At 44.0% G+C, this 72,089-nt stretch overlaps 1 pseudogene; it reads right to left on the bottom strand.

Annotated features, from left to right (window-relative positions):
• Window positions 1-19,527: 19,527 nt before the first annotated feature.
• Window positions 19,528-60,381, bottom strand: LOC120875687 (annotated as a pseudogene).
• Between the last annotated feature and the right edge of the window lie 11,708 nt (window positions 60,382-72,089).

Raw genomic sequence — 72,089 nt, 5'->3', positions numbered from 1 at the left:
CTGTCCATGGGATTCTCCAGGCAAGAATACTAGAGTGGGTTGCCATTTCCTTCTCCAGGGGATCTTCCTGACCCAGGGATCAAGACCCACGCCTCTTGTGTCTCCTGCATTAGGAGGCGGATTCTTTACCACTAGCGCCACCTAGGAAGCCCTGCCTGGCACATAAAAGTGCTCAAAATAAATAGAGGAATGTCCTCTTGAGGCGTGATGACTTTTCTAATAAGCTGGACGCCTCCAAGAACTTCCAGACTGAGGCAAGTGGTGCAAGACTCAGCTGGAGTGGAGCAGGCATCAAATAATGCTGGGCTTTGAAGGTCAGGGTGAGAAGGCGGGGCCCATGACTTAGTCATCTCTGTGCTCCTGTGTCTGTGGTCCTCTGAATTTCTTTGGACAGGATCTACCCAGGAAACAGCAGACTCTTGCTAAATATTTCCTTAAAGAACGAATGAACAATCTTGCTGCCCTTTGTGGTCAATTACTATGTAGCAGGTGAAAATCCATCTGTCTCTGGCTTCCCCATCTGCCCCATGGGAAGAATCATGGTGTTCTCCTTGGGTTTTTATCAGGATTAAGCAGGTTAGTCTGGATGGAACAGTGTCTGGCAATTCAAAGGCATTCCAAAATGTTAGCTAATGAAGGTCCTGTAAAAGGTTTGCAGTAAATGATGAATGGATAAATAACAGGCGTGCAGATACCCACTGAGGCCTTAATGAAGGGCTACCTGACTCTTCAGACAGGAGGTGGGAGGGATGGACAATGTACAGAAGTGTGAGGTGAACAGCTTCTAGGGGACCTATAGGCTGGACAACAGATCTCATTAAGATCTGGCACATTTACCTGAAAGCCTCCAGACTGCAGATCAGTTCCGTGAGTCTGAAACCAAGAGGTCTCACATCTGACTCTCACAGCTCCAAAAGTTCCAGGGAGCCCCAGAACATAGTCAGGATGCAAGTGCAGCAAAATTTTGGGGTCATACTTTCAGTTTGCCAAAAAGCTGTCTCTGGTGGAAGGTGACACCTCCCTAAATCCAATGCTCACTCCCCAACTCCTGGAGGGCAGAATATACTCCGTCTGTTGCCACTGTAGCCCTCAAAACATCCATATTGTTGTTGTTGTTCCATCGCTAAGTCATGTCTGACTCTTTGTGACCCCTGGACTGCAGCGCACCAGGCTCCTCTGTCCTTAACTGTCTCCTGGAGTTTGCTCAAATTCATATCCACTGAGTTGGTGATCCTATCCAACCATCTCATCCTCTGTCGCCCCATTCTTCTCCTGCCCTCAATCTTTCTCAGCATCAGGGTCTTTGCTGATGAGTCGGCTCTTTGCATCAAGTGGCCCAAGTATTGGAGCTTCAGCATCAGTCCTTCCAATGAATATTCACGGTTGATTTCCTTTAGAGTTGACTGGTTTGACTTCCTTGCTGTCCACGAGACTTTCGAGTCTTCTCCAGCACCACAATTCAAAAGCATCAATTTTTTGGCATTCAGCCTTCCTTATGGTCCAACTCTCACATCCATACATGACTGCTGGAAAAACCATGGCTTTTACTATATAGACTTCTGTTGGCAAAGGGATATCTCTTCTTTTTAATACACAGTCTAGGTTTGTCATAGCTTTTCTTCCAAGGAACAAGGCTTTTTTAAATTTCATGGCTGCAGTCACCCTCTGCAGTGATTTTGGGGCCCAAGATATATATTTGGAGCCCAGGATATTATATATATATATATATATATATATGGTTAATACATATATTGATTAGGCATATTTGTTGAATATCTGAATGAACAAATGATTATGGTTTCATGGTAGTCCCCAACCTAAAGAAACTTATAATATTGTCCAAGAGATTAAAAATCGTTGTGATAAAATGCCTTTGACGTGAGTGGCAGTGAGGGCAGAAGATGTACCTTGAGGGCCGTGGTGATGGACTCAGAGGCCAGCTGAGGCTATACAGGCAGGCAGCAGGGACTGCTGAGACCCTACCCGTTGGTTTCTCCCACTGGAGGGTCTCCCGCCTTCTCATTCCGAGCACTCTCTGCTCCCATCACAAATATATCACCTGCCTCCATTTGGGATTTGAAAAATTTGAAAATATCTTATTCACACCTATGCCTGTCACTTCTCAACTTGAAGCCTAACATGCTTCCTAATTTACATAGAATGCTTTTGACTCACGTAAACCACATTAACAAAAAGAGGAGCCATGCGATAAATTACTAGTGACAGAGGCCAGGCTGGATCTCAATTATTTTTATAAGCCCCTGGTAAGCAATGATGCTCTGTTTTTACAGCACGTAATGTCCCAGCGTTATCAGAGTGCCAGCAGCATCCAGGAAACACATCTGTGTTAAGCAGTCCTGCTGGTACCAACTTTGGGAGAAAGTATGGGCTTCCCTGGTGGCTCAGCTGGTAAAGAATCCACCTGCAATGTGGGAGACCTGGGTTTGATCCCTGGGTTGGGAAGATCCCCTGGAGGTGGGAAAGGCCACCCACTCCAGTATTCTGGCCTGGAGAATTCCATGGACTCTATAGTCCATGGGGTTGCAAAGAGTCAGACACGACTGAGGGCTTTTCACTTTCACTTTCATGGTGGCCACAGGGGCCCAATCCTCCCCATGGTTTCAAACCACCGGGATGATCTGTCTACTCCTGATGTTTTTGGACAGGAAAGTGTGAGTGAAGTCACTGAAGCCAGAAAGACTTTGTTCCTCTCTCCTTCCTGTCCTCTTAATAGTTATAAAAACCGACCTAACCTTCTATCTCTCTGACATCTCAGCTCTTTGCTCATGAAGTGGGCATGGTAAATATGGTCAACAGACAGGAGTGGCAAGAGGTTGTAGAGGTCCAAAGGAATAATGATACAAAGTAATATTTACTGAGCGCATACATGTACCAGGCACAAAAGGGTGTGTTTGAGATGCATTGTCTTGAGCCCTGAGGTACCCCTTGGAATCAGATGTTATGACTATGACTATTATTTTCGCTGTTTTACAATCAGGGAGACTAGTAGGCATAAGAGTTATACATGCCCAAGACTCTGAAGTTGAACCGGAAATTGAACCTGTGTCTGTCTAAAGTCCAAAATGAAATTGTGGCCATTAAGTTGTGTTGTCTCATCACAGGTCTTCAGAAAACCCCGACTTGTCTGAGGGGAGCTGAGCACTTCTCAATTGCCTTGGGAAAGACCTAGCCAGGGTCTGGGCCATGGGAAGCTCCCCATAGGGGTGGTCTGGCTTTTGAGTGTATTGGTTCCAGTCCATTTAAGCATGCAGTTTCTCTTTGCCCTTGCTAATCAGCTCCCCTGGCTCCAGAATATGGACAGGGTGTTTTGGTAGTGGTGTCTGCGAATCTGAATCAGGCAAATCCGAAATTGTGATATATCATGTGTTAATAGTCTTAGCTTATGCACAGATTTCGAAAGAATGCGAACCCTGCTTTACATTTCCTCCTCCAGAGAATTAATCTTGAATTGTGCTAGTTTTGAATTATGGGAGGCCTTCGGGAATAGGCCTACATCCCTTGCAAGAAAATTAATCACCCTATAAATGACTTAACCCGCCTCTCAGGGCTCTGTGGTGGAGACTGTTAGAAAGAATGCAAATTAAGGGACTCCAAACGGCGGCCTCATTCCGGAGACCTGACCCCATCCCCTGCCCTCCTGTCCTGCTCCTAGCCTTCCCCTAAACTGGTTTCCTCATCCCCTGATTCTCCCTTCCCGCTCCATGCTAAGGGTCTCCAAACTCTCTCGAAGACTCTTTGTGAAAGACCTCTTCCGGGATCCCCCAAAGTTTCATTCACTGCACAAGGCAGGGTGGAGTGACCCTGATTCTTTTTCTACTTCTGTTTAAGTGGGCATGAGACAAGCTGGGACCTGGGACCCTTTGCTGCAGTGCTTGCACCTGGACACACCTCTCCTCCTGAGCCAAAAAATAAAAGGAAACTACAAGGGGCTAAAAATAACTGTGCATGTGTGCAGTTGGGGCAAATTATGGACAATAATATACGAAAGACCAACCCCCACCACCCCGCCCCCGCCACTGCCAAACTACCACTTTTGAAGAGCTGGGAGCATAAGCTGGGTGCAACTGTCCCCTGCACACACCACCACCAAAGGGGTGGACAAACCAGTTAAGCCACCTCTCCAGCCTGACTCTTGGACTCAGCCCCTACCCTCACCTCCTGTGAGGTCCCTGCTAGTCCTTCTCAGAGAGCAAAGCTAGGGAACCTGTTACTAGCTTTTGCCCCCTGCCCTCGGGCGGGGGCGGGGGCCGACTCCTGCTGTAGCAAGGGCCTCAATGAAGCCTAGCCTGAATTTCTTGTCTGGTCTCTGATCAGTTTCTATTTCTAAGGTCAGGAACCTGTTCGGTGACAGGCTCAGAGGCAGGGGGTGCTAGGAAGGCGTTCTCCCCACTATACAGAGCTTCAGAATGGTGCCCTATTGAATGGGAGTCCATACGGCTGAGTCGTTGACTTATTTTTTAAGTTAGAATCGGGTAGGTTTAGGCAAATTTCCAGTTTGTGAAATAGTCTCTTGGCCATCCCCATGACAACGCTGGGATGCTAGTTTGTGATGGCTGGTTTAATCTTTAGTTTCCCCCTTTTCCCCACCCTAGAATCCTTGACCTACAGAAACCACACTTTTCTCACTAATCTGTTGTCTTGTTTCTTGTGAAATCCCATTGCTGGGGGAAGGGCAAGTTGCAGGACATCATTTGATCTGCCACAGAAAGTCACCCTGGGAAGACTTCATCCAACACCTTCTTTTTCAAGTCAAACTGAGAGATTCTCTACCTGTGGGGCCCTGCAGAAGTATCTACAGAATCTTTAAAAAATCTGTATTAACTTGCTAAGGCTGCTGTAACTAAGTACCATAAACTGGTGGGGCTGGGAATGGAGGGTGGTTTTAAACGACAGATATTTATTTCCTCCAAGTTCTGGAGGTTGGAAGTCCAAGATCTAGGCTGGCTTGATTATATTTTCATGCTGAGGCTTGATTTCAGTAACAATTTGACAGAGAAGGAGAGACACAGCAAGGTTACATTCCTTGGCTGGGGCCACACAAGCTTTTCTCTGAGGTTTCTGGGATTTGAACCCAGGTGACCTGACCCCGGTGTTTTTGCTCATGCCAGGGGAGGCTTCTGCTCATCAGCTTTGACCATCTTCAGTGCCAAGAGTTTGCCTGCATGGGTGTTTTATCCCCCACCTCCGGAAGGAGAGAGAAATCTTTGTCCCGGTCTTCTCTGGGTTGCCATAGGATTGGTGTCTGGTGCATGGCGCACCTAGCAAGTACTTGTCAATGATGGATGAATGGGAGGAGGCTGTGATCCCTCCTGGAAAAGTTGAATCAATGAAAACTCAAAATCGCTTTAGCCAGGCCCCAAATGACAGGATCCCAGTGGTCTCGGTGCTTCTGCGATGCTCCTGGACACCTACCTCTTTGCATTCCGGATAGACCTACTTTGTTTTGTCTCCCAGAAAGTGCTTCCAATCCAGCCAGTAATTAGCATCTGTAAGTGGAATCTGCTTAAGAAGAAACACAAAGCCTCAGAAAGTTGTATGATGACATTTACAAGTGTCCAGTGATCTGCAGTCACGCTGTGATTCATGCAGCTGAAATAAATGATTTGCCTTAAAAAAAAATAGCATTCATTCCACCAGTAGAACCTCTTAATTCTGGTTGTACATGTCAGCATATTATGACTGGAAGCTGTCAGGTTCTAATGAGTAAAATTTCATTTTTTTCAGGCTTTTCACGCTGTTTGAGAACTATAGGTTGGAAATAATTCTGCAGCTATGTTTCTTCCTCATCTGGTAAATTTAGTCACTGCTTTTCTTGCTATATATATTTTTAACATCCATATTTACGTTAATACCTTGTATAAACTAACCTCATGCTTCACTCAATAAACGGGGTGGGGGGGAAACTAAAGAAAACAAGCACCGTGTTTTTCTTTCTGAAGCTGCTGTCCATTTTATAGAATGTAATGTAATTCGACAGCTGACAGATTCAATGGGAAATTATTTTTACTTGGCAGAGTGGATCAAAACATGGATTATTTTAAATAAAGAACCTGACTGCGCTTTTTAAAAAGTGAAATATACTGTGCACCCTTCGTATAGATAAACAACCTTGACTTTGAATGTAACTTGTTTTATTATCCTTGAAATGGCAATTTGTTGACATGATATTCAATAAATAGAAATATTGCAGTCGTGTTTGCTTACCTCAGATACTATACCAAATAGGAATTATTGATCCTTTGGTTTTTACACTTGTTCCTGAATGCTACGTGCAGAGCAGGGAAACCAGGTTCCAATTTAAGTTGTTAATAGATTGGTTGCAAAATTTATGTTATCTGAGTCCAACAAATCATGAATAAAAGCTTATGAAAAGCTAGATGGTCCACACTGAAATTACTCATTCTTTCCCCCATAAAAAGCCTTTAGCTCCAGACTGACCAAAGAATTTTAAATCTCTCATGATCTATAAGTCATTGCTCAATGTGTCCCTAAATGGGATTAGACAATCGTCACTCAGATTTCCTGAAATGACTGCCCCTTCTACTCCCTATTGACTTAAATGAAGGCTAATGATGTTTTTAGGAGAAAGAAAAGTGGTAGATTTTCCTTGAATGACTTTCCAAGTCTCCAGCATCCTATCGGTTATGGGAAAGCTTCTCTGCCAAGATGATTTATTTCATCTCTTTGTCAGAGAATTTGGCTTGGGCACAGGCAGGTCCAAAGAGACTTAATGACCGTCTTGGCACCTCCATGCAGTGTGGCAACCCCGGTGCAGGAGGAGATTGGACTCAGAGCCCCCTCCCCTTCCAAGGTGCTGCTTTCCACACTTGGGAGACTGCAGGGCCAAGGCTAGGTGCCCAGGGGGCTTGCTTCCAACACCTCAGGGTGGAGTGGAGGTGGGCAGGGGAGGGGGGGTTACTAAAAACTTTCCAAACGCTCACTCTCAGGCTCCTCCTCCATCCCTCCCTTCCTTCTGCTTTTTGCTCTTTCTTTAATTCTTCAGCCTTTAGGGAGTACCTACTATGCTCCAAACTTAGTGCCAGGTGCTGTGATACCTGGTATGGACCAAGTTCATGGTGCCAAAGTGGGGCACCAGCTTATATACTGAGACTTGTGTCGCACTTCCTCCTGGGGGCCCAATTCAGTTCTGTTGCTCAGTCATATCCGACTCTTTGCAACCCCATGGATCACAGCACACCAGGCCTCCCTATCCACCACCAACTCTCGGAGTTCACCCAAACTCATGTCCATTGAGTCAGTGATGCCATCCAGCCATCTCATCCTCTGTCGTCCCCTTCTCCTCCTGCCCTCAATCCCTCCCAGCATCAGAGTCTTTTCCAATGAGTCAACTCTTCGCATCAGGTGGCCAAAGTATTGGAGTTTCAGCTTCAACATCAGTCCCTCCAATGAACACCCAGGACTGATCTCCTTTAGGATGGACTGGTTGGATCTCCTTGCAGTCCAAGGGACTCTCAAGAGTCTTCTCCAACACCACAGTTCAAAAGCATCCATTCTTTGGTGCTCAGCTTTCTTTATAGTCCAACTCTCACATCCATACGTGACTGCTGGAAAAACCATAGCCCTGACTAGACGGACCTTTGGGGGCCCAGACCAGCTTATATACTGAGACAACTGCAGGGTGTAACCATCTGGCTGGTGACCAGTGTGCCTGGAGGAAATGGCCAAGGCTAGGCGTGAGGCCAGACTGGTTGGGACTCCTGCCCTTTACCCTTGACCTGGAGCCTCATGAGGGTTCAGTGGCAAAGAACTGATTGTCACGTAGTAGGCCCTTAATAATTGAACACTGATATTATGAGAGGGTCCCAGAAGCACATACCAGGGGCCGTGGGATATAGGAAAGCCTGACTCTCTTACACAGGGAGCCAGGGACAGCTTTACAGAAGCAGGAGAAGGTTGACCAGGTGCAGAAGACAACTGGGCTATCCAAGGTAGGGTGTATTTCAAGAGAAGAAAATGAAATGGGATGAAAATAAAACCATTTTGAGTAGGCATGAGAAAGTTGTCACAAAGACCCAGGGTGTCCTGGCAGTTCCTGCCCATGTAGATCACAGACCGGCCACGAGGGGGAGGAGTGAGATTTCAAGGGCTAAAGGGTTCTTTTCCACTGTTGCCAGACCTGATTCGAAAAGTCACATGCAAACAAACAAACAAAAAATGATACATGCATAACTAATGAGAACTTACTGTGTAGCACAGGGAACTCAGTGCTCTGTGGTGACCTAAATAGGAAGGAAATACAAAAAAAAGGCACATATGTTTACATATAATTGATTCACTCTGCTGTACAGCAGAAATTAACACACCATTGTAAAGCAACTATACTCCAATAAAATTTTAAAAAGTAAATAAAAAAAGGATACATGCACCCTAATGGTCCTAGCAGCATCATTTATGATTGCCAAGAATAGAAGCAACCTAAGTGTCCATCAGCAGATGAATGGATAAAGAGGATGTGGTACCTATATAGATGGAAAACTGGAGTGAAAAGGATTATTTGCTCACTGTGTCCAACTCTCTGACCCCATGGACTGCAACACACCAAGCTTCCCCGTCCTTCGCTATCTCCAGGAGTTTGCTCAAACTCTTGTCCGTTGAGTCGGTGATGCCATCCAACCATCTCATCCTCTGTCACCTGCTTCTCCTCCTGCCCTCAATCTTTCCCAGCATCAGGGTCTTTTCTAAAGAGTCAACTCTTAGCATCAGGTGGCCAAAGTACTGGAGCTTCTGTGGCCAGGAAAACACCCATCTCCTGTCTGGACACATTGATTTGATTCTTTTGTTCAAAAACTAGTTGCCGGAGATGTTTTATAGCAGTCAACTCAGTAGACAGTACTGTGGTTAGTGCTAATCAAGGTATGATTTGAAGCCCAGCTCCAGAACCTAATGAGCTGGTCAGTTACAGAGTCTCAGTGCTAACAGCTTTATGTGTTTAAAGATTCAATGAAGTGAAGCTCTGGTACCAGGTCTGGTGCATGGAGCATGCCTCACAAAGCCTTTCCTTCACTGAAAAGGGTAGAAGAGAGTTAGATGGAGCTGAGATGTGGCCAGGTATGCAAAAGTCAGCAGCAGGCTGGACAAGGGAACACGTATGGATGGAGTTACCCCAGGTCTGATCTTGGAGGCTCTTCCTCAGCAAAGGTCAGAAATGTGGTGTGGCCACTCTGGAAAGGACAGCTTCAGGGGCTTGGTGGGGGTGGGAATGAGTGATATGATATGTAGTGACCATTCCAGGGGTCTCATTTCTTCACACCCATAAGCCTCAGACTCTGCTTTCAGACTCTAATGGACAGAAAGGCAGTTCTCTTAGGAGCACCTGTGGGCCAGCAGGGACAGTTTGGCAGTTGGCATCATGACCCAGGATGCCCAGGGGGGCCCTCTCTCTCTGGTGGGATCCACCTTGCGAAGCCGATAAATATTTGCGTGTTGAGGTCAAGTTCCGTATTTGTCTTGTTTGCAAAATTGATCATACTTATTCCAGAAAATCTGGACAAATGCAGAAAAAAAAAAAAAACCCCACCAGCAACAACCAACAAAACCCACAGAAGTCCTCTCTCTCCATCTCCTGAGCATGCTTGGATTAATCCTGTCAATCTTTTCATTTTGCATTTCTAGCTCATTTGTGCTTACTACTACTACTACTAAGTCACTTCAGTCGTGTCCGACTCTGTGCGACCCCATAGACGGCAGCCCACCAAGCTCCCCCGTCCCTGGGATTCTCCAGGCAAGAACGCTGGAGTGGGTTGCCATTTCCTTCTCCAATGTATGAAAGTGAAGAGCGAAAGTGAAGTCGCTCAGTTGTGTCCGACCCTCAGTGACCCCATGGACTGCAGCCTTTCAGGCTCCTCCATCCATGGGATTCTCCAGGCAAGAGTACTGGAGTGGGGTGCCATTGCCTTTTCCACATTTGTGCTTAGCTGGGCCATTTTGCGGCCTGGTTTGGTATGACATCTCTTTCAGAAGAGACACCGGTCTGATATCCAAAAATGAATGGTCAAGACTCTCGTCGGTAGGCACTTCGTCTCTGTCTCTGTAAGGCCACACGCTCTGTCCTCTACCCCTGTATGTGCTCCTTCTCAACCACCCCTGCCCTCTGTCCTTCCACCTCCCTAGACAGGACTGGAAACCTTGGTCCCTTGGATTCTCCTCATTTTCATCCCATTCTGCTCTGTCTTGAAGCTTTCTTCCTCCCCACTCTTTAAACAGTCATTCTCTGTTAGGGCTACCAGATAAAATACAGAATGCTCAGTTACATTTGAATCTCAGGTACACAATGAATAAATGTTTTTAGCAGAAGTATGCCTCTTTGACATACTTACCCATTGTGTGTCTGAAATGCAAATTTAACTGGGCATCCTGTATTTTTATTTGCGAAATCTAGCTAGCCTACTTGTAAATCAAATAAGCTGATCTTGACTTCTTTTAGCTCATCTCTCTACAGTGAGGTTGAGGAATAAAGAAATTGAGCTATGAAAATCAGAGTGCCTGTTGGAGGGCTTGGCTGGACTGAGCAAACTAATATTTTTTTTTTCATATATATATATGTGTGTGTGTGTGTGTGTGTGTGTGTATACACATAGTTAAATTTCACATATATTGAATATATTCACATTGTATATTCAGAATATACATTTTATAATACTTACTGTGTGTATATGTAGACATGTACATATAAATACATTTTGTTCTTTTTTTTCAGTAATAGCACATTAATAATTTTCTTATACCATTAAATACTTAGAGGCAATATAATTTTTAAAAGATTGTCATATAAATGTCAGCTTATTCTATTAGATATTTTCATTATCTCTGTTTGCTTAGATTACAGCTAATGCTGCTAAAAACATTCCTGTATATACATCTTTATCTGAATATATGATCATTCCTGGAGGTACTTTTGTAGGATTGAGATTACTGAGAAAAAAATGAGTAAATATTTTCAGCTTCTTGAACATGTTATTTCTGGAAGTTTAATTATTCTTCTTTCATTCAGCAGATATTGCTGTTGATGATACAACCTGCTGGGACTGTGGGCTGACGGTGGCCTTTCCCTCTGAGAGTCTCCAGTAGCCATTAAGGGAGGTGCCTGCCTGTCACACTTCTCCAAGGTAATCAAGGACAAATGCCAGCTCCTTGTTGCTTTAGCATTTTGTTTTAAATTGCTAGTAACCAGTGATGGCTTTTATTTATTTGGCCACTTATATGTACTTTCACTTTAAGTTGCTTATGTACTCCATCCATTTTTTCTTTTGAGATGTTTGTATGTATTTAATTAATATTGACTCAGATGCTAAATAATTGTCTGCAATGAAGGAGACCTCGGTTCTTTCCTTTGATTGGGAAGATCCCCAGAGGAGGGCATGGTAACCCACCAAGAATACCGGTAACCCCGGTATTCTTGCCTGGGGAATCCCCATGGACAGAAGAGGCTGGCAGGCTATAGTCCATGGGGTCGCAAAGACTTAGACATGACTGAACGACTAAGCACAGCACAGCAATTAATATTTAATATTGTTTCTGATATTAATATACAATATTTAATATTTTCCCAGATAATTAATATTGTTTATGATATGTTTATAGCAAATATCCTTTCTCTTGTATTGCATTTTCATTTTGTTTTTGATGATATTTGGTAACGTTTTAAAGTTTGTCATGGTAAGGTGCACTGAGAATTTTTATTACAAATTTTACTTTGACTTTTATGTTTAGGGAATCTTTTAATGCATTCAGAATTTCAGAATATGTCTCTGTTTTCCAGAAATCCTTTTTATTTATTTAGCTTTTAGCTTTAATTGAAATAGAATCTGCTCGAGAGGAGTTGATGTTGGGCTTCTCTTTTTAAATCCTGTCACTTTTCTAACTTCATCTATTGGCTCATCATTCTCTTTACAGTTGGATTTTGATTACTCTTTCCTATATATTAAGGTTATACACACACACTCACACACAGATCAGCTTCAGAATTAGCTATTCAAACCTACTACAGGCTGGATGCTAGCAGTGGATTGTCTCAATTGTTATCACTATGTTTTTTTAATATTATATTACTTTTTCAAAATTTACTCAGGAATTTTTACTTAAATCTTCCAAATGAAATAATAATAATAATGGAGATAATTAGGAAAATAATAATAATGGAGATTTTGATTTGAATTGTGTTTAATATAGATATTAATTTGGAAAAAAAGGATTGACTTATCTTTCCTATCTGAAAACAGTGGAGGTTAGGAAATTTTGAGTGAAGTTTGTGGTAATGTAGAGGAATTTCATCAAGAGCTTGGAGACAGCAGATATGTGAGGTAAATAAATGGAAAATTTGGGCCAGAGATGCCTAAAGAACATTTTAAAGTTTTCCTTTGTGGAACATAACGTAAAACTGTTTTGACGTTTTCAAAGGCACCGTTTTACTAGATATATATTTTTTCCCAGTTCTTTTTGGATGTTGCTTTTGCGTTTCCTCTGAGTGTGGCTTGTGCTAAGCTGGCTCATTCGGTAACCCAGCTTTGTCTAGGTGGCTGATCTTGTATTTGGTTAACTGAACTGGGTTAAAGCTATGAGTATTTTCTTTCAGTTAATTATGTAAGATATTCCAGATACATTAGCTAATGATTTATGAAATTGATGATTATCAATGATTAATGACCATATTTCTTCTTTCTGATTTGTATAACTTGTGTTCATTTTTCCCATTTCATAACATTGCCTAGAATATACAGGACAATGCCAAGTCTGAATGGTTGGATAGGGTGTCCTTGCATTAATCTTGACTTGAATGGGATTCTATCTGGGACACCTGGAGTACATATTATACTGACTGTTGTTCAGAAAACATAGTCTTTAGAGTATTCAGGAGATATTCTTCCAGACTTTGAATGCTTAAAGTATTTTTTTTAAGGAAATGGGTACTGAATTTATGAAATTTAATTTGGTTTCTGTAAAGATCATTTTATGCATATGATACTTCCAACTTTGGGATCTTAATGTGATATGATAAATTGAATTAATAGATTATTAATATTAAGTGTTCCTTATATCCCTAATAAAGGCTCTAGGATTCTTTTACAGTGTTTTTGAAATATTTCAGCTAGTATTTGATACAGAATACTACCTGTATTTTTATGAATGATTTCAGATATCTAGTTTTTTTGTGTGTGTGTGGCATTCATTTTCAGTTTTTGATCTGGATATGAAGTATCTTTATTGCATGAATGGAAGAGTTTTTCATTATTATGTATGCTCTGGATCAAATTATATGTAATAATAATTATCTGTTTCTTAAAGTTGCAAAAAGCTAGCAAAATTACTTGTCCTATGGGTGTTTTGGGGAGCTAATTTTGTTGGAAATTATTTTCTTATGTTTTCCCTGTTGCTGTAGGATTTCTGAAGTTTTCTAATTCTTCCTGGGTTAGTTTTTGTTATTTTCAGTTTTCCAGGAAGTCATCTATCTCATTATATTTTCAACTATCTTTGTAAAGTTACACATAGAAAGATACACATTCTATATTTTGATAATTTTAAATTCTCATCTGGGACTGTATCTGATTTTGTGTGTCCAGTTTTGCATATTTTTTTGTTTCTTAATCTGCATTTGATAGTGACCTATTTTATTTTGTTCCTAATTAGAAGCTCTTTTGATTTTAGTTAGTGCTATTATTTTAGTATATAATTAATTGATATCTGATATTATTGCATTTATTCCTTAGCTTCTTTTGTCCTCAGGTTTGTTTTGCTTTTCTTGAGGTGGCTTATTATTTTTAAATCACATACTTTATTTGGTATGGCATTTTAATTTTGAATTTTCAATTTTTCTTACTGAAATGTTTTGAAATTAACTCTGTGTTTAGTGTTTAAAACAGTGATCTACACTCAAAGCACTCTTTTTCCTGAATCATAGTTTCTCTATCATAGTGTCATCTATCAATAAGTAATTCCTTATTTTGATGTCACTTCCAGTGTACCTTCAGATCATAATTTCCAGGATGACGTAGAAAGTGCTGTACCTTCTTGTGTAGCTGAGTGTCATGTCTTTGCTTCATGCATGATCCCTTTGCTGGATATAAAAATTCTTGACTTATTTCATTTTTTTCTCAAAGTTCATTAGACTCCATTTCACTTACCTCTTAACAGGAACAATTTGGAGAGATTGGTGGCATTTTAATTTTTTTTTGCAGGTAACCTCTACCATCAACACCTCAGATTTGTAGGAAAAAATTTCCTGGAGTTTAAAAATCCTCTAAGATGGACTTTCTTCAGAGAATGGTTGTTTGGAATAATGTGAGCCCTTCTGACAGTGGGATGGGGAACTAAGCTATTTCTAGCTTTGAAGATTTCTGTGTATATTTGGTTAGCCTTGGAGTTCTGTTGACCCCGATTATGTTCTCTGAAATGCCAGATTTTAGCAAAGTGGGTCTTTGTTCTGTATCTTCCACAACTTCATCTTCCCTTACATAATTTATATTTCTTAGTCATCTTTCTCTAAATCAAGGGTCAGCAAATTTTTCTGTAAAAGACTAACTCAGGCTAAAGGGCTGAGTATTTTTAGTTTTCTGGGGTGTACACTTTGGAGCAACTACTCAGGCTTTACTTTCAAGTACTAAAATCCATCATAGAAAATGCATAAATGAGGGAAAATACGTGTGTTTCAATAAAACTTTATTTACAAAAAGAAGCAACAGGCGTCATTCTAACTACAGGTAGATCTAGGTTAGAATAAGTCATTTCACCTCTCAGAGATCCAGCCTTCTCAAATATAAAAGTTAGGATAACATTATCTACACTGGAAATACTGTAAAGATTTAATAAAATATTATGTGTGAAAGGACTCAAACAGAGATGCTCATTAAATATTCAGTATTGCCATGTCTCTTGTCATATGCTAGTATCTACAGAAAGGGGATATTTTGTTCATTTCTCTTTCTCTCTTTTAAATCTATAGAAGTTGTGGTATATATAAGGGTCACTTATTACATGAAGCACCATTTGTTCATTTGTTGGGATCATTTGTTTAGATGAAAATATTCACAAATCTGTGTTAGATTAAACTACATAAAGTTACTGATATTTGATATTTGGATCACTAACAATGACTATGTAAAACAACTCTAACAGCAAGAAATCATGTTTATTTGTTTATATAGATTGCTTTATTAAGTGACATGCTTCACTTAAAAATCCAGAATTCAGGGTTATGCTAGACTTAGACTGTCCTATATATAAGTAACATGCATAAAAATTTGCTTTTGGAGTTGAGAAAAGGGTTTATTTGTTACACAGCTACAGATAACTAATACAAAGTATCTAGGGAAACAAAAATGACCCCTATGTGCTGATGTTGAGGTTTGGAGAGCCTTGTAGGGAGGCAGCCAGGATATGGCATGGCTTTGAAACTTTCCTGTTGGCAGAGACTGCTGGCAGCTGAAAAGTGGGGATCTCACTGAGGAGATATTTCCAGGGCCTGGATTTCGAGATCTGACATCTAAAGTAAACAAGTGCTGATCAATACTGACCTACGCGGGGTCCTCCATGTTCACTCCCCTCTGGGATACACAGCTCCAGAGGAGAGCAGAAGATCATAGAATCTCCTGGTGGAGCATAATTGTCTCAAGTCAGGCTAATTCCCTGTCTTCTTGATAACTTTCCTGGTTTGTCCTGTGTTCCCTGAGTTGTCTGCCTCACCTGGCTATGAAAGTAAAAGTTGCTCAGTCGTGTCTGACTCTTTGCGACCCCATGGACTATGCAGTCCCTGGAATTCTCCAGGCCAGCATACCGGAGTGGGTAGCCATTCCCTTCTCCAGGGGATCTTCCTATTCCAGGGATTGAACCGTGGTCTCCTGCATTGCAGGCAGATTCTTTACCAGCTGCGCCACCGGGGAAGCCCAGGAGACGCACCTGATTCCATAGAAACGCTTTTTACCGTTTTTGTTGGCCATCCTATGCTAAACTTGTTTCTCAACTGGAAAGTGGCCTCAGGGGCACAGTGGAGAGGGGGGCCTGGGTGTGACCTGTCTGGTGTCTGACGCCAGCCCTTGTACTTACATGCTGAGCCGTCTTAGAGAATCAGCTTTATCATGTAAACCCCAGAATCCTTAGCTGGAAAAGGGGGGGTGACAGCACATACTTCCTAGGGTGATTTTGAAAATTAAATCAAACAAAGGGCTTTTATCGCCAGAGCCGGGGATGTGGCCATGGTGTGGTATCGGCAGCAAGGTAGCTGTTGCAAGGATGCTGTTATTTTTATGGCTGTTCTCCATGTAGGGTCCAGGCCAGGTGCAGGTAAGTTCACTCCATTCCATCTCCTCTTGCTGATAAACTGCACTCGGAGGCCCCCAGCTTGGAGCTTTCCAATCCAGGAACAGACTCGGGGGGTCGTCAGACAGGAGGACCCACTGGGAGGCCTCGCTGTGTGACAGAGCCAGAGGAGTGCCCGGGCTGATACCAGTGCCTGGGGATGGTTCCAGCCGGGAGCCAGGTGGGGCTGCCCTCCTCCCAGTGGGCGCTCAGTGCCGGAGGCTCAGCCCGGCTGCAGAGGAGGGGTTGCTGCCTGCTGTTGTTGTCACCACATACCCACCCGAGAGAAAAGCAGGGTGCTTCCTCCTCGGACTCTTCAGAAGGCAAGTTTCACCTTCAAGAAGGGTGTGAAGCAGAGGAAGGCGGAAAGACAGCGAAAAGAGAAAAGCATGGTGTTTACATATTTGAAAACTGCACATGCTTTTTGTTAAGAGATAAATGCCAGGGGTGAATTCTCTTGGCTTCTCCAGGAAGCTATGTGCCCACCCCCCTCCTCCAACCACTGACCCAGGGGCCTGCACTCCCCAACCTGGTGTTTGGTAAAGAAGAGATGGGCAGCAAGAATATTTACACCTGACCTGAAGGGTTTATAAGACACAGTGCTTGGGTGAAGGGCAGGTGGTCTCTCAACCATCATATTCCAGGGGAAATAAATCAGAGATCCTGAAACCATCTTTAAAGGAGAGTCGCATGCCTCCCCTCTCTGCAGGTGAATTTCTTAAAATCTGGGGAGTGTTGATGGGTGCCACCGTGGTGCCACTGCAAGACATCCCTGTTCCTCTCATGCAACGATTATTGCGGTACCAAACACCCAGTTGGGGAAGTCAGACTCTGGCCCTGGAGAATAGTTGGTGATTGCCTATAGCATCCTGTTCCACTACACTGGCATCCTAACCAGGCAGCTTTAGTTTTAGCATAAAATCCATATTCCAGACCATTATGGAGCAGAGAGGCAACTCCGGTGCTGCCGTGGCAAGCATCAGACAGCATTAGAATGAATTAAGGAGATTAAAGATTCTCAGAGCTGTTAGAGTCCTTCTCCATCCCTCTGTTTCCTCCAAGGAGTTGTTTTAAAGGCGTGGGGCAAATTGGAAAAAAAAAAAGAGAGAGAGAGAGTGGAAAACATGCACACCGATCATGCCAGCCTTGCTCTAGAACTACTGAAGTCTGATTCCTTACCACGCATGGATTTAATTGGGGGAGAGCTCTCTTAAAGACACCCAGGGGCAGGTGCGCAGACAAGGGTGGACTCTTCACATTGTGGTCGCTTGGAAGGTGGGAACACACCTCGAGAGCCGTCTCCATCTCTCGGTGGCTCGAAAATCCTCCTCCAGTCCAGCGTGGTGACAAGACCCTGAGGAGGGCGTCAGATGTGTGTGCTCTGGTGTTTGGAATTTAAGTAAAATCTGTAATTTTCCCCCTGCATTTCCTCAGAGAAATTAGCTATTCTATTCACTGCATAAATTTTCAGGTTTTGCTAGCACGACACTCAGGGTGTTGAATTTTTTATGACAAAAATGCTGTAATAATTGTTGAACAGATGTAAGTGTTGGAGACTCGGCGCGGGCAGACCTCACGAAACCTCGATTAGCAATTTAACCCTGTCGTCGCTTCTGTCCGCCCGCCCCAGGGCGGGAGGGTGGGGGAGACAGGAGTCGCAGTTTCGAATTGGTTCATTGGGATGTGCACAAAGGCAAAGACAGAATTGTCTGGAGAGAAGGGGAGGTACTTTAATGAGCTCTGTGCCCAGCCAGGGAGGGAAGAACCCGGGTGCATTCTAACCCCCCAAATTACCAAGTTTTCTAGCTGGGTGATTAAGAAGGTCATTGACATGGAGGGACCCTTGCAATTGACAAAGCGGCTTCGGAGTGGACGAAAGGCCCAACAAAGCGTCATTTCTCAGGGAGAAGGGAAGTGACAGTCCCCACCCTCTTCCTTCTGGGCTCTGCCTGGCACAGACCAGCCGGCCTCCCCCCATTTACACCTCAAAGCAGTCACCCAGGGATCTCCTGCTTTTGCAAACTGCCTGCACGGAAGGCAGCCATGGGGGACTTGCCGAGGAGGACTTTGTCCAGCAGGTGATGAAAGCATGCAAATGCTCCTGAATCAAAAGGTAAATCAAAAGAAAATGGCAGCCTGCAAGATGAGGTGGTGGTGACGGCCCGTCAGCCGCCTCGCCACCCGACAGGCCTGGTGGCAGTGAGGAGGCTGCCAGGAAAACCGCCTGAGGAGGCTGCCACCGAGACAGCTGTCACGGCGAGGAGAGCCTGCTTCCGTCGCTTGTGGCGGGGCCTGATGGAGCAGGAAGTGGTACCACACGTGCCACTTAAGAGAGTAATAATTCCAATAAAGCAGGAGGTTGTTCGGGGGAGAGGCAGGGAGAGAGGCGGCCAGAGAGAGAAAGAAGAATGTCTTTCACAATATTTGGTAGAGGGAGAATGAAATGAATGGGGTATCCTGAAATGAGTGTGTGTGTGTGCAAGCGTGGGAAGACACGGGCATCTTTACAGTGAGGGTTCAGCTCTCGTTAAGGGGCTTAGGACATCCGGGGGAACTTCCTGGAGGAGGAGACCCAGGGTTGTTGGTTCTGCCTTTCCAGAAGAGGAGGAGGGGCTGCCAGGCAGCAGTGGTCACGGGTCTTGAAATTGAGGTCTCCTTTCTGCCTTTCCTGGGAACTGGCTTTTGGTTTCTGGCCAAGATCGGGTTACTCAAGACACCCACTGCACCCTCTAAGGGAAGGTAGCTCAGCAGAGATGGAGGAGGTAGAGGCAGGTGGACGCGGGGTCAGGGGAAGCTCATGTTTACTTCCTTTGCTGTATCTGCCCCTGTGACATATGTGGAGAGGTGGAGAATGTCATATAGGGCCCAGGATTCTCCCAAACATTCAGATCCCAAGCACCAAAAATAATCTGGGGACCTTTTCATGGGTAACTTTAAACTAAAACTGATATTCAACCGGGACAGCAAGAATGTCCAACTGAATCACTCTGATGTGTTTTTTCCCTCCCACCAGGTTTATTAAACATAACAAAGTTCTATATGCAAGGCGACATGAATCTGCTGCTTCCAAGCATGGTGTTTCCTTAACTAGTATTTTGATAAGTCAATCCATAGAACAAGCAGCTTACTCTAAAATTAATAGAAAAGTGCCCAATGTGTATGAGAACGAATGGTCTAATTACTGGAGCTCTAATAGTTCTATAAGATAATTAACACAAGGTGCGGTTGAGTCCCTGTGACAGGCTGCTGGAGAGCTGATACGAGATGTCCAGAGGTCATTTTGTGCCCTGCTACCGTGATGTCATTGTATTTCTGGATCATAATGTTTCCATTATCTGATTCTAGGCATACCACAGGAATATCACTGGGGTCCCAGGTTGGTTTAGATGCTTGCTGGGCTAGAACAGATACCCCCATCTAACAGGCTTCCTCAGCGGCCCAGCTTGAGTCCCTGTGAATCTGTGCGCAGGACTCCAGCCATAGATGGATTCTCTTTGTGTCCTCCAAGTGCTGCTCTTCGTTCACTGCCTCCCTCCGGCTGTGTGTCGCCTCCTTCTTTGATTCTGGTCTTGGGTACCGCTAGGTCGGTCACGTGACTCGAGCAGCCTGATGTGTTTCTTTAAATATCAAATTGTTCCAAAAACTGCTTCTGACTTTGAAAAAGGCACCTCCTGTTTGCCCTTGTGCTCTAAGCCAATGTTTGGTCTACCCGTTGGAAATCCCATTCCAAAACGTGTGTTAAAGAGAAACTTTGTTTTTCAAGGCCTGAGATAATCAACTTTTGTCTAGAAAGTGACTGGGCTTCCCATCTGGTGCAGTGTTTAAAGAATCTGCCTGTCAGTGCAGGAGACACAGCAGACGTGGGTTTGATCCCTGGGTCGGGAAGATTCCCTGGAGTAGGATATGGCAACCGACTGCAGTATTCTTGCCTGAAAAATTCCATGGACAGAAGACCTTGGAGGGCTACAGTCCATGGGGTCACAGAGAGTCAGACACAGCTCAGCAGGCATGTGCACAGGAAGTGATTACACATAGACTCTTAGCCATAAATGTATGCAATTGGCTAAAAAAAACCCACCCACAACAAGAATATATGGGTTGGAGGTGAGAGAACTTTGCACTTGATCTGTGTTTCCTCCATCTCTACCGTGAACTCCACTTATAGGCAGAGCATCTACTGGTTTTGTAGCCTGGGGACAGTTCTGGTGGCTCCACTGTTATCTTATTTCTGCATGTCTCTCCATTCTGGATTTGTTGAAACTGCTCATAGTTGTAACCCTGTGATGAGTCCTTCCAGGCAGAGAAAAATGGAGCGTGGCCCAACCTGGTGGGCGTGGGCAGGATGCCCTTGGGGGAGCATCTGGCTGAGTCCAAGTAAGGCCTTCATCAGTGGGTGTGGGACCCTTAGCGTCTCCAAGACTTAATTTTACTGTCTATAAAATGTGATGTTCACCCTCTCCACAGCAGTTTAGCCAGGACTGAAAAAACAGGGCAAGCTCACACTGCAGGAGGCTTGGTGGTAAGTGCTTCATAAATACCTGTATTGAATGTCACAAAACAAGTAGGTGCTAGCAATCGAGCCCACGGTATGGGTTCCATTTAGAATTTATTGCACACTTAATTTAAGTGTAATTATATACCTCAAGTCCTAAATTATATACAATGGGACTCTGCCATTCACTTCTAATATCATCTCACTGAGAGTTGCTATCTACGGGAGTTATCTTTGTTTTGGTCTCATCGAAACGTTTTTCCCTTTTTCATCCGTGAGCAGCTGATCCTCTTCACTGTTGCACCTTTGTTTTACTTTTTATAGACTGTACATCAGGCTGTACTTCAATAGCTATTTTGTCTTGCATAAGTTCCTTATTACTAACAGCAGAATATCTTCAATCTATTGATGCAGTTATTCAATTCAGAGTTTAAATCCTTTGCTCCTCAAATATCTATAAAGAAGATTGTTTTCTTCCAATTCCCTCTGTCTTGATTCATGAACCTCATTTCTAAGTTGCCATTATTTTAATTCATTCCTATAGTCAACCACTGCATGTGCTTGGTTAGGTCCAGAATAATATTAATAAATCCAACACTTGAGTTGATGCCATAGGCCAGGCATCGGATCAGGCTTTATATGTAAGTTTGGTTCGTGACATCTCTGAGACAGATGCCATTTTCTCTTCATCATCCTGCCTCTTCTTTCTTCTTGGCCCCCAAAAGCATATTTTGCAAAGGCATCAAATTATGCAGCTTAAGACTCATTTTTCCAGATTACCTTGCTGCTGGAGTGGCCTTGTAACAAGATTCTACTCAAGGAGGTGCAAGAAGTCTACCAGGAGTTTCTGAGAAATTTTTGCTCTCTTGATAAGAGAGGATTGACCTGGATAGGGCAGCCCTGTCCCTTCTTTCTGCTTTGAACATGGTCATGATGCTGGAAGATCCATACCTATCTCACAGCCATTAAATGATGAATCAGTAGATCAAGGGTGGCCAGGTGGAAATAGAGAAAGCCTCTGGCATTGTGTGGTGTGGTTCAGCTGCTGCTTCAGCCTGGGGCTTCCTGCTCCAAGTCCTTTTATATGAGAAAAATAAAACCCTCTTTGCTTAAGTTTAAGTTAGCATTTCCACTAATTGCATCTGAAAGTATGCCAATCTGATTTCACGTTAAGATTTTTAAGGTGAGGGAAAGCAAAGCTTAGAGAGTAAACCAAAGCTTTGAATCAGCACCGAGGAGCTTAGATAAGTGTCAGTTTCCCTGTGCTTCTGCCTGGCTATAGGGCTGATGGACTTGGCTTCCCTGTAGCAGACAAAGGATGGGCACCACTCCCTGACATTTCTCCTATCAGGAGCCCCCTTTCCTTGCACCGATTGGGTTCTGGGACTACTTTGATGACAAGTATTTGGCAAAGTGATGCTCAGGACTTCACGTCTGGCAGTAGCCACTTCCTGCCTCTTAAAAGTCTGAGCCATGTAAGAAAGCTGACTTTTCTGTGATCACTCTGTTGGTGAGGCCACAAGTGAGCATTCCAGTCAATAGTCCCACTACTCCACCCAGGTAGTGAGTAAGATGTGTGAATGAAATCACTTTAGGTACTCTGGACAGGTCCTCTCCACCAGCTCAGTACTGTTAGGCGATCTCTGTCAACACCATTGGAGCAGAAAAATCACCTAGCTGAGCCCTACCCAACTTCTTGACCACAACATCATCAAGTATGATTGGTGTTTTAACCCGTGGAATTTGGAGATAGTTTGTTAAGCAGACATAGATATTGATCAGTTGTCATGAATAATTTGTTATAATTACAAAGTGCCAGGAGCTTTTTAGAGTTGTCTTCTCCACGCTTCAATTTGTCTGAGTTGCTTTTGAATATCTCTGCAAAAGATGGCTACTGCTCTTTACATTTTATTGATCTAAACCTAGACTCCTCATTCATAACCTTTGTTTTGGTGCCAACTGCCTCTGGAAAGAACTCAGTGTCTGGCTCTTTGGTTGCAAGAGGAGCATTCAGATGTCTGTTTTTAACAATGTGGCAGACTGAAACAAAGCACATTGCCTTCCTGGTCAAACACATAGAAATCTTGGGGAAATGTAGTGATATTTAAAAATATATACATGAATTCCAAAGGAAAAGAGTACCTGTGTATTTGAAATGAGAGTTCGGTTTAATGATAATGGTCCTGTAGTGTCCTCAGGAGTATTTATCACAGGTCTTTGGGTCTAGTGATTTTCTGGCCTGCACTGGGACAGGAGATGTAGCTTTGAGTCTGTATGTGGTGGGAGACCAGTTGACTACTACTATAAAACATATGCATTCAAAAGATCTGATAGACCAAGAGAAGCAGCAAGAGAGCTTGCCTTCTACTTGGGCCTGTGGGTAGCAAAAAAAAAAAAAAAAAAGAAATAGGTTTTTATGAGAAATTGAAGCTGCAACCTGTATGCAGCATAGGAGTAGGGTCCAAGTGAACATATGACTGCTGATGTAGGAATCCTGTGCCCAGAAACCTAGGTATGAATCTGGGGTCCCAATGAAAGCAAATGTAAAAAGTTCTCTAGGAACACACTCTGAAACTTGGGCTCATGGAATTCCTATAGATTTAAAAAGACAGCAAAACCAAACCAAATCTATGCTGAAGATAAACTCAATAAAAAAATTACAAAATTCCATCAGGAAAGAAGACACTGGAAAAGAAAGTAAGCAGATACATCAAACTGGAGGATGAACACCTCAAGAAGTAGGAATCCTAGCACATTCTGAAAAGGACAATAAAATAAGTATATTGATTTTTAAAGTAATTTAAATAAGGGGAGGAGATAAAGAATGGGACACAAAGAATTAAAACACAGAAGAAAAAATATTAACTTTAAGATTGATCCGAGCTAAAATCAATCCCTGTATAGAAAGGTCCATGGGTACTGTTAGTTTTTCAGAATTTGACTATTAAAACCCTCTTCTGATAGTTACAAACTAGAATTTTATTCTGTATCCTTGTGAAGCACAGACTTCTGGACAAAGGGAGAAAATTCTCCATTGTCAGGAGTGAACACCTCTTAGTGTTTTTCAACAGTCATAAGTTTGTCCAAGCTCATGACCCTAAGAAGGGGAACCTTCAGCTTGGACTCAGTACTGGCCATTGGAGAATCCTTAAGGCAGAGACCTCGTGCAAAACAGCCAGTCCTGCCATTGGGAATAGCTCTGTTTTAGACTTTTTGTTCACTGCTGATCTCTGATTTGACTTATGAGTCCAGGTGTCAATGTAACTCTTAAAAAAAACAGGCAAACAAACCAAAAGATTCCAAGTCATAGCACCTCATTCTTATTTGTCCACACCCTTCCTCCCAAAACACTCCATGTCCCGCCTTGGGAGGCATGGGACTCGGATTTGACCACCTTTGATTTCTTAGATATTGTGGGAGCAGGGGTTAACTTTTACCCTGAAGAAAATGGTGGCAATGTGAACAGACCTGAGGGATAAATGAAGTTATGACATAGCTTCACAGTGGATTTTGTATTGGGAGGTTCAATCCCATTTTCAGTAGGTACAGTCTTTGCTCCAGGGTGGAGCAAAGATTGACCTTCTCCACTGCTTGCTTCTTCACTAATCTCAGAGCAAGAATCCAGGTGAAACAGTTACCAATGAAAGACTTGAAGAAGGAAAGAGGCCTGCTTCTCAGGCCACTGCTTCTCAGCTTCAGCTACACATCAGCTTTAAACTAGCTGCATTCAGACCAAAGAAATGAAAATCCTTGAGGGTGTGTGTGTTTGGGGGGGGGTGCTGGTCACTCAGTCAGGTCCGACTCTCTGTGACCCCATGGACTGCAGCCCGGCAGGCTCCTCTGTCCATGGAATTCTCCAGGCAAGAATACTGGAGTGGGTTGCCATTTCCTTCTCCAATGCGAATTTTAGCAGTAGCAGTTTAGTTGCTAAGTCGTGTCCGGCTCTGGTGACCCCACAGGCTGTAGCCTGCCAGGTTATTCTGTCCATGGGATTCTCCAGGCAAGAGTCCTGGAGTGGGTTGCCATTTCCTTCTCCAATCCTTGAGGGCAGACTCAGATTAAGGGTGCTAGAGAGAATGCAATGCTTGCTCACACTTACTAAAATTTTGCTTATGAAAAAATTATATGCTGCTTATCTGCAAATCAAATGAAACCAGGCAGCCTGTTTTTTAATCTAACCGTGGTAACCCTAACCCAGACATTGTTATTGTTCAGTTGCTTAGTCGTGTCTTACTCTCTTTGACCCCATAGACTGCAGCACGCCAGGCTTCCCTGTCCTTCTCCCTCTCCTGGAGCTTGCTCAAACTCATGTCCATTGAGTCAGTGATGCCATCCAACCATCTCATCCTCTGTTGTCCCTTCTCCTGCCTTCAGTCTTTCCAGCATCAGGGTCATTAGTGCTTTTTGAAAATTCCCCAGGGTTATCAGTGTGTGGCCAAGTGATTCTCAAGCTTTCAAATATTTAAGAATTACCTGGAAAGATCATTAAAGATTATTAAAACAGCAATTCCTTGGCTACCTAGGCTGGTAATAAAAAATATACTTTGCTTTTTGTCCTTGCTCTTATTACTTTGCAAATTGTGCTACTGCCTTCAAATGTTGCTTATGACTGGGCTATTTGAGAAACACGGGGGAAAAAAACCATTGAAGAACACTGACAGGGTGATGTCCGAAGATATCTTGGGGTATGTGCGTGTGTGTGTATGTGAGTGGTGTGCATGCAAATTTAGATGTTCTTAATAATCTCCAAACAAAAATTTACTGTCAATTTCTGTGTTAAGCATTTACCTCCTGAAGATCTATAGAATTTTTCCTGGTGGAGGGTAAAGAAAGTGTTGGAAGGCCCTTAGGTGATCATGAACTGATCAATAGATGTCCTGTGTGGCCTGGAGAGAGCACGGAAGCACCAAATCATTGTGCCACGGAGTGGGCTAAATCAGGGGTCAGCAAACAATGCCCCCTCGCCTGGTTTTGTAAATAGGTGTGCTGGAAGACAGCCATGCTTTTAAGAATGGCTGTATTGTCTACAGTGACAGAGCTGAAGAGTTGCAACAGAGATCATGTGGGCTGCAGCGCCCTGGGTGTTTACTCTCTGGATCTTTTTAGAAGTTTTGCCAAACCCTGACTAGACTAGACAGACAGCAGGCCCCCAAGGGGAAAGAGAGGTCTCTGCTGCTCGCAGCCTGTTTATCCGCTTCCTGCTGTGCCCACCAGCCTCTGTTCCTTCCACGTGGCTTCTTTCCACCTCTGCTTAGTCATGGTTTCTGCTTCCTTGAAATCTGTGATGCAGAAAGTCTCCATGAGTGGTCTCTTCAAGCTCGCCCCATATCATGGACTTCCGGTTTCAGGTACCACCACCGTCATCTCTTTCGTCCTCCTTTCAGACTTTGGGGATGAGTAGAGTTCATCTCTTCTTGTTAAGTCACCACAGATGTCTTTGTTCAGCCTCTGGATTTCTTAGGTCAAGTGGTCAGTCTAACAGATTGATAGGTCTAGCATGGACTTAATGCCAACATCAGTGATCAGTATCAATTCTCGTTCTTGTCAAAATATCCTTTACCATGGCTTTAGCTCCATTAACTGGCATGGCCAAGATTTCTAAGCATCATCATTCCTATTGTACTGGGGAAGAAACTGAGATCATCTGAGGTTAAATATCTAACCCAGGGTGGAACACTTTGCTAGTAAGCAGTGAAGCCCAGTCCCTGGGTGCTGATCTTGAGTCTCCCTAAATACTGCTTCTGTGCTTTTTATACTTGTCCTCATTGACTTAACAGAGTCCCTGGGACTGAACCTGATCAGATGAGGAGGAACTGGCCACCCTAGAAGGACAGAGGGTAGGGGAACAGACCAGGTAAGGAAATCCACTTGACCTAAAGGCACAGGGGTGGGTGGGCAGGAGCTGGTGTAGAGTGGGTTTGGTCAAATTGGTGAGAGCCGGGAAGCATGGTGGGCCAGATTGACTGGCAACCCTGTGGATGGTTTCAGAATCCCAAGGCTGAGCATGGGCAGCATTTGCTGGAACCCTCAGTCCATAGTCACCATCCATTTGCAACTTTTAGATGGAGGTAGAAAGAAGAAAAGGAGGCTTTATGGTTGTGGAGGATACACCCTTGGTCATAGATGAGCTTAGCTTACATACTGTAGCTTACTTACATAGATGAGCTGGGCTTACAGGTACTGAATGAACTTGTACACAGCCGGCCTTTAAACTTGTTATTCCATCCAGGGAAACAGTTTGCAAAAGAAGGTTTTTGCACAGGGTCTGAAGCTCAGAAGAGATTTGCTGATGTAACAATTATTTGCACTATTTATATTCAAATGCTCTTTAAAAAAAAAATACAGCTTCCAAATTTACCGATGGTAACTGTGTGCAAATCAGGAAACTTATCTCCTTTTTATAGGCTAAAATCAAATTACACTTTACATTTTTCTCACTTGCAGAATATTAGATTGCAGTGTCTAAATGACTTGTGTTTATGAAAAAGGTGAATTTTAAGAACAGATTTTAAAACTGCATAAGCAGTTTAACGGGTGTTTTTAGACACGGAAATGATCTGCTGTTAGGTGTTTATATTAAACTGGTACTCACATCATTGCATCTGGTAGAGCTGAGCCCTGAAAATCGCCACGACTGGGGCTTTTCTTTATTACCCTGTGGACAACAGGGCTGTTGAATAAAGTTCCGAAAAAAAGAAAGTTGGTGGATGTTCCTGTGTTGTCACCATCAGAGTGGATCAACGTGTTTTCTGACCTGTTATCTGGGATCTGATTGAGTTCTCAATATCATGCATTTCACAGACTCTGTCCCCATTTAAGCACACCCGTTTCTAGTTGTCACATGGCTTTCAGTGATCTTAATGAGCTGTTAACAAGCTGTCAATTACATATGCAAATGAGGGAGGCCGCCATTGGGAGGTGGCTGTATCTGGAGTTAAAGAGTGCTACCTTGGAATGTTATGAAATCAATCATTCTTGCTTTAATAGCTGTCTTTACCCATGTGTCTCTTGTCATGTCTGGGTCTTTTTTCATTATAATACCTACCACATGAGAAAAGCCCTCTGGGAATTATGAAGGTGCTTAGAAAGGAGCTTCCCTCGATCTTTTCTAACTTTCAGCTTGGCTTACACATTGCCTTCGAAGCAGGCTTACTTCTCCATTTCTGCCTTTCCAGGCACATGACACCCTGCTATGGAGCGGGCGTCATTGCCATCCCTGTGCTGATGTGTTGGGCCGTCTGCCCATCTCTTCCCTCTAGCCCTGGGGCACTCTTCAGGACCCTTTGCTCATGTTCTCTGCAGGAAAGGTCTTCACCCTCTCCATCACTTGGTGAACTCCTAGGCACAGGCATGCTGACAGTAAATAAGTTACATACTGGGGATGATATCTGTTTAGTCGCTCAGTCATGTCCAACTCTTTGCGACCCCATGAACAGTAGCCAACCAGTCTCTTCTGTTCAAGGAATTTTCCTGGCAAGAATACTGGAGTGGGTTCCATTTCCTACTCCAGGGGATCTTCCTGACCCAGGGATAGAACCTGAGTCTCTTGTGTCTCCTGCATTGGCAGGCTCATTCTTTGCCACTGTGCTGCCTGGGAAGCCTAGGAATGATATAGGTAAGCTTATTAACAAAGTTAGCTGTCCCGTGTTCCTGGCACAGTGGATGCAAGCGTGGAGAAAACCAAAATCGCAGCCCTCATGGAACTGACATTCTGGTGGAGACGCAGACAGTTGACAGTAACCACACTCATTAAGGAAATGACACAGGGAGAGGAGAGCTGACGCCGGACAGGGAAAGCTAGCAGGATGAGGGAACGCTGGAGTGGCTGCAGAGGGATCAGCTGCAATCCAAATGGCCAGTGGGGCCACACCGAGGAAGTCGCCTTTGAGCAAAGACTCGACAAAATGCGGCCATGGTGATACCTGTGGAGGAGCATCCTGGGTGGAGCCAACTTCAGGTGCAAAGAACCTAAGACAGAAGCAGGTTCCAGAACAGTGAGGTGGACAGAGGGCATCCAAGGGAGCTGTGCTGTGGATCCTTGCACTCGCTCAGTCGGCTCTGACTCTTTGCAACGCCATGGACTGTAGCCTGCAAGGCTCCTCTGTCCGTGGGATTTTCTTTTCAGGCAAGAAGACTGGAGCAGGTTCCATTGCCTTCTCCAGGGGATCCTCCCAGCCCAGGGGCTGAGCCTGCATCTCTCCCACCTCCAGCACTGGCAGGAGGATTCTTTACCACTGTGCCACCTGGGAAGTCCACTGTGGAGGGAGGCAGGTCGGGGCAGATCATGTGGGACCCTTCTGGAGGAGCTCTTTGGTGGTTTTACTCTGAATGAGAAAGGAACGCATTGCTGGGTGTTACCTTTTTTTTTGTTGTTGTTTTCCTTCCATTTTTATTGAGATGTAATTGATACACATCACTGTATAAGTTTAGAGGTGTACATCATAGTGATTTGACTTCCATATATCAGGAAATGATTATCACAGTAAGTTTAGTGAATATCCATGATCTGCTATAGACACAAAGTTAAAGACATAGACAAAATTTTTTTCCTTGCGATGAAAACTTGGGATTTACTCTCTTAACAACTTCCGTGTCTAACACAGAGCAGGGTTAGGTACATTTGTTGTGTGGTACATTACATTCCTAGGCTGTATTTACCTTATAGCTGGAAATCGGTACCTTTTTGACCACTTTCCTCCAGTCCCTCCTCCCTCCACCCTCACCTCTGGTAATAATTCCAGATACACAGAGAATTTGCAAAGGGAATACATGTACCCCTTGTACCATTCAACCAGTTTCCTCTGATGCTCACAGATTACATAACCACAGAACACTGATCAAAACTAGGAAACCAACTTGAGTGCAATCAGTTCAGTTCAGTTCAGTTGTTCAGTCGTGTCTGACTCTCCACGACCCCATGAATCGCAGCACGCCAGGCCTCCCTGTCCATCACCATCTCCTGGAGTTCACTCAAACTCACATCCATCGAGTCGGTGATGCCATCCAGCCATCTCATCCTCTGTCGTCCCCTTCTCCTCCTGCCCCCAATCCCTCCCAGCATCAGGGTCTTTTCCAACGAGTCAACTCTTCGCATGAGGTGGCCAAAGTACTGGAGTTTCAGCTTCAGCACCATTCCTTGCAATACTATTAACTAAAATTGTAGACTTGATTTGATTTCCCCAGTTTTTCCGCTCCTTTTCTGTTTCAGGATTCAGATTAGTTTGTACAGGGTCTCCTTGGCTTCCTCTAATCAGTGATTTTTTTTTTTTTTTAAGATCTTTTCTTGACCTTGACACTTTTGCAGAGTTGCCAAGTGTTCTGTAAAATAAGCCTCAATTTAAGTTTGTCCCATGTCTTCTCACAGATCGCCTGAAGGTGTGGATGTTGGGGAAGGGCGCCATAGAGGTGATATGCCCTTGTTTGCAAAATGTTTTGATTTTTATGTTATTTTATGTTGTAGTCTAGGTGATTTCCAATGTTGTGTACTGTTAGGTGTTCAGCCAAGTGGTTCAATTAAACATATATCCTTTTGGAATCCTTTCCCCATTTAGGTTATTGCAGGATATGAAGCAGAGGTCCCTGTGCTAAACAGTAGGTCCTCGTTGGTGTGGATGTTGGAGAAGGCCCCACAGGGGTGATGTGTCCTTGTTTTATGATGATGGGGACACAGGACTTATTACTGGGAATGTTAACCTCGATGCCTCCACAAATGTGGTGTTTTACAGGTTTCTCTGCTACAGAGCTACTCTTTTCATTTTTCCACACTCTGTTCATCGGAATCAAGTCGCCAAGTCTAGTCCACATTCAGGAGAGGTATATTAAGCTCTGTCTCCTGGAGGGAGGGATATGAAAGAATTTGTAGTTATTTGTTAACATCACCACAATGATTAGGAAATTTATGAGGTAGATACTTGGAGACTATGAAAATAATCTGTTTTTCCTCAAAGCTTTGCCCATGCACTTTGGTGTTTATCTGTAGATCTGGCCTGCAGCATTTATTAGTTTTGTGTTCTGGTGGTAATGTTCTGGTTCCTTCATCTCTTCACTGCCAGCTTTTGAAGAATGTGGTTAGAAACATGGATTCCAGAGCCTAGCTGAGAGAAATCACTCTTGGTTCTTGAATCAGCTATTGAATCTCTCTGTCTCACTCTTCTCCTGTGTGAAATGAAACTAATGTCTTTCAATAATTACATGAATTAATATATGTAATGCTGTTAGAAAAGGACTTGACAATTAAGTGTTCAATAAGAATTAGCTCTTACTAGTATTAGTAGAGGTAAAGGGTCTTTTATTACTAGAAATGAGCAAATCTACTTCTAGAAAGAAAATCAGAGAAAAATGTGCCTACCCAGACAGATATAGCAAATGTTCACAGAAGCATTTTGTGTAGTAAAAAAAAAAATCAGAAACAACCTAAATACTCAATTTCATCTTGAGCTTTATTACAATGGAATATTATGGTACAGTGAAAGTAGGCTAGCTAGTTATATGCTCTAAAATGAATAGATTTCAGAATGAATATTGAGCCAAATGAGTAAATTTCAGAATATGTGCATTCTTCATTAAGCCCACTGAAATATGTTGGTTTGTTTGAAGTATATGGAAAAACTCTAGTGTCTCACATATATGTGTTAGGAAATGAAATAATATAATCATCTTTTAAAATAATGTGGGGTATTCTTTTTTGATACCACAAAAAACTTAGGAGGTAGTTTCTTAAAGGTTAGTTACAATGTAAAATCTGAAACCGCATCAATGAGCTTTTTGTATTTTATTACATTAAAATCATACATTAAATCATACATTAAAACTGTATTTCTTGAGCTTTGAAATGGAATTGCTGGTAAACCTATGTGTGATTTTGTAATATTATATGTTGATTTTTTGGAAAATATTGGTTCACTGTATTATCTTCTAAATGTTGACACTTTAATAACAAAATGCTTTAAAATCACACTAAATAATGTTACTAGTGATCTCATCAGAAAACTTTATAAGTGTGGAGGTGATTTCAAGCTCATTGTGCAGATAGACATTTTCTAAAGTTCAAAAATTTTTTGAATGCTCAATTTTCTTTGAAATGACAGGCTCTTTTTAATCATTTTTGAGAAAAAAAAAAAGTTTGCTAAATACTCAAATCTTAATAACTCCAGTTTTCCTGTTCTTCTAAGTAAAAGTGTTGCATGAAAAAATAGCTAGTTTAGCTGGCAGCTCAAGCAATCACACAAATGTTTTCCTTAGGACAAACACCATACTTTGGGCTGCAACAGAAGTAATCTATGTGTACTCATGTATTTTACAAAGAATATCAAAAAGAAGTTTCATAATACTCAAGACAATAAAATGAGTCATTTTTACTATAAAGATCATTTTACCATTTCATTAAAGATATTCTTAAGGGAAACTGACATTTTTTCCCCTTAACTTCCAGTGTGAGATGGTGAAGAACGCACTGCCTGCTAAAAGAATTTGGTGGCACTGCCGTGATTTGTGCCAGGCATCCGTAATTTTGTCCTGCATAGCTTATGCACCATCAGTACAGCAGGCCAGCAGAGTATAAAGAGGTGAATGATGTCTTGGAATTGCCATGGGGGAGTTTTTTGACCATGTAGACACTTAGACAGCATAGTGCATAGACTGCTTTTTGTGAACTGCTGTTGAGAAGAGTAGGAATGGGAGCCCAGGAAGAATCGTGGAGAAGAGAGAGAAATAGACATACACACAGGCACACATATGCACACACACACAGAGTGACTTTCAATAAGACCCTTTTTACTTGTGCTAATTTGATTATATTTCCTAACAATTTAGAACATCACAAAGGCTCTAGGGGAGATGCAAAGTGCAGAGAGAATTAAAACTTGAAGGCTTTTAATTGTTAGAAGGCACTAGGACTCTTAAAAACCTCAATTGAAATCACTTGAAACAAAAATTTTGGAACTTCTGTGTAGCACAGGAAGTATGTCTCTCTGCATCACAAGGGGTATTTATGTTAAAAAATAGGTTTTAATGTCAGAGTCACAACTTAGACTCCTGACCTTCGGCCACCAGCCACCTTGACTGTTCTGAAACATATAAGAGCTCTGGAGACCAGGACCGGACGTAGTCTTTCTGCCATATGTCCTCTTTCAGATTCGTTCTGAAGCAATCCTCACCAGATTGCCTGCTAATTGCCCCATGGCATCTCTGTGGTCAGAATCCCATTTCTGGCTTTATTTTCTGTTTTCTGTTTGTACATAAGATAATCTTTTTTTTTTTTTTTCCATCTGCAAACTCTAGGGGGTAAATTTTGAGCACGATGCACGAAGGTTTAGCCATGGGACTCTCATTACTGCTAATGGGAATGACAGCACTCTGTTTCGGAGCCCGGGAACATTTACTCCTTGGATGATGGTGTTTTGTGGTTGTTTTTTTTAATTGTATTTACAAATAAAGCTGACATACAAATAGTGGCAACTCCTGGGAAGATGAAATTTTAGAAAATGGGCAGAAGTTGGACTTCCCTTGGATTCCTAGCCTAATATGCAAAAATAGAGAGACAGGGTGGTGGGGCTCTCTCCATCTATTTAAAAAAATTATGACAATATTCATATAATGTATATTTTACTCTTTTAAGTGTACAGTTCGGTGGCATTAAGTACATTCACACTATTGTGCAACCATCAGCATCACCCATCTCAAACTTTTTCATCTTCCCAAAGTGGAAATGTCAAATCCCTATCCTGGCCCCTGGCAACCATTCTACTTTTTATTTTTTTTATGAATTTGACTACTGTAGCTAAGTACACTATAAAATTAGCATCATAAAATGAGGGTCCTTTTTCAGTAAAAGAGACACCGATGTAAAGAACAGACTTTTGGACTTTGTGGGAGAAGGCAAGGGTGGGATGATTTGAGAGAACAGCATGGAAACATGTATATTACCACATGTGAGACAGATCGCCAGTCCAAGTTCAGCGCGTGAGACAGGGTGCTCAGGACCAGTGCACTGGGATGACCCTGAGGGTTGGGATGGAGAGGGAAGTGGGAGGGGTGTTCAGGATGGAGGACACGTGTACACCTGTGACTGATTCATGTCAATGTATGGCAAAAACCACTACAGTACTGTAAAGTAATTCGCCTCCAATTAAAATAAATAAATTAATTTAAAAAATGAAGGTCCTTTTCGTGGCTGAGTTATTGCACTTTATATAATGTCCTCAGGGTTCATCCACATGGTAGCGTGTCATAATCTTCCTTTTTAAGGCTGAGTACTAGTCCTGGGTGTTCATTGAAAGGACCGATGCTGAAGCTGAAACTCCAATACTTTGGTCACCTGATGCGAAGAGCTGACTCATTTGAAAAGACTCTGATGCTGGGAAAGATTGAGGGCAGGAGGAGAAGGGGATGACAGAGGATGAGATGGCTGGATGGCATCACCGACTCGATGGACATGGGTTTGGGTGGACTCCGGGAGTTGGTGATGGACAGGGAGGCCTGGTGTGCTGTGGTCCATGGGGTCGCAGAGTCGGGCACGACTGAGCAACTGAACTGAACTGAACTGAACTGAACTGTTTCATTGTCTGTACTCTCTACAGTTGACTCACCTGTCAGTGGCTACGTGGGCTGCTTCCCTCTTTTGACTGTTGTGATCATGCTTGTTATGGACCCAGAAGCACAAATAATCTGTTTGAATCTCTGCTTTTTGGCACTACCAGGGAGTAGAATTGCTGGATCGTATGCTAATTCTATATTTAACTTTTTTTTTTAAGGAGATGCCATTTTTCCATTCCCACCAGATGTAAGAGTTCAAATTTCTTTATATCCTTGCCAACATTTGTTATTTCCTGTTTTTTTTTTTTTTTTAATGATGATGGCCACTCTCATGGGTATGAATGTTCTGTGTATCTTGAAAAATGTCTTGATGAAATACTATTTCTCTAGCTCCACTTTTCTCAAGCTTTCAAATTAAGGAAATACTCCCTGAGCTCCAGAATTGATTAGGTGTTCCAGCATGGAGCACTGAGAATGCCCTGTGTTGATTCCTATAGAGATGATGCCTCATCTCTAAGGGGTGGTGTCCAAGCTTATTTCCCTCCTCTTTTTCTGATAAGACAGAGTCTGTCCCATGTATCAAACAGAATTGGGCACCTAGTAGGCACTCAATAAATATTTATTGAATGAATGAATTTAAACCAACCCTGTTCTATGAGAAAAATATGTCTTTAGATACAAAGAACAAAACCTGGTTTATTACCAGGATGACTATATCAAAATTCAGAGCGTGCAGTAACCAAATAACATGACTGTAAACACAGAGATGGAAAAAAGTAAATTGACTAAATTATTAGTGTCATTTTGATTTCAGAAAGTGCTGCTTCTTTACACATAAGCAGTTACAAATGCAGCCTATAAAAGTTAATATTCATAACATGATTATCTTTCAATGAAAGTATTAGGGAAACACAAAATAATAATAATGGTAATGTACAGGGGGCGGGCATCCGTGGTAACCTCACACATCAATTTAAGCATTTAACCAAGGAGCTGTGGCTCTTTAAGACAGGAGGCTCTGACGCCCAATTTCAGAATGACCCTCAATAAGCACATGAAGATCATGATTACTTGGCATTTCTTGATTACTGATAATTTAGAAGGCACTTTAGAAATTGCAGATCACTTGCTCGCCCAGGGGAATTACAATCCACATACGATAAGCAAGGTGGAAGCTGTGTAAGGAAGGTTAGATGTATTTTTTGTTTAACCTTGCTTACACAAGCTTTCTGTTATTAGAAGGTCCCAAGGATTCATGGAACTCTTTCTTGCTCACGTCACAGATGTTTTTCTTCTTTTCTTATTTTTTCATGCATTCTCTGATCATTTGTACATTTTTAAGAAAAGAATAGACAAATGTATTCATTGAGTGTGGGTGTTCAAGGGGCTGAGTACACACTGGCCTGAGGGAATTGTAGGAGATGAAAGTGGAAATGAGAAACAGTGATGATATTGATGGCTTCTGGGAAGAGATGTTGGAGATCCCTTCATTTTTATAAACGATGAGGTTCTGAAAGGGTGGGGTTCTTGGTAGGGCCAAGAATTATATTCCTTGGTAGCAGTAGAATTGGGTATGAACCCCAGGCCTTTAGTGGGTTGTTGGATCAATGTTGAAAGGTGATCTTGGGTATAAAAACTAAGATCCATGTACTCAGGAATGAGACCTGATCATACAAGTGGACTATAGCAGTGAAAGATGATGAAAATGGCTGTCTTCCACTATTTCAGTCTTCAAGATGAACCAAGTGGAAGCTTCTAACAGGGCTGGCATCCCTGTGAAACACTATGGGCACAGTGCCTGAGTCCATGCCTGGGGTCCACAGTCTGTTTGAAAGTGTTAGTTGCTTGGTCATGTCTGACTCTTTGCCACCCCAGTGACTGTAGCCCTCCAGGCTCCTCTGTCCGTGGAGATGCTCCAGGCAAGAATACTGGAGTGGGTTGCCATTCCCTTCTCCAGGGGATCTTCCCAACCTAAGGATCGAACCTGGGTCTCCTGCATTGCAGGCAGATTCTTTACTGTCTGAGCTGCCAGGGAAGCCCACAATATGTTTAGGGGCCCACAAGAATATTTTAATTTTCATTTCCTGGATAACCAGAAGAAAAATGTAAACATATTAAAAACAAATGTAATAATTCATTTTGTATTATATGAATCTTATACTGACTATGAAATAGAAAATAATTTAAAAATGCAAAATATAAATTTATGCCCAAATGATACAAAATATACTTTTAAACAATTTTATAGAAGAAGAAGCACACAAAGGCAAAAGTACCACAAGGACCACAAAAGTCATGCTGCAGTCCTGCCTCCAAATCTTCTACCTAGAGTTCAGTTTCTCTTTCATCACTTTCACATCAGTTCGTGGGGATAGTTGCATTTGTGAGGAAGCTGACCTCAAGATCCCACATGAGAAAAGTGACTACATTTCTGTTATTTGAGATCTTCAGTTATAAGCAGCTGAAAATCAATTTATATTGGTGTATGCAAAAGATGGTGGTTAGTGGCTCTTACGGGCGTCCCCGGTAGCTCAGTTGGTAAAGAAACTGCCTGCAATACAGGAAACCCCAGTTCGATTCCTGGGTTGGTAAGATCCCTTGGAGAAGGGAATGCCTACCCACTCTAGTATTCTTGGGTTTCCCTGGTGGCTCAGATGGTAAAGAATGTGCCTGGAATGCGGAAGACCTGGGTTCAATCCCTGGGTTAGGGAGATCCCCAGGAGGAGGGGACGGCAATTCACTCCAGTATTCTTGCTTGGAGAATCCCGTGGACAGAGGTGCTTGGCAGGCTACAGTCCATGGGGTCACAAAGAGTCAGACACAGCTGGGCAAATGAGCACAACACAGTGCCTCTTAAAACTGAAGACTCTCATTCTACAGCTTCAGGTACAGTGGAACCAGGTACTCAAGTGATGGCATCTGGAATGTCTTTCCTCCCCCAAGCACTGGGCTGCCATGTATCGCCATTGTCCTCTGCCAGGCTTGTGTGGGAGGGATATTACCCAGCGGCTCCAGACTCATATCCTCTCAGGTCAGCTTCATCCGGGTCCCAGCACATGTCTCAGGAATGGGTGCTTGGGGGATGCCAGGCACTGTGCTATGTCTTTACTTGCATCATTTCACTAAATCCTCTACTCCAGCCTATGAGAGAAGATCTAGACTTACTCCCTGTTTAGAAGCAAAGACACTGAGGCTTGTGGAAAATTAGCACAAAGTTGACCCTGAATTTCTCTTACTTGCTTGGAGCCAGCTCTCTTTGGCAGGGCAGCATGAGCTCTTTACCTGGCCTTGGGGTCCCTCTACAATGTGACCTCAGTGGTTCTTTACAGCTTCATGTTCGTCTCTTCCTTCCTGCTTCATTAGACGTCTCTCTGGTTTCACGCTTTCCTAGCTCTCAATATCTGCATGAGCTGTCCCTGTCCCCAGAATGCTTTTTGTCTCCTCACCAAATCTTCAAATCCATCGTTGAGAAACAGGTCCAAGGCCTCAAAGCTTCCATGATACCATAGTGTAGATGGCTCATTGCTAGTCTGCCCCCTGGGTTTTATCACCTTCCTCTCATGACTGTCGTAACTTCCTCCTGAAATAATTACTCATCATTATATAGCTGTCATCCCTGGCTTCCTAGGTGGCACTAGTCGCAAAGAACCCGCTTGCCAAGGCAGGGGACATAAGAGTTTCGAGTTCAGTCCCTGGGTTGGGAAGATCCCCTGGGGAAGGAAATGGCAACCCAGACCAGTATTCTTGTCTGGGAAATCCCATGGAAGGAGGAGCCTGGTGGGCTACAGCTCAGGTGGTCACAGGGTTGATATGACTGAGTCTATACATGTTGTTGTTGTTGTTGAGTTGTCCAGTAATGTCCAAATCTTTGCGACCCCATGGACTGCAGCACGCCAGGCCTCCCTGTCCCTCTCCATTTTCTGGAGTTTTCCCAAGTTCATGTTCATTGCATTTGCGATGCGGTCCACCCATCTCATCCTCTGACACCCTCTTCTCCTGCTCTCAATCTTTCCCACCATCAGGGACTTTTCCAGTGAATCCTCTGTTCACATCAAATGACCAAAATACTGGAGCTTCACCTTCAACATCAATCCTTCCAGTGAATATTCAGGGTTGATCTCCCTTGAGATCAACTGGTTTAATTTCCTTGCTGTCCAAGGGGTTTTCAAGAGTCTTTTCCAGCACCACAGTTCAAACGCATCAATTCTTTGGTGTTCTGCCTTCTTCATGGTCGAACTCTCACATAGGTACCTGACTACTGGAAAGACCATAGCCTTGTCTATACGAGCCTTTGTCACCAGAGTAATATGTCGGCTTTGAAACACACTGTCTAGGTTTGTCATAGCTCTCCTACCAAGAAGCAGTTATCTTCAGTTTCATGGCTGCAGTCACCGTCCACAGTGATTTTGGAGCCCGAGAAGAGGAAATCTGTCACTACTTCTCCTTTTTGCCTTCTATTTGCCATGCAGTAATGGGGCTGGACTTCAGTCCCTGAGGTCGCTAACAGTCGGATACGACTAAGTGACTTGACTTTCACTTTTCACTTTCATGCATTGGAGAAGGAAATGGCAACCCACTCCAGTGTTCTTGCCTGGAGAATCCCAGGGACGGGGGAGCCTGGGGGGCTGCGGTCTATGGGATCGCATAGAGTTGGACACGACTGAAGCGACTTAGCAGCAGCAGCAGCAATGGGGCTGGATGCCACGATCTTAGTTTTTTTAAATATTTAGTCTTAAGCCAACTCTTTTACTCTCTTCCTTCACCCTCATCAAGAAGCTCTTTAGTTCCTCTTTGCTTTCTGCCATTAGAGTGGAATCATCCACATATCTGAGGTTGTTGATGTTTCTCCCACCTATCTTGATTCTGGCTTATAACTCATCCAGCCCAGCATTTCTCATGATGTGCTCAGCGTATCGGTAAACAACCAGGGTGACAGCAGACAGCCCTGTCATTCTCTTCTCGATCTTGAACCAATCAATTGTTCCATACAGGGTTCTAACTGTTGCTTCTTGACCCACATACAGGTTTCTCAGGAGACAGGTAAGATGGTCTGGTATTCCCGTCTCTCTAAGAGCTTCCCACAGTTTGTTATGATCTACACAGTCAAAGGCTTTAGTGTAGTCGATGAAACAGAGATAGATATTTTTCTGAAATTTCTGTACATACACACAGTCGATTCAAATGTGTTCATGCAGAAAAGGAAGATAGCTTAAGATGACTTGATGGAATCTCAAGCCAAGAGTAGCTTATAATTCCTTTCTTTGTGGCCTGATCTGCTTGCCCCAGATATAGTTTTTTTTTTTTTTCATTTACCTTTTTCAAAAAATGGATGCACAGATGTCTTTGTTGATCTCAGAACCAAGCTATGGGATAATAAAGAGGGACTAGTGGTAAAAGGAGGATTGGGTAAATGTGGGATTGCTGAGGTCAGTAGAATTTCCGCTTCCCCATGACCCAGCCTAAGATAATGCCATGCACATCTCTGTCCCGTCGTGCTCTTTTATTATTTTATTGCATTATTACCATTTGAATAATCTTCATAATTTGTTTTGGAGAAGGCACTGGCACCCCACTCCAGTACTCTTGCCTGGAAAATCCCATGGACGGGGGAGCCTGGCAGCCTGCAGTCCATGGGGTTGCTAAGAGTTGGACACGACTGAGCGACTTCACTTTCTCTTTTCACTTTCATGCTTGGAGAAGGAAATGGCAACCCGCTCCAGTGTTCTTGCCTGGAGAATCTCAGGGATGGGGGAGCCTGGCGGGCTGCTGTCTATGGGCTCACACAGAGTCGGATATGACTGAAGCGACTGAGCAGCAGCAGCAGCATAATTGTTTGATTACTTCTTCATTGTCTGTCTCCCCTTCTAGGCTGTATGTACGTAAACTCTTACTTCTTAGCTGTTGTGTTCACCAATGTAGCTCCAATTCCTAGAACACTGCTTGGCACATAGTAGATAAGAAAAGAATGAATTATTGAATAAATGAATGGAATGAAAGCCATTCAATGGAGCCCATGATTTGGCATGACTAGAAACACCCAGATTGCTCTAGCTTCTATTTTCAAAAAGATTAAGTTTCATCGCCAGTGCTGAAAACTGGGCTATGAAAGAGAGGAGTTTTTCAGGGGACACTGTAAAAGAACATCCCAGGCCAAGGAGTTATGGTGATAGTAGGAAACACTGACTTTGCATCATATTATTCTTGCCATGGTGTTGAAAAGCTCCTTGGAATGTTTGGAACTTTTCATCAAGTGATTAGGTGGGACTTCTTGGAGAACGGTGACTGAGCATTGATTTTTAGATGATTGAAAGTGGATACTTTCTCATTTGGTGGGCTCCCAATCAGGGCCCAAAGCCTTTTTAAGTCAATAGAAATTGCCATTCCAATCAATGATTCACACTGAGTGCAAATCCCCAAGTCCAATCACTAGGAACTGATCAATGGAGCTGCTTTTTTGATGTCAATAGGAAAATGGTGTCAGGTAAGTTGATGGGGAAAGTTTCCAACTTTCCTCAGTAAACTTTTGATTCTTCAGCAAATTACAAATTGGAATGATATGCACAGATTTTCCGACATTTACAGCTTGCTCTTCAGAAACTCTCACTGATCTCTCACCAATCTGTGCAGCTTCTGGGCTTCTAGTGGCAGTGTATTAACTTTGAACAGATAGTATGGAAGGAAGGTTATGGTATGCATGACAAACTACAGGTAGTTTTCGTTTCATTTCCTTGCAATCACTTAAACAGAGAGAGAGAAAGAAAGAACACCCCAAACAACCTTCTTTCCCTGTTATTTCGTCAGTTACCTCCTATAATCAATGAAGTCCTTGAAGGGAAATTGAACCATTATGACTGCCTTGTAGAGCCTACAATCAGAGAGAGAGAGTGTGTGTCTTGATGAGCTTGATATTCAACTTACCCAGATGACTCTCCTTGAGCTAATTAGGGCTGGTGAGCTTGGGGAAATGAAGAGGCTGGTCAGGATATGATGGAAGCCTCACTCCTGAGCAGCCATAGATATGAAGATTATGGTGATGCCCTGGAGTGGGGAAAAGTCAGTAACCCATAGGCAGTTGGCTCAGTTGGTTCTACCTGGTGGTCAAGAGGCCAGAGCATGTATGTTTTATTTGGATTCAATTCCTGAGTTGGGAAAGATCCCCTGGAGAAGGGCATGATAACCCATTCCAGTATTCTTGCCTGGAGAATCCCATGGACAGAGGAGTCTGGTGGGCTACGGTCCATGGGTTTGCAAAGAGTTGGATATGACAAAGTGACTTAGTAGGCATGCAGCAGGCAGGCACACTCAGTTGCTTAGCAGCCAACTAAGCTTAGCAGCCAACCAAACGTAGGTCACAACCTACGCTTCTTCCCTGATTTCCCAAAGTCTGCCAAGAGACAGGGTGGTCTAAACCCTATCCCTGCTATTTACCAGCTGAATGATTTTTGGAAGTGGTGATGATGATCATAAATATAATAATAACAATATTAGCAGCTAACATATATTAAGCACTTCCTTCATATATTAATGTATAAATTGCCTGTCTTCCATGCATTTACTTATTAAATACTCATAGCATCCCTCTCCATGAGTTAGTTAGAATCTCCATCTTTTGCATGAGCAAACCACAGCAAGTAAATGTAATTTAACCAGATGAACTTCACACAGCCATTCAGAAATGACACCAAGATTTGAACCAGAGGTCCTGGACCAAGAGCCCCAGCTGGTCACCAGCAAGCCAATCCTCCTCCAATCCCCCCAGACGCCATGTCCTCACTTTTCAGAGCTGTAGCTAGGAGATCCAGGTGAACACAGATGTGAGGCCTTTCTCTATAAATGATACCAATTGAAAAGACTATGGTCACGCCTTTGGTAGCCAGCGTGCCAGACTGGAAGCAAATGACCCCTACCCAACTCCTGTCCTAATATTGGAAACATAATTTGAAAGCCTGCCCTTCTGATGGGTGGGCCAGGGTGTCATTCTGATGCATTAAGGAGAATCTTGTCATCATAACCTTTCAGGGAACTGCCCTGTGGCTGAGATGATTATCTGCTTGCTCAGAGCCGTTACATGCGGCAGTGACAGCCGGTCCGTCGTGAACGGATCCAATACTGCATGAATGTGGATTTTGTCTTCTTAACCCCTGGATATATTTTTTCTCTATTGCCTTGCATGTTTCCAGTGATTATTTTGCCATTCTGACTTCTTTGCAATTTGATTTTTCTCCCTAAAGGATCATGTATTTTTCCTCACTGTGTCCCCAGTGCTAGAATCCAGTAGGGTCAACTTTCTGTAGGGTTTGGGTTTTTCTTATGTTGTTATCCTTGTTCAGTTGCCAAGTCATGCCTGACTCTTTGTGACCCAGTGGGCTGCCACATGCCAGGCTTCCCTATCCCTCTGGCATCTGGAAGTTTATTAGAAACGTGTTCTAAATTCTGAAATTCAGATTCATCTTCTTGCTTTCCCCTCTGCCCATTAGGTACTGTTTATTGCAGTCTTGCACGTGAGCTGAGTCGGATTCCGGATGATGACTGATAAGTTGTTAGGATGGACAAGGTTATCTTGCTGTAACAAACATCCTCTAAATGTGACTGACTTATGAAACAACTTAGCTTTCCTGGTGGCTCAGAGGGTAAAGAGTCTGCCTGCAGTGTGGGAGACCCGGGTTCGATTCCTGGGTCAGGAAGATCCCCTGGCAAAGGAAATGGTGACCCATTCCAGTATTCTTGCCTGGAAAATCCCATGGACGGAGGAGCCTGGCGGGCTACAGTCCATGGGGTCCCAAAGAGTCGGACTTGAAGTCAGAGCAACTTCACTTTATGAAACCAAAGTCTCATCTTCATGTCATTGTGTGGGCTGACTCCATAGCTTCTTATCGTGGAATCTGGGTTGAGAGAGTGCGTGCTTCCCCAAATTTTGTGAGAAAGACTTCTAAAGGATCTGGCACCCGTAGTAGAAAGAGGTGCGCGTAACTTCCGCTCCCTTTATGGGCCAAAATTAGTCACTCAGCCCCACTCAAAGTTGAGGAGCATAGGAAATGCAGTCCTGCGTTGTGCTCGGAAAGCAGACAGCTGGAAGTATCTGGCACACCAGCTCTAATGACTACCACATGAACCTCGAGAAGTCAATCTAGTCTAGACGATGAGGCTATAAGAGAAAAAGTGATGAGTGCTTTAAACGTCAGAAACGATGCAAGGAGAATGGGGAAAAGGGAGTTAACCTTTTTGCACATGTGTTTGGTTCAAAGATTTTTGCGTGTTGCTTCCTACTGACCTCTCGACAGTCTTATGAGGCTTATGAGATGTCATTAACTCCACTTTTCACATGGTAGGAAGGGGAACTTGGGATTTCTGTAAGGCCAATTGAGGCAAAGTTACTCTTTCCCCTATTTCTTCATTTTTGTAAATGAATTTTTGTTGGAGTATAGTTGCTTTGCAATGTTGTATCAGCTTCTGCTGCACAGCATAGTGAATCAGCTGTATGTGTATACATCCATCCCCTCCTTTTTGGATTTCCTTCCCATTTAGGTCACCACAGAGCACTGAGTAGAGCTCTCTGTGCTGCAGAGTAGGTCCTTATCAGTTATCCATTTTATTCATGATCGTGTATATATGTCAATCTCAATCTCTCAATTCATCCCCCCGCCCCTTTCCTCCCATCAGTACCTTATTTCTTTCTGATGTGAGCAACCAGTCTTGATCTTATCCCAGGGAGCCCACGCAGCATATGTGGCATGAAACAGATTCTGAATAATGATGATTGAAGGAAGGAGCCATTTGAAGAATTGCTTCCTGATTTGGGAACCAGGTTAGATCCACCATATGCATTTAAGTTTGGCCAGTAAGTGGTAACAGGTGAACAAGAGTCCTATCAAAGCCTCCAGAATGGTGTTCTTTCTCTCTTACTCAAGGAAAAGCCCTCTCACACAGCTTGAGGGGAAGGGTTACCTTTTTTGCACTCCTCAAACAACCCCACACAATACCATCCAAACTCCCTTTTTTAAGAAAACTTGTCTTTTCTTCATTTTCCTATTCTTTCTAATATTTATTTTCTATTCTTTCTGTTCTTTGAAAAATTTTAAGAGGGAATATGTAGCCTGTTCGTATGTCGATCTGAGATTAAAACCCAAAAAGTTGCCAGAAAAGGATTTTCTGTTGTAAGTCTGAAATGCTGAGTTATTTTCACTTTTTGAATAGAAGAAGTATTTTTACACATTACTAAGTAGCACAACACTGTGAATTCCGCATGAATGTTTGAGATAATTATTGTAGAAATAATAAAAGCAAGTAGAAAGTACACTTAATCTATTAGCAGGACAACTCTCTTTCAAGAGGGATGTACAAACTTAATTACTCGAGGAAGCAGTAACTTGAAATGGAGGCTCTGTCTGCATTCAACGATTGTTTCAGATTTTTTTTTTTTGAGCTTCTGGTCATAAAAACTATTTAAACTATAATAGCATCTCTTCTTTGAAGATTGTTGCCCTCAGCATTGCTGTAAAGCATTAAACAGTATCTCATTTAATCTTCATGCCACTGTATGACACTGACTGAAACAGGCAAGCTTGCTACCACCATTGTCCAGAGGAGGTAACTAGCCTCTGAGATGATGAATCGCTTTTTCAAAGTCATGTGTCTGGTAACTCAGTTCTGCCTGGATTTCAAGGTCAGCCTCTTAACCCTTTCACCTGCACCCCTGTCAGATACATAGTCACACAACTATGCACTTTGCAGTTTGGGAAGGCTAGTAGACAACAGTTAGACATACTCCTGAATTGTATATCGGGGAGCTGAGGTCCAGAGACGGGGTGCTGTGCTGTGTGCTAAGCTGCTTCAGTCGTGCCCAACTCTTTGTGACCCCGTGGACTGCAGCCCGCCAGGCTTCTCTGTCCATGGGACTCCCCAGGCAAGAATACTGGAGTGGGTTGCCATGCCCTCCTCCAGGGAATCTACCTGACCCAGGGAGTGAACGCGAGTCTCTTACGACTCCTGCCCTGGCAGGTGGGTTCTTTACCACTAGGACCACCTGGGAAGCCCCCAGAGAGGGAGGGACACCCTAGTTATCCTTTCTTGAAGACGCAATTGGAGCTTACGTCTCAAAGTCTGTAGATCTCAGAGAGTGAATGTCCCTGGGCTCTCTCTGGATTCAGACAGACTTAATTAGAATTCATCTCTGCCACAGCAGAGCTGAGTGATCTTAGACATGTCCCTCATCTACAGAGTGGGGGCAATTCTATATCATATGGGCATGTATGCACTTCACATTTTCCTGATGGTTAAATGAGTTAATATAGAGAAAACCCAGGGCTTCCCAAGTGACTCAGTGGTAAAGAAAATGCCTGTCAAGGCAGGAGGTGCTAGAGACTTGGGTTTGATCCCTGGGTCAGGAAGATCCCCTGGAGAAGGAAATGGCAACCCACTCTAGTATTTTTACCTGGAAAATTCTATGGACAGGGGAGTCTGGCAGGCTACAGTCCAGGGGTCCCAAAGGGTAGGACATGACTGAGCACACACACACATACACACACACCCAGAAAGCTCACCTCATCAGAGATATTTCATCATTCATTTTGTAATTATTTTTATTATGAAGCCACCGTACTCTCTACGGTCATGATTTTTTTTTTTGATGCAGTGGTAGAGATTTTTGTGTGAAGCTACTTAGAATTGAGAAGAGAGAAGTTGGCCATGGCCAGTGTGGAAAGGCGATGTGACTGAAGCTGATGCAGCGTGAACCCTGGGATCTCTATGTCTAAAAGCAGAGAACTCAGAATCAGAGGGGGACATTGCCCTTGGATCACCGTGCATTTCATGAAAGTGCGTTTGTCATTAGCAGGTAAGACCATGAGTAGAAAGCCTTGTGCAATTGTCCTTGAAAAGCTGTTTCAAAGTTATTCTATCAAAGCATCTGCCCTAATCACACTGGGGAAGTTTAGCCTCCAAAGCTTTTATTGTTGTTCAGTTGCTAATTCGTGTCCAACTCTTTGCAACCCCATGAACTGCAGCACTCCAAGCTCCCCTGTCCTTCACTATCTCCTGGAGTTTGCTCAAATTTATGTCCACTGGGTCAGTGATGGTATCCAGCCATCACATCCTCTGTTGCCCCCTTCTCCTCCTGCCTTCAATCTTTCCCAGCATCAGGGTCTTTTCTAATGAATTGGCTCTTCACATCAGGTGGCCAAAGTATTGGAGCTTCAGCTTCAGCATCAGTTCTTCCAATGAATATCTGGGGTTGATTTCCTTTATGATGGACTGGTTTGATTTCCTTGCAGTTCAAGGGACTGTCAAGAGTCTTCTCCAGCACCATGGTTTGAAAGCATCAGTTCTTTGATGCTCAGCCTTCTTTTTGGTCCAGCTCTCACATCTGTGTATGACTACTGAAAACACCATAGCTTTGACTATACAGACCTTTGCCCGAAGCTCTAGTCAGGGAGAAAATGCCTCCTTGACTGCCCCTTTCCCTGGTCCTTGAGGATACTGACAAATGACCCCCAGTGCCAGGCCCCACAGAAGAGAGCGCTGAGTAAGGAAGCAGATGTGTGCCTCCAGGGCTGAGTCTAGCCCGCTTACCACCCCGAGCTGCTCACACCCCTCTCCTGGCTTCTGAACTCAATGTGGCACAGAGAAGAAGGAGAGTCTGAGTTCCTGCTTCTGCCACGTGCTGTGCCTTCACCACTTGACTTCCTTGAGTTGGAACCTCCTCAGCTTGGAGATCATTATTCTTTGCCCAGATATTGGCAAAGTCAAGGGTCATAGCACAGGTGGACCTCTGGAACAAAGCCTGGTGATTGTGGCTCAGTTCGTGGAAATATTGATCACTGGGCTGACATATATTTTATTTTCTTTCTGCAACTGTGAGCTCATTGAGGGTAGGTCTGTTTTCATCATCTATCTACTTCAGTGCCCAGGACAGTGTCTAATAAAGATGACTAGGAATAACAGTAACATCGGCTTTACTGAGCACTGATGCTCTACTAGACTCTTGTTCAAAGAGCCTTCAATACATTAGGGCTTCCCTCGTAGCTCAGTTGGTAAAGAATCTGCCTGCAATGCAGGAGACCCGGTTCGATTCCTGGGTCGGGAAGATCCACTGGAGAAGGGATAGGCTACCCACTCCAGTCTTCTTGGGCTTCCCTTGTGACTCAGCTGGTAAAGAATCCACCTGCAATGTGGGAGACCTTGGTTTGATCCCTGGGTTGGGAAAATTGATACATTAACTTCTTAGATCCTCACATCGCCCTTACGATGCAACTGCTGACATGCACCCACGTTTTAGATGAGGAAACTGGGGCCCAGAGAAGTTGAGTAACTTGCCCAATGTCACACAGGAAAGCTGAGATCAGAGCAAATGCTCACAAGAGTTGAATGAATGAGTGAGTGGCTAATTCAGACTTAATCCTTGGATCCTGACCATGGCCCTCTGTAGGTTGCCGTCATCGTTTTTGAATGCTTTGTAGTTGGGCTGCCTAGATCTGGTCTTTGCGATGAGATGGTGATGAAAAGGGTTGTAGGTGCTACGGGGTGGCCTGCCTGTCATACAAGTGCAGCCCCAGTGAAACTGATGGGAGATTAATAGGAAATAATGGGACGCTGAGTAGAACACTCATGTGGCTTTCCACCCGTGAGAGCCTCACATCTAGTGAGGGGCAATTAGCGTTCCAAGCCAAGATTCATAGGCAGGAAATGAAATCAGCTTGCGGTGGTTTTATTTTTATACCTGGGTCCGCCCCTGGGTTCATCGGCCTAGTTAGCACTTTGGAACCTCCAGCTGACTCTGCACTGCCTGCTAGCTTTAATACACTTCTACCCTAGCTTGCTACACAGCCTTAATGTCGAACACACGAGGCAGACAGCTGCCCGGAGGCATTCTCCGGAGAAACTCTCATATCACAACAGAACTCAGCTTTTCACGATCACGCCATGCCTCTTCCTTCCATCAGCGAGCAACGTAGCAGGTTGCAGATGCCAGCCAGTGTCACAGAAATGTCCTAATAGACACATCTGGAAAGAATGGAAAGGCCCTCACTGTACACCAGACGCGTCCCCATTAGGCCTTCTCCTCCAGAGAAACCCGTTAAACCACACTTGCTGTTCGTAGAAAGACCTATTTGCATCCCAGATCACAAGAACCTAAAAATGATAACCCAAAGGAAATGACCATTGTTTTCTTCACAGCTGCCCCAAATCTCCAAGATATCGGGATGAGGACATATTTTTTGATTTTTCTCCTTCCAGCAGATGGACTGGCTGTGTTTCCCTGAATGCAATAATTATTTTATTGCCCTGGCTTCTATCTGGGAACGCATTCCATTTTCCAATGTAAATAATCATTTCCACCTTTAATAAATTAGATGGAACCTGTCTTGCTTGGAGAATGAACATTTCAATATCTTCAGACACACAATGACACCATATCAATATTTAAAATCATTTTATGCATGTATTCTGGGTTGTCCAACTTCATTAAGGCCATTCATCAAGCCTGTAGCTAGAGTCTATTCCCAATGGACTTGTAGGCCTGGGGGCCTACCAAACAGAAATTTAAACTAACTTGCCTTTTTAATTCACATTATTCTCAAATATTCTCTTTTTTAACTCCCCACTATGAGTAAGGCATTTAGACTGGGCCGTGATTCGGTGCATGTCAACACTTAACTGACACAATCCCCATTAGTATGTCAGGATATGTGCGCCCCAGTAAAATACAGTATCCACTCCTTCCTCTTCGTTGATAAATTACTCTCTGGTTCTTTCTTGCCCTCCACAATAATTTGAGTTTATCGCTCGACGTTTCTGTTAAATATTTACAAACATTTTAAACTATGTATAAATGAAATCTTCAGTGTTTGGCAAGTCTCCTCTTTTCCCCCTGCTCTCAAATAATAAATCTCTTGATCTATTTTTTATATTCCCGAAGATGCCCCATGTGAACCTGAGATGCTGAGGCTAAGAATATTCTTGCGGAGAAAACCAGCTCCTTCCCTGGCCGTCTCTGTAGATCAGGCCAGATTGGTTTCCCAAGATGAGCATTATCTAGCTGATTCTGACATCCCGTGCTGCAATGCCAATAAACAATTAAGTCCATGCTGAGGAAATTGCAATAAAACCTTCTGAAACAGGGAACCGACCCAGAGAAGGTCTGAGACGAGCCTTCCTCCACGATGCCACCTCGCCAGGCAAAGCCAATGAAATGCACTGTCATATTTCAGGGGGGAGCCAGGCATCCGTGAGTGAAGTGTCTCTGTAAGGAAAGAAGGGGCATTGGTTTGCTGGGAGCTGCCATAACAAATAGCACAGTCTGGGAGCGCTTAGACAAGAAAGCTTTGTTTTCCTGCAGTTCTGGAAGCTGGAAGGGCAAGATACCAGTGTTGGCAGGTCAGGTCTCCTTGGCTTGCAGACGGCCACCTTCTAGTTGTGTCCCCCCATGGCCTTTGCTCTGTGCACGTTCTCCTCTGGTATCTCTTCATGTGTCCAAGCTGCCCTTCTTCTAAGAATACCAATCATATTGAATGAAGGCCCACCTGAGAGGCCCCATGTTAACACCGTCTCCTCCTTCATGGCAGTATCTCCAAATATGGTTACATTCATGGCTGGATAAAAGTCTTCCATGTTTGGGTAAAGTCAGTTCTTTGGTTCCTCCAAGGCCGCCCCGCGCTCCCTCACTTGAAGGAGCATGAAGGCAGCTCCTGTGTTCTCCGAGCTTCTTAGAAATTCTGCAGCCAGTTTGCTTCTCTGTGTTCCTGCTTCCTCTGGGGTCAAGTGGGGATAAAGACCACTTCCATTACAGAGTCGTTACGAGGATTAAATGACCTTGCAGATGAAAAATTGGCTGGCTGACAGTAGGCATTCAGTGCATGTCAGCAAGTCTGAATCAAATGGCAGCGGAAAGACAGAATTTAGACTTGGGGGGTTAAAAATGCACGATGCTTGAAGAGATGGAGGGGAAAAGTGAAGATATTCCAGGTGTACTGAAGAATTGAGTACTGCCTTTCCTGCTCATTTCCCCGCAGTTTGGGGACTTTGAGGGGGAAAGTGTTTGGTACTGGATGATTGCATTTTCGAGTCAGTCATGTGTTTGATGAAAGTGGTAGAGCATTATTTGAGTTACTTCCAAAATGGAGTGCTTATATAGAAAAAAGTAGTTGAAGAGCTCCCATAATATTAGATTGTTCTGCACTGTGCGTGCCCAAACCCTCGATCCTTTCCAAATTCAGTACTTCACAGTTTTAAGAGCCCTTCATTTCAGAATTGAATGGGGTGTTCTGGGCATGTGTACTGTGGGCCAATTTAGACTCCCTCGATTGCCCTGATGATGTGAAGAGAGCTTGAGTTATGTGGAGCACAGCCCTGGCATGCCTCTCTGCCTGCTCTCAGAGCCCCCTCGGTGCTGGAGTCAGACTGGCCCCTGGAATGCCTGTGCCCATGTGGGGAACTCTGGGATGGACCTACTTCAGGCACTGAGGCTTGCTCTGCACGGTTTTCTTCTGGTTTCGAACAGAGGTTGAGTCTTGGGGATGATGGTATGGCTGGGTAAGGGAGTCCAGGCTTTGCTTCGACTAGACCCACTGTGATCTCATGCTTGTGGAGTGGATTTTTCCCCTGTTGGAAGGACAGAGGCTAATAGTCAGTGAAGTCCTTTCTGGAGTCATTGCAAGTCAAGTTGGTAGATGTGTGAGGTCCATTTATACACAACAGTGTAGTGCAGTAGTTATGCTCAGAGAGATTAAGAAATGTCCACACAGATAGTAGGCATCAGCATGGGGCCCAGAAACCCAGTCTGCCTTACTCCAGTGTCCACTCCCTTGTCACAGCTGGCAGGTGATGTGTGGAAAGCGTGGTCTTGGGAATCAGCCATGGGGCCACACTTTGAACCACGTCTTCTGACTCTCAGCACAGAGTTCCTTATAGTCACAGGAGATCAGTGCAAAGTTTGCTGAAAAATAAATTCCTTGGATTGCTCCCATATCATTCCTTCAATGCCATTTTTGAAAAAGTTATTTTTTTTTGGCTGCAAAGGATGTTCTTTGCTTTGTGTGGGCTTTCTCTAGTTGTGGCCAGCAGGGGTTACTCTCCACTGTGATGTTGCAGGCGTCTCACTGTGGTGGCTTCTTACCGTGGAGCACAGGCTCCAGGCTCACAGACTTCGGTAGTTGCAGCCCGCAGGCTCTAGAGCTCAGAGTAGTTGTGGTGTGCCAGCTTGGTTGCTCAGCAGCCTGTGGAATCTTCCCCAACCAGGGATTGAACCCATGTCCCCTGCATTGGCAGGCCGACTCCTAGCCATTGCGCCAGCAGGTGAGTTCTCAATGTCATTTTTATTTATAAAGAACAGTCAGTTCAGTTCAGTTCAGTCGCTCAGTCGTGTCCGACTCTTTGTGACCCCATGAACCGAAGCACACCAGGCCTCCCTGTCCATCACCAACTCCTGGAGTCCACCCAAACCTATGTCCATCGAGTTGGTGATGCCATCCAGCCATCTCATCCACTGTCATCCCCTTTTCCTCCTGCCCTCAATCCCTCCCAGCATCAGGGTCTTTTCAAATGAGTCAGCTCTTCTCATCAGGTGGCCAAAGTATTAGAGTTTCAGCTTCAGCATCGGTTCTTCCAATGAACACCCAGGACTGATTTCCTTTAGGATGAACTGGTTGGATCTCCTTGCTGTCCAAGGGACTCTCAAGAGTCTTCTCCAGGACTACAGTTCAAAAGCATCAATTCTTCAGCGCTCAGCTTTCTTTATAGTCCAACTCTTACATCCATATATGACCACTGGAAAAACCATAGCTTTGGCTAGACGGACCTTTGTTGACAAAGAACAAACAGCTTATAAATATAGACAAATGTTATTGAAGCAATTTCTGCCAATAGGCAGAGCCACAGGTGGAGACATCAGGATGGAGGTTTTGGGGTACCCCTGGCTATCCAAAGTGGTGAGACTAGAGAGCTGCCTACCTCATTGCAATTGACCTGGTTTTGGTTTCTCTGGCCCCATAAGAATATAATATTAGATCCTTGGCTTTCTCTCTCAACCTGCCCTATTTTTCTTTTTCTCATCCTCTTTCTGAGTTCCACATATCATGTTATGAAAGTATATGTTCATTTCAAGGACTCTGTTTCATATCTATAACTCCTACTTGCTCTTCCCTAGAGGGAAGGATCTGTATCCGTTTGGTGTGAGGATAAACCCAGGACATAGTAAAGAGCCTGGACTATGGTGGAAACTCAACGAATGTGGTTTGAAGGAATGAATGGGAGCTAACCTCCTTCTTCCACTTCTCAGTTGTGGCAGAGGGGACCCTGCTCCTAGACCAATAGATCTAAGACTTGGATTAGTTTTACATTTTGGCCCTTATTTTCTGGATGAACTTGAATCAGTCTTTGGATTTGGGAGCCTTGATTCACTCTTATGTAGAAGGTGGATAATAACCCCCTTTCCCAAAGTGTTGAGGAATGAAATGGTACTCCCTGCAGAATGTCCCACACAGAACCTAGTACACAGCGACTAGTTGGGAGGTTCGGTGACTCTGTCAAGGGCTCTCTCCTCCAGGTCTCAGTGTTTCCTAGAGTCTCAGCCTTTGGGAAGAAAGGAGTTAAGACAAAGGAAAGGACTCTTCAGGTGATTAGTGATGAAGCACTGGCTACATCAGGCCTTTGGTGAAATGAACACAGGGGCATCATTCACTTAGCTGATGGCCCCAACCAAATCTGCCCTTTCTCCCTTGGGGTGACAGCCACTCACAGACCAGCCATCTGTGGACATGGATGAAGAGCTGACTTCACTGTAGGAGACTCAAAGATGAAATAAAAGTGAGCAAAAAAAAAAAAAGCCTAAGTCAGCATTAATCTCATCTACTTGAGTGCTGGATATCGCAGTTCAAACTTTCCAGTGTAACAGCTCAATCGGTGAAGTTATGTGGAAGTATTTATCATTGTGTGACGTGAGCCCAAGCAATTGCTTGCCAAAAACAGACTCTACTTTTAAAATGTACTCCTTCACCTCATTTTTTATTTTCAGGGCACGTGTTCTGCCATATTTTCTTTGTCCTCAATCTGCCGGTGGGTCTGACTGTTGCCCAGATTCATTCAGACAGTAAAACCGAGAAGCTTCCTTTCGTGCATTCCATTCCTCCCATGGCTTTGCTCTGTGGTTTTGTTCATGTCCTTTTCTTCTTATGGCTGGTTTTTCTCTGCACATGCTACCTCTGTGTATCCTATGCTTTTGTCTTAGTCCTGCTGGTTTAGTTATATGGTTAGCGTGGAATGCTGGCCCCCTTCCATGAACTATATATCAGAGATGCCGTGTAATTAAGGAAGAAATGAATGGACCTAGACAAGTAATATAAAATATTACAAGAAGTCTCTGGGAAGACTAAAGACAGTTATGATGACCAGAGGATGCCTCCATGTCATTTTTAGCAGGATAGACATACAAAGGAAAGTTTGAAGATGTTACCTATTCTTTTCTGCACATTGCCTTTGGCTTATCTCTGCTAACTTTATGACATCTCTCAGGAAGTAAAAGGTAACAAAGTCAACCCAGTGGTGTCAGGAGTCAGTGAGGAAATATCACCTCTGAGGGCAAGTTTGGGATGCAAGTATTAGCAGGGAAGGTCAAGAGCCTGGTGGCTGAGTGTTTCCATCTTGCTTCCTTCCATACTGTCAGTGGATGGAGAGAGGGTAAAAGCTTCCTTGGGAGAAGCCAGACCTGGAGACACAGACAGAAAGCTACTGTAGGGCTTTGATGTTACCATGCAAATGGAGTGGCCACGCCCAGACTTTGATGTTGGAGTTCTTGATCCAGGGACACGTGATCACCCCTTAACTCCTAGAGGAGGGAGAATGAAAGGGTATGGGGTGCTCAACCACAATGGAAGAGACTCTAACCTTAACAAGCAAGGATATTAGGATTGAGAAGCAGAAACAAACAGTTGCAAAGCAGAATCACACGGAAACACTAAAGATAAAATATATAAAAACTGGACAGAAAGAACTTAGGAGGTGGAGTAAAGAGCTCAGTGAGAGTAGTTTAAGAATAAACGAGTGAGCTAGATCAGATTGAAGAATTCACCCAGAAAGAAGCAATAAGTGTGAAGTGTTAAAATATATAAAGGAAAAGTTAAAATAAATGGAGGCCAGGAGCATGCATGTTGATATAATGTAATGGGCAACCATAGAAGGAGAGATTAAAAAGAAGAGAGAAAGTATTTGTGAAACAATAATGACAGAATAAAAGGCAGAAGATTCATTTATAGTTTATTATGGAATGTCAAACAAAATATAAAAGAGAAAAATCATTCTTAAACCACATGATGACATTAAAGAAAACCAAAGAAAAGATTAATAAAAGACAACAAAACTGAAGACAGAAAGTAGAGATCACCAATATAGAAATAACATTCAAATTAAAATCTCAGTTTTCAATAGCAGCATTGTATCTAGAAGGAGGAAATGGCAACTCACTCCAGTATTCTTACCTGGGACATCCCATGGCCAGAGGAGCCTGGTGGGCTATAGTCAATAGGGCTGCAAAGAGTTGGACGTGACTGATCACGCATGAACTCTCTTTAAAAATGTTTTTGGAAGAAGACACCAGTAAGAGAATACTTTGAGAAAAATAGATACTAAGGGTGAATTGTACAGGTTGTCCTTTGTGTGTGTGTGTATTTAAAGCAGTGTGCAAAAGAAATCAGATAGAAAAAAAGCTCTACCACATATTAAACAGTTATAATTCTACCTAATAGCCTAATACCAATAGATTTCCTGATGTGGGGAGAGAATGGGGTTAGGGAAAATTGTCTGATTAACCAGTCGTTATTCTGAGGAAAGACACTGAAATTGATTGTCTCTAATTTCCCTACCATGCTAAAGTCTAGTTTCTAATCAGGCTTCTTTACTTAAAGGCTGCGTAAAATTTGGGAAATTTCTCAAGCTCTCTGATCCTTACCTTATCTCCAAACCCTGGATGATAAAGTCCACCATGAAAGGTTATTTGTAAAGTTTTTTGATGTAGTGTGGCCTCCACGACACTGTTGCTGGTGGACACTCCACAGATATTGGTTGCTGGTGGACACTCCACAGATATTGTTTGTAAGCACAGATGTGCTCACAGGTAGGAAACCACCATTTCAGTTGGTGAATACATTTTACCCACTTTTTCTTCCCAGACCTTGGCACAAAGCAGGCAACAGTAATATAGCCTTCTTGTCTTTGGGAACTAAAGTGGCTCAAGGGTGGAAAGAAGTAAGTCAATTCTGACAATCAAGTTTCTTCCATCTAACCTGTAAATGTAATCTTCCAGACTTTGCAAACTGTTGCTTTTTTGACCCAATATGCATTGATGGCTCAAGAGATCAGGGTTCCTGCAGGGCCATTAATTACCCAGTTTGTTCCCTGGGAGTAAAGCATGAGCACTAACACATGTTCATTAGGACAACTTAATTGGAAACAAAAATCACCATGGAGACCGCAAACATGGTTTCAAAAGAGTAAAGCATGCTGGTCAGTTTTCATTTGGATTTTGTTTTATTTCATTTTATTTTCAACTCTCCCAAAGGCCAGGCACAGCAGTTTCACGATAAAAAATAATGGCCTGAGAAATGTCCTTCTGTACCATCCCCGCGGCTGTGTGATTTTGCATAACTCAAATGTGTCTGGCGGGACCCATTTCATCCTCTGGCCCTGCTGAGAGTGAGTTGGGATCCCCGCACATGGGTGACTTGGGTCCCCCAAACAGCTACCCTGGGATGCCCCAAAAGATGGTCTTCTGGGAACAATGTCTTTCTTTTTGCTTCTCTCCTTTACTGCTCTCATTCAAGTGATGGCATTCCGAAGTCCCCATCCCCTAGTCTAGCTGTTAGGCTTAGGGAGCCCTGGAGAGAGTCATTATTTCTACGGAGAGGATATCGCACCCGGCCATGTCCACGTGTCTTTCTACTGCTGCCTGGTAGCGCTGCTCTGGATCCCGGGACAACAAAAGGTTTAAAAGGCAATAAAGGACTTTGGTTAGATTGGACATGAAGAGGTGTGTGGCGAGTCTTGCTTTTTTTCTTGGCACTTTATTCTTTGATTAAAGTCTTTTCTCTTACTTACATCCCCCATTAAGATGTCTCAGTGTCATTTAGGGTGTTAATTGAGAGGAGGTTTAAGCTCATCAAAGCGATTATAAGTGATAGTTAAAAATTTCTATATATGGCCTGTGCTGGGATCGGCGCGGTAGGGTGCCATTTTTTCTTTTATCCAACTGACATTGGTAATAATAGATGAAATTATTACTAAATCGCAGCTGCAGAGATGATATCATGAATTTTTGTGTGTAATCTTTGATGAAAAATTAATTTTTGAGAGGGATAATTTAAAATGATTTAAATAGTATTATACTGAAGTCCTTGCCGGTAATTAACACCAATCTTGTCAGAAGTGAAACCACTTTTGCAGCTGTTTCTAAAGATACCTACAGTATTTGTAACTTTTCTCTGAGTGAAATTATAGTGTTTGGACTTTATTTTTACTGCACAAGGACCATTAGAAAAAAGGCATCTGATAAGAATCTTTGTTCTTTGAGGCCCAAATCCTGTTTTATCTTCGAATTACCCCCACCCTTACTAGTTGAATTATCTCTAGACTGTGGACCAGAGCAGGAGTGCGTCTTTATTTTTATTTATTCATTATTTTTAAAATTTTATTGAAGTATAGTTGATTTACAATGTTGTGCTAATTCTGCTGTACAGCTAAGTGACTCAGTTATACACATACATATTCTTTTTTCTTCTTTTTCTTTCCCATTATGGTTGATCATAGGATAGTGAATATAGTTCCCTGTCATTTCTATTTTTCAGATGTATAGAAGTGTAGATGCTGTGTACACACATCTCTTTAGTTCTTACATATTATTTATGTGAGAACAAATAACTTGATAAGGGCAGGATTCCACTGCCAGAACAGATGGCTGGTCATAAATGTTTCTTTGTCTCTATCAGTGACTTGACTTTCTTCGAAATCCACTTTTTTTTCATCACTGTGGTGAAAAGTATTCTATTGCAAAAGAGCTGAAAATAGATTTTTCTTTGCTACTTTCTTCGTACTTTAAATGACAGAGTGAGGAAGTGAGGGGTGTGTGTGTGTGTGTGTGTGTGCGTGCGCGTATGTGTGTGTTTTTCTCCTATATATTATAAAGACCTGCAGAAGAGGTTAAAAAAAGAAAGGTAGTGAAATTTAAATAGGAAAAAAAAGTGAATGAGAATCTGGAAAGACTTCATGTTCTTCTGAATCTTGAGTTTGGCTTTCTTCTTTTTTAACGTGCTTGCTGATTTTTTGACAAGATATATAGCACTAGATTTTCATGGCAATTGCTATAGCTGCCAGTTCGTAATTTTCCCCCCTCAACTTTTGTGCTGAGAAGTGGCTGGGGTTGGGGGAGGAAGACGGGAGGAAAAGGACTGAGTAAGGAAAAAGGGAAGGGCAGAAGGGAAGGAAGGAATGAGAGGTGAAAGATGACATGAGCGCTTCACAATGTGTTACCCTGGGTATCTGTTCATTAAAATCAGAGTTACAGCCTCAGCTTCTGCTGTGGGTGCAATTTTATCCCACCGGAATACAATTGTCACTTGTATACGCTCCCCTTAGGAAAAGAAAGAAAAGTTTAAAAGGAGAGGTCCTTTGCCAGCGGAAAAGCCAGTTTATTTGGTGGAGGTGTGAACTGCTTGCCTGTGCAGTTTGCAACACGGAGGTGGCATCAAGTCAGTTTGCAATACGGAGATGCTATCAGAGATCATCTCTTGCTGCAACTTGGGACAGGTTCCCTCGCGGCCGCAGGTGGAGGTTAATCTGCCGGCACATCTGAAAGCTTGTCAATCACGGTGACTTGGGTGACCCTGTTTACACCTCGCTGGCCCAAAGGAGGAGGTTCGGGAGTAGAAAGGCTTGCCCGTACAGGACATTAGAAGTGGGGCAGGCAAAGAATTCAGGTTGCCATTTTGCCGCCTTGGACTTTACAGATCTAGATCTGACGTGGAGTTGGTTTCTGAGTGCTTTCTGGTGCCAAGTGAGCGGTGGGTATTAGCCGGTTGAATGAATCCTCACAGAAAACCCAGGGGGTGGGGATCATGCTATCCTTCTGCACATGAAGAAAGAGGCTTGGAGAGGTCAGCAAACTGCCTACAGCTGCATGGTTTTCCACGGGGCAGAGCTGGGAGGCAGACATGGTCCAGTGGAAGCTATGCCTGCTTCTGACCCCTGCTCACCACAGCTCACTGCTCCCAGCTCTCTTTGCAAGGTGGGGACGGGATTGGGGATCCCTCATTGTTCCTTCCATGGCAGTGTGGCTCCTGTAGAGAGCAGAGGGGAGATACCCCACGAGATGACAGGGTTCATCTCTGCTCAGCTTGCCCAGCTGCCAGAGGGTCATCTCAGGATCTGAGGTTCAAGATCAGGTTTGATCTGGTGTGGTGTGTCTCCTGTGAAATCCCTGGCTCAGCCATAAAAACAAAATAACGCCATTTGGAGAGATGGTCATACCGAGTGAAGTCAGACAGAGACAAATATCACATGATATCACTTATATGTGGAATCTAAAAAAAATGGTACAAACGTATTCATAAAACAGAAATAGGTGTTTTTCTGCACAGATGTAGAAAAAAAAAAAAAACTTATGGTTACCAATGGGGAAAGGAGAAGGGAGGGGTAAATTGGGAGTTTGGGATTGATGTATGTATACCGCTGCTGCTGCTGCTGCGGCGGCGGCGGCGTCGCTTCAGTCGTGTCCGACTCTGTGCGACCCCAGAGACGGCAGCCCACCAGGCTCCTCCGTCCCTGGGGTTCTCCAGGCAAGAATACTGGAGTGGGTTGCCTATATATAATAGGTAACTAATAGGGACCTACCATATAGCACAGGGAACTCTACTCAATACTCTGCAATGACCTATATGGGAAAAGACTCTAAAAAGGAGGTGACATATGTATATTTATGGCAGATTCACTTTGCTGCACACCCGAAACGAACACACCACTGTGAATCAATGATGTGTTAGTTGCTCAGGTGTGTCTGACTCTTGGCAACCCCATGGATTGTAGCCCGCCAGGCTCCTCTGTGCATGGAATTCTCCTGGGAAGAATACTGGAGTGGGTTGCCATACCTCCTCCAAGGGTTCTTCTCAACCCAGGGATCGAACCCTCATCTCTTATGTCTTGGCAGGCGGGTTCTTTACCACTTGTTTCACCTGGGAAAACACAGTCACTCTCATTGGCTTATATTTTGTCCAGACTGTTTTGTAACTCAAACTCTTGTCTGGAGAATCCCATGGACAGAGGGGCCTGGTGGGCTACAGTCCATAGGGTCACAAAAAGACACGGCGGAAACAACTTAGCACAACACAACACGTTTCAGTAAAACATTATTTGTGGAAACAAGTCGTGGGCTGGGGGCCCACAGATCGCAGTTTGCTGACCCCTGCCCAGGTCCTAGGCTTCATAGACTCTAAGGACAAAATATAGTGAGATAAGTATTATTTTTGAGTCCATGTGTGGGAGCTGCCTAAATGTTCAGAGTGGGTGGGCTGGGGTGGGATTCCTTACGGTTGCCATAGGACGAAGGGTAGGTGGTATTTGGAAAGAAAATGATGGTGTGGATTGAGCCAGAGGAGTTTCACGTGGTCATAGGTCTCTGTTCTTTGTTCTGCCCTGGGCTCATACAGTCTTGAGAAAACTTGCAAGAAGGCTGGTCCATTGGCAAGGGTGGAGGGCGAGGCAGGTGTGGGCTGAGCCAGACCAGCCAGCAAGCCTGGATCCTGTATATCCATCAGCGATTGCATCTCATTCAGCTGCAATACAAACCTGGGGCTGCATCCGGCTCTGGTCTGCCCCGAACGCATCCTTCCTTTCACTGGCATGCTGCCGATGGAAGATCCAGTTTCCTGGAATTGAGTAGGAATTAGCTCCATTGTGATGTGACTATGTGGTCAGCGCTCTGGGCGAAAGGGCCCCAGCTTGCCTCTCTGACTCTCACTTTCCTCCTCCCAGTTGTTCATTGTCTCCGCATACATGGTCTCACTTCTAGGACTTTGGGGGTTGGCAAAGGGACATTCTTTCTGCAATGTGGGACTTGGGTAAGACTAGGAAAGGGTGACACAGATGATGAACACATGTGTTCCAGAGACAGAGAAAGGAGTCTAGACTACCCTGGTAGTTGTAGGGACTTTTGTTTCCATTTTACAGGTGAGGCTAATGAGCGTCAGAAAGGTGAGATAGTCCACAGAATGCCCTATCATCCCAGTCTTATGACTACAAAGCTAATGCACGCTCAGATCTAGGGTCCATTTCGGTCCCTTCCAGCTGTGAATGACTTAACCACTCTTCAACACTTTGCTCACAGGCCACATCCTTCATGAAGCCCTCCCTGATTGCCCCCTCTGTGCACAGACCTCTTCTCAACTGAGTGTCCGAAGGACTTGATCTACACCTGCCAGGGGCGATTGTCAGCATCCGTCCTGTGCAACTTGAACTTGTGCACAAGTGTGTGAGCGTCGCAGAGCAAAGTCCATTTCAACGCCTACCCCAGCACAGCTATCAGCATGCAATGGGCGTGCAGTGCACGTGTGGAGAGTAAGAGAATGAAAGAAGGGATGGTTTAAATATAAAGACCAGGTAGATAATGATCTCTTAGGCCCCTCACCCCCAAAGAACTGCTGTCACTTGGAAGAAAAAAGGAAAGCTGCTCAGAGCAGCTCTCAGAACGGAAGTGGGGCTGGAAGGAAGGAAGGGCAAACCTGGGTTCCAGTCCAGGATTTGCAGTTACCTGCTGAGCATGTGTGCTCCTGACTCATGCCTCAGCCTCCCCGAATCCTCATTCCCGCTTTGTCATGCGGGACCGTGCTCATTTTGGACAATCCAGGGAAACGACGGAAGAGAGTGACTGCTGCTGCTGCTTAGCTGCGACTCTTGCAAGCCCCCGTGGGCTGTAGTCGCCAGGCTCCTCTGTCCATGGGATTCTCCAGGCGAGAATACTAGAGTGGGCTGCCATGCCCTTCTACAGGGGATCCTCTCGACCCAGGGATTGAACCCCGGTCTCCTGAATTGCAGGCAGATTCTTTACGCTGAGCCCCCAGGGAAACCCTGAAAGAAAGTGGAAAGTGAAAGTAGCTCAGTCCTGTCTGACTCTTTGTGACCCTCACGGACCACACAGTCCATGGAATTCTCTAGGCCAGAACACGGAGTGGTTAGCCTTTCCCTTCTCCAGGGGATCTTCCCAACCCAGGGATTAAACCCAGGTTTCCCACATTGCAGGTGGATTCTTTACCGCTGAGTCACCAGGGAAACTCTGAAAGAAAGTGGCTGCTGCTGCTGCTGCTGCTAAGTCGCTTCAGTCGTGTCTGACTCTGTGCAACCCCAGAGATGGCAGCCCAGCAGGCTCCCCCGACCCTGGGATTCTCCAGGCAAGAACACTGGAGTGAGTTGCCATTTCCTTCTCTAATGCATGAAAGTGAAAAGTGAAAGTGAAGTCACTCAGTCGTGTCTGACTCTTAGTGACCCCTTGGACTGCAGCCCACCAGGCTCCTCTGCCCATGGGATTTTCCAGGCAAGAGCACTGGAGTGGGGTGCCATTGTCTTCTCTGGAAAGAAAGTGGAGGCCAGGCCAATTTTGATAGTTCATGGTTAGAATGGTTTGGTCTCTGTGGCTCATGGACCTCAGACTGTAAGCTCACTGAGAGCAGAAAGCGGGTCTGTTTTGTTCGTTCTCATATTCCTGGACTGAGCAGAGTCCCAACATAAAATCAGGCTCAATCAGTACTTGTTCTGAATCAGGGGATTAATGAGTTGCTTGTTTGTATGTCCTGAAATTGCTCCCAGCTGGGTGAGGCTTGGCTGTGGTGAATTCCTCCCACTGTCCCAGGCAGGCTGTGTGGCCTGATGCGGTCCAGGGTCCCAGTGGCTGCCGTGGGAGAAGGGTGGGCCGGGCCGAGCAACTCTCACCTCCCGCCTGGGGCCTCCCCAGACTGCGGGAACGCGGCTGACGGCCTGGCAGGAGGTGGCCAGATCTCTGTCTTAGGCTGGCTCCCTGAGGGCAAGAACTCTGCCGAGTCCCCAGTCGGACTTGCCCTCACAGGCCGGCCCTGTCCAGAGCCTCAGCTGGACCCCTGTGCCCCGGGGGCTCTCACCGCGCACCGTGTCTGCGTCTTATTTCCGGGGACCTCGCACTTTCAAAGGGACCACGCCATGCGCATCTTCCGCATCTTTCCTGAATCCCTGCTCCCCCGTGTGCATGCCAGCGCGGGGCTGATACCGGCCTTCCCAGGATGGGAGTTGGGTGGAGCCCAGATGGGAGCCGAGCCCATGGAGATTAGGCCCCGAGAAGGCGGATGAATCATCCCAGCCATCACCCCAGCAAGGGCCGCGTGACTCAGGCTGAGCAAACCCGGTTGCCGATGGCGAGTTGGCGGCGGTTTGTCCCCACAGCCCCGGGTCTCTGTCTTCTCACAGAGGTACAGGTGCACGTTGGTCTTGCAATCTGTTGATCACCTTTCAGGCTGGGACAGCACTGGGCATGTAGCAGGCACTCAGCGAATATTTGCTCAATGATTCTGCAGCTGTATTTGGGGTTTGATTTTTTTTAAAAGGTCATAATACACCTGTAGACCTGTCTCCAGCAGACCAGGGATTGAATCTAATGGCATCGTTTTTCAAATATGACTTGAATTTTTAAAGAGCCAGTTGAGAAGCATCTCCATAGATTCACTAGAGCAGGGTTCCTTGACCTTGGCTCCACTGACATTTGGAGCACAGTCATTCCTTTTTTTCTTGGCAGAGAGTGGGGCTTCCTACACTGTATTGTAACGTGTAGCAGCATTCCTGGTCTCTACCCACTAGATGCCAGTAGCATCATCTTCCCAGCTGTGACAGCCGAAAACATCCCCAGCCACTAACGTATGTACCCTGAGGGGCAAAACGGTAAGGAACACCACTCTGGAGGAGTTAGAAAACTCCTCAAAAAGGATGCATTCATCCTTCACCCTATCTTTCCCCCCCAGATTTATTTTACTTAGGTATTGTTGACTGACCATGTTGTGTTAATTTCTGCTGTATAGTGACGCGATTCAGTTACTTGTTGTTCACTCGCTAAGTTGGGTCTGACTCTTTGCCATCCCATGGACTGCAACACGCCAGACTTCCCTGTCCTTCACTATCTCGTGGAGTTTGCTCAAATTCACGTCCATTGAGTCAGTGATGTCATCGAACCATCTCATTCTCTGTCTCCCCCTTCTCCCACCCTCAATCTTTCCCATCATCAGAGTCTTTTCTAATGAGTTGGATCTTTGCATCAGGTGGCCAAAGTATTGGAATTTCATCTTCAGCATCAGTCCTTCCAATGAATACTCAAGATTGATTTCCTTTAAGATTAACTGATTTGATCTCCTTACAGTCCAAGGGACTCTCAAGAGTCTTCTCCAGCATCACAGTTCAAAAGCATCAGTTCTTTGGTGTTCAGCCTTCCTTGTGGTCCAACTCTCACATCTGCATGTGACTACTGGAAAAACACATAGCTTTGACTATATGGATCCTTGTTAGCAAAGTGTTGTCTTTGCATATATATTTTTTCATATTTTCCCCACTGTGACTTATTACAGGATATTGAATATAGCTTCCTGTGCTATAGTAGGACCTGTTGTTATCCATTCTTTATATAATAGTTCACATCTGCTAATCTCAGATTCCCAATCCCTCCCCCAGCAACCACAAGTCTGTTCCCTATGTCTCTGAGTCTGTTTCTGTTTTTGTAAGTAAGTTAATTTGTATCACATTTTAGGTTCTACATATAAGGGATATCACATGGTATTTGTCTTTCTCTTTTTGACATACTTCGCTTAGTATGATAATCTCCAGGTCCATCCGTGTTGCTGCAAATGACGTTATTTCACTACTTTTTATGGCCGAATAGTATTCCATTTATACACCACATCTTTATCCATTCATCTGTTGTTCTTCAGCATGTATTTCTTTGCATGCCTTCCCAGGTCTCAACCTGGCTTTTAGGGTTGGGTGGGATACCCAGTGGAATCAAGGGATCTCTCTAAAGAGAGACATTTATGAGATAGGATACACTCCCCGGGAATACCCCCCCCCCGCCCCCGCCGCCATAGTTTCTGCATGTTCTCTGCTGTTTTCCTCCTCACTGTCCTCTCTCAGCCTTACCTGTTGAAGTCCTACTGTTCATTAAGGTCCAGATCCAAGTCTATCTCTTACACTTGGACAGTCCCCATTCCTGGTAGAATGTCACCTCTTTCCTATTCTTGACTTGTCTTTAAAACTCCATTTTAGCATTGATTGCCATCTTCCTGGTATCAGTTTTTATCGAAAGTGGGACAAGAATTTTTGAGTTGAGGTTCAGTGGGGTGTTCGTAGGGGTTATGGGCTGTTGAAGGGAGCTGCTTTGTGTGTAAACCTCCTATTTATGCTCTGGAAACAGTGACAAACTTTATCTTCTTGGGCTGCAAAATCACTGCAGATGGTGAATGCAGCCATGAAATTAACAGACGTTTGCTTCTTGGAAGAAAAGCTATGACCAACCTACATGGCATATTAAAAGGCAGAGACATTACTTTGTTGACAAAGGTCCATCTAGTCAAAGCTATGGTTTTTCCAGTAGTCGTGTATGGATGTGAGAGTTCAACCATAAAGAAAGCTGAGTGCCAAAGAACTGATGCTTTTGAACTGTTATTGGAGAAGACTCTTGAGAGTCCCTTGGACTGCAAGGAGATCAAGCCAGTTAATCCTGAAGGAAATCAGTCCTGAATATTCGTTGGAAGGACTGATGCTTAAGGTGAAACTTGAATACTTTGGCCACCTGATGTGAAAAACTGACTCAGTGGAAAAGACCCAGATTCTGGGAAAGATCAAAGGCAGGAAGAGAAGGGGATAACAGAGGATAAGATGGTTGGATGGCATCACCAATTCGATGGACATGAGTTTGAGCAGGCTCTGGGAGTTGGTGAAGGACAGGGAAGTCTGGCATGCTGCAGTCCATGGGGTCACAAAGAGTCAGACACAACTGAGTGACTAAAGTGAACTGACCCTGAGAATATTGTTAAGACCTTCTAAGCCTCCATTTACTCATAAGAAAAATGGAAGCTAACAAGAGTGAATATCAACTACATATGTTTTGTCCATCAAAGAGATGACATGAAGAGATTGTTTCATTGATATGAAATGTCATTACTTCACAGCTGTCTGCAGTGCTTGGGGATCAAGAACTCTGTCTTGATCTAGTATGGAGACGGACCCATAGTAAATGGGGTTTCCCCAATGGCTCAGTGGGTAAAGAATCTGCCTGCAGTGCAGGAGATACAAGAGACTCAGGTTTGATCCCTGGTTGGGAAGATCCCTTGGAAAAGGAAATGACAACCCACTCCAGTATTAGTCACTCAGTTGTTTCTTACCCTTTGAGACCCCATGGACTGTAGCCCACTAGGCTCCTCTGTCCATGGGGATTCTCCAGATAAGAATAGTGGAGTGGGTTGCCATGCCCTCCTCCAAGGGATCTTCCCAAACCAGGCATTGAACCCTGGGTTGAAGATATCCATGGGGTATTCACTGATATTGAACCCAGGTCTCCTGCATTGCAGGCAGATTCTTTACCATTTAAGCCACCAGGGAAGCCCCCCCACCCACATAATAGATGTCCAATAATATATATAAAATCAAACTTAACTGTGAATCTTTCTGAGGCTTAAACATATGCTTCTATTTCCACAAGTTTTTTATAAACTGGGATAAAAATTTCTACATCAAAGAATGATGAAGAATTAGTGAAACAAGGTATATTGTGGTAGGTGGAAATCTAAGGTAGCCCTCATGATTCCCACTTCTTGCTGGACTCTTCCTGTGTAGCTTCTTCCATTGAGAGTACAAATTTGGTGAATAGAATGGGACATTGCTCTTTTGATTAGATCACTTTCTATGGCACAAGGGATCTTGCAGATGTCACTGAGATCTCTCACCTCTTTTCTTAGAGTTAATCAAAAGACAGCTATCTATCTTAAGTGAGTCTGACCTGATCAGATGAAGCCTTAAGAGAAAAGAACCAGCAGCAGATACTCTTGTGTGGTCTTTGAAGAAAGTGAACCGTTCATTACAGACCATCTATGGAGAGGCCCTGGGCAAGGATCTAGGAGTGGGGCTCTTTGAGCTAAGCATGGCCCTTTGGCTGACAACAAGCAAGAGAGCAAGGACCTTAGTGCCTTATTGATACAGATACAAGAAACTAAGTTTTTCCAACAATTGCATGAACTGGAAGAGAACCACAAGCCTTAGATGAGACCTCAGCCCACTGAAACGTGATTTCAACCTGTGAGACCCTGAATGGGGAATTTAGTCCCATTGTGCCTCGATTCCTGATCTACAGAGACTATGAGATCATGAATGGAAGTTGGAAATCACTATGCTTGTGATAATCCAGGAGGCAGCAATAGAAAAGCAATACACATTCATAGAAAGGGCTTACACATGGTCCATGTTCTGGGACAGACCAAGAGCTCAGTAAATGATAATTGCTCTCATTGCCCTCCTCTTCTTTCTCCTCCTGCTTATTTTTGTAGAAAGTACAAAACTTCATCCTTGAACGCAGAAGGCATAAAATACAACTGTATTTCTCCCTCCTGCATTAGCTTTCTAGGGCCACCACAGCAAAGTTTCAAGAGTCAGTTTCCTCCAAGGCCTCTCGCCTTGCCTTGTAGACAGTACTGTCTCTACTCTCTGTCCTCCCATAGCTTTCCTCTGTGCTCCCAAACTCTCTTCTTACAAGGGCATCATTCATATTGAGTTAGGGTCCATCCACATGACCTCACTTAACCTCAATTATGTCGGCAAAGACCCCATCTGAAGTGCTGAGGCTTAGGACTTCAACAAATGAAACGATGGGACACAGTCCATAACACCTCCAGAGGCGAGAGATGCTTTTTTTTTTTTTTAATTTTAGGCAGCCGAAGAATTGATGCTTTTGAACTGTGCTGTTGGATAAGACTCTTGATAGTCCCTTGGACTGCAAGGAGATCCAACCAGTCCATCCTAAAGGAAATCAGAACTGAATGTTTCATTGGAAGGACTGATGCTGAAGTTGAAGCTGCAATACTTTGGCCACCTGATGCAAAGAACTGACTCATTGGAAAAGACCCTGATTCTGGGAAAGATTGAAGGCAGGAGGAGAAGGGGATGACAGAGGAAGACATGGTTGGATGGCATCAACAACTTGATGGAGATTGGTTTGAGCAGGCTCTGGGAGTTGATGATGGACAGGGAAGCCTGGTGTATTGCAATCTGTCCTTGGAGTCGCAAAGAGTTGAATGTGACTGAGTGACTGAACAGAACTGAAGCTCAGTCCCTGGTGGGTCACTGGTAAAGAATCCACCTGCCAATGAAAGAGACATGGGTTTGATCCCTGGGTTGGGAAGATCCCCTGGAATAGGAAACGACAACCCACTCCAGCATTCTGGCCTGAGAAATCCCATGGACAGAGGAGCCTGGTGGGCTACAGTCCATGGGGTCACAAAGATTCAGATCTGACTTAGTAACTTACACAATCTCAGTTGGGCAGAAAGTCCTTCTCTCTGTTGGTCTTTTTTCTACTCTTAGGTCTTAGAGAAGCTCCTCAGGTCTTACTTGGTTCCACGGGTTCCACGTCAGGTTCCCAGTTTCATGGGGTCCTTCTGTGGTCAGGCTGGGTGCAGGGAGTCTGGAGACTGACCAGGACCTCTAGTGAAGTCATGGGCATTCCATGAAGCCATTTATTCTGTGGATTCCTGGCATTTCCCTGGGGCTCCACATAAGAACAGTGACCGAGCTGTCTCTATTCTCAGCTTCCACAAAGCAATGTGCAGGTGGGTCCCCTCTCTTTGGATTCACCAGTGTCCAAACCATCATCTCCTCTTTTGCATTTTCCGTCTCTTCTAGGCTGGAGTTAGGAGGCCAAGAGAGGAAAAGCTGTAACTTCTCCAACCTTTCCCATTTTTTATATCTGATTATCTCCCTAAGGCTCAGGGCTTTTGTAAGACAAATGCCAGGGAGACACAAACAGCATATTTTATTTCTGCCTTCATGCTCTCTACTCTGAAGCAATGAAGATAAGAAAAGTCTGGCTCTTCAAAGGATGTAGAAGGGGAGGGGGTAGAATTTCCAAGGAGAAAAAAATAAAGAAAATTTTAGTTCACATTTAAGAAATGTTTCCTACTATGTATTACTTAGAGCTCAGACCAGTGTTTCCACCACAGTTGACATTTCAAATATCTGTCCCATTGTCTTCAAGGGAGTTTGTTAGAATGCTAGGTGTTACTCAATGTAAAAGGCCTGGATCGCTAGCAAAATTTAAGACTCACAGCAAAACTGAAGACTGGAGCTGATGCCTCCATTTTCTTTATTGACTCTTCAGCTTCATTTTCTTTACTGACTGCTCTTACAGAACATTCATCTTCTCCAGTGATGGAAGTTGGACTAATCCTAGATCCTCACATCTTTGTCCATCAGATTGGTTTCACGTGAATATTGCTAACAAAAGGTCCATCTAGTCAAAGCTATAGTTTTTCCAATAGTTATGTATAGATATGAGAGTTGGACCATAAAGAAGGCTGAATGCCAAAGAAATGATGTTTTCGAACTGCAGTGCTGGAGAAGACTATTGAGAGTCCCTTGGACAGCAAGGAAATCAAACCAGTCAGTCCTAAAGGAAATCATCCCTGAATATTCATTGGAAGGACTGATGCTGAAGCTCTAACACTTTGGCCACCTGATACAAAGAGCCAACTCATTTGGATTCACCAGTGTCCAAACTGTCATCTCCTCTTTTGCATTTTCCATCTCTTCTAGGCTGGGGTCAGGTGGCCAAGAGAGGAAAAGCTGTAACTTCTGCAACCTTTGGCAGAAGGTTGAGTCCAACCTCTGAACTCATTGGAAAAGACCTCGATGCTGGGAAAGATTGCAGGCAAAAGGAAAAGGGAGTGGCAGAGGATGAGATGGTTAGACAGTATCATCACCTCAATGGATAGGAATTTGAGCAAACTCCGGGAGATCATGGAGGAGAGAGGAGTCTGGTGAGCCACAGTCTGTGGGGTCGCAGAGTCGGACACGCCTTAGTGACTGAACAGCAACAAAGGGGGAAATAGAACCAGAGCTTCTGGGAAAATTAAGGTTAAAGAAAATCAGAGGAACCAAAGGACTTGTACAGAGGTGAGTGGCTAGTTCCCTCGCACTTGGAAGGGAGCAGAGGCTGGGAAGGTGGGTTGGAGGGAGGGTAGCACGTGGGGGAATCCTGGCTGTGGAATGATCCCAACAACGATTGATCCACAGTGCTCCTATTGACTCCTTGCCCTTAAGGGATTCCTGGAATGGAAGGCTCTCCCCTCTGTCATCTCCCTGATGTTGGTCCTATGTTCCATACCTGCCTGGGATTTCTAAGTTCAGAGAACCTCAAAATACTACCCTTTAGAAATAACCAGGGTGCTCACCATACCCAGTGTTTACCTTCTAGTACGAAGTGGCCAGTGGGGGCTGAGTTTCTAAGGAAGTACAGCAAAAGACATCCATGAAGACCCTCCTCTTTCAAGGCGTTTTCTATTCATTACCTATTTTACAGGGAAAGGCGTGAGTGGAGTGGATCACTTGCAAGAACACTGTTTTCATTGTGGGTTTTGCTCTGCGCCTTCCAGTTCTTCCGCTCTCCCTCTTGGCCTGGGTCAAGGTGACATTTTTATTCCTCCCAGTGGTGAAACAAACTTTGAACAAGGATGATAAATACCAGAGTCAAATTGGAAGTTAAAGGAACCAAAAGCTGTTACCTCCCGAGCATCATGGAACACGGATGGTGCCTGAAGAGTTCTGTGCAAAGTTCTGAAGACAGCAAAGATGCTTCGGGGACATATGCAGTCTGCAGTGCTCCACAGAGACTGGAGCCCAGGACTGGGAGAAGAAGCCAATTTGAAGAATTTGGAATAAAGAATTACTCAGAAATAGAAACTGTTTTGGCAGAGTCAAAATGTTATATCAGTACAGAACGACTTCGAATTAATGGGCAGAATTCAATTTTGTTCATATGCAGGCTCCAGCTTGGGAAGGCAGTCAGGTGGAAGGCTACATGAGGCTTTGAAAGACACTGGATTTTCTGAAAAACCTTCCTTCTCCCAACTTAGAACTGGAGATAAGCTTGACCTAAGCCCTATGTGTCATATACCAGTGTGCATAAGTTCAGAGCCCCGCAGTGACTGTAGGAACAATTTTGGCAACATCAAGGTCTATGGATCGTTGCTTGGGGCAACATGTAGCCCAGCTTGTTTCCTGGCCCACATCACAATGTCATGGTGCCTGGAATCTGGTGAGCCTGTTTACCTTGCCAGGAACTGTGGAAGAGCAAATTGAAGTGTGGAAGAGCAGCGACAATCCTGTGTCTGAATCCTGTGTCTGTGTTTGCCTTTCTTTCTACCCTCCTTTATGACATCTGATGATGTCTCTGCACCCAGACACGCACAGAGCCCCAGCCTGGTTCAACAGGCACTCACTGATACAGAACTTTGTGCTAGACTCTTGTGCTTCCCTGAGAAAGATGCCCTGCTTCCTCCCTTTGTGTGTTGACAATACCTTTAATGCTGAATAGACGAGTGAAAATACTGTCATATTTGGAGAGTGCATTGGCATTTGCCAGACACTTCGATGTCAAATAAGCCTGTGAAGATGCAAAGAGCTGTTCTTCCCATTCAACAGATAGGAAACTCATCTCAGAAAGTCCAAGCAATAAGTTCAAGGTCACCGAGCCATGTGGAATCTATATCTCCACCTTTTGCCTCTTCTTAGGTCACTTTTGACCATCTCACCTTTCTGTTTGACGTTTTAAATTCTGCTATAATTAAAATGGATAACCAGCAAGGATGTACTGTATAGCCCAGGGACCTCTGCTCAATATTACATAACACTCTAAATCAAAAAAGAATTTGAAAAAGAACAGATACATGTACATGTATAATCATGTACATGAATTACTTTGCTGTCCACCTGAAACTAACACAATATTGTTAATCAGCTGTGTGTGCTTAGTCACTCAGTCGTGTCTGACTCTTGGTGATCCTATGGACGGTAGGCCTCCAGGCTCCTCTGTCCATGGGATTCTCCAGGCAAGGATACTGGAGTGGGTTGCCACACCCTCCTCCAGTGGATCTTCCCAACCCAGGGATTGAACCCAAGTCTCCCATATTGCAGGCAGCTCTTTCCATCTGGGCCACCACAGAAGCCCAGAATACTGTAGTGGGTAGCCTATCCCTTCTCCAGGGGCTCTTCCCAACCCAGGAATTGAACTGGGGTCTCTTGCATTGCAGGTGGATTATTCGTGAGCTGAACTACTCCAATATAAAATAAAAAATTAAAAAAAATAAATTCCAGTAGGTGAACTGGAGTGGATATAGTGATAAATATTTTTAAAGTAAGCCCTTTCAATGCTTTAAACCATAAAAACGCATATTGACAAAAGGAAACAGGAGTCTTGTGATTTAATATTATGACTTGATACCCTGGGAGCTATTTTAATTTGAGCTTTTCTTTCTTTAAGTTTTCTGAGACCATGTTAAAGGGTCAATAGCCTGGTTTAGACCTCCTTCCCTCCCTTCCTCCTCTCTTCCTTCCAATGGCCTCTCAAGCCTTGACTGGCTGCTGAGATGCTCAGAAGAGACCCATCTTCCCAAATCCAGTGGGCATTGAAGCTGTTTGGTGGGCACCATACCTCTGC

The sequence above is a fragment of the Oryx dammah genome, unplaced genomic scaffold (assembly GCF_014754425.2).
Source record: "Oryx dammah isolate SB20612 unplaced genomic scaffold, SCBI_Odam_1.1 HiC_scaffold_16, whole genome shotgun sequence".
NCBI classification, from domain to species: Eukaryota; Metazoa; Chordata; class Mammalia; order Artiodactyla; family Bovidae; genus Oryx; species Oryx dammah.
This window is presented reverse-complemented; position numbering and strand designations above follow the sequence as displayed.